Genomic DNA, 72,089 nt, shown 5'->3' on the forward strand with positions numbered 1-72,089 from the left:
CATTTTCCTGTACAATCTCTTTCACTTCCCTGTTCACGTCCTTCTCCTCTGAGATGAATTCTGAGCTGTTTTCAGCAATTGATCTTTCTTCATCATCAAAATCAGCGGCCTGAGGGGCCTTGAACATTTCATCATTTTCTAGTTTGGATAATTTCTCCTTGGACTCTCCCTTCAGCAGCTCTACCACATCAAGCATTGTGGGTCTTCTCTCCGGCTGGGTGTGAGCACAAACAAGAGAGACAAGGACAACCCTCTTCAACTCTTCCTCGTCATACTTCCCATTGAGCTTGGGATCTGCCAGTTCACTGAACTTCCTCTCACAAGCCAATGGCAGAGCCCAATCTGTAATTGTTCTTTTAACTGTGGGACTCATCTTCTCAAGTGGTCTCTTGCCAGTAGCAAGCTCTAGCAAGAGAATACCAAAGCTGTATACATCACAGCTCTCTGATGCTTTCCCAAGCATAGCATATTCAGGGGCAAGGTAGCCAAGTGTACCTTTAACTCTTGTTGTTACATGTGTTGCACCATCAGGGATAAGCTTTGCAAATCCAAAATCAGCAACCTGTGCCTGGAAATCTGAATCTAGCAACACATTGCTAGCTTTGATGTCTCTGTGGATGATATGGGGGGTTGCATGGTGGTGAAGATAACTTGAATAATCAAACAATGAAGTTAGCTATATGTCAGCAGGACAGCATAGGAAGGAGTTGGGTTCGATATACTTACGTGATTCCCGCAGCAGATCCTATCGCAATATTCATCCGTCTCTTCCAGTCAAGAAGACATTCTGCCGAGTGATGCCCGTGAAGGTGAGAGAGCAAGCTCAAATTTGGCATGTAGTCATATACAATCAGGCGCTCTTGCCCTTCAGCACAATAACCGCGTAGGCTCAGCAGATTCTTGTGCCTAACACGTGCTAATATCTCCACCTCAACAGCAAATTCCATATCTCCTTTGTTGCTCCAAACCTTTAACCTTTTAACTGCAATCTGCATTAATCTCTGTTTCAGAATTGGATCTAATTTATGGGAAAGTCTATAACAAGGCATAGAGGCACATAAACAATTAGAATGATGAGAATCAACAAGCACAACAAAAAGATTCATTACATATGCTGATTGGATCAAGGGCTAAGAAAATTAAAATGGTTTTCAATGAACCAATTCAAGATATTTTGAGCAATTCAAGCTTTAAGATTTCAACAAAGGGTGATCCACACAAAGGTTGGACAAGAAGAGGCAGTTTTGGATGTTTTTCCGATGCTTCCAGTTTATAATTCATTATAATCATTGGGTTAGGGTTTTTTTCATCCTATAACTCCAGTGCCTTGATTCAAGTAATTATTGTGCTGATTTTTTTATCGTAATATAATTTTAGTTTTTTGGGTTGTTTTCTATCTTGATTTTACTCTCTGAATTCACATCAATTAGTATCAGAGCAAGGCTCTAAAATCAAATTCTATCTATGTTTAAATTTTCCACATTGTTTGTTCATTGTTTTTCAGTTTTGATTTTTGCAGCAATATTATAAAAAAGAGAGAAAAACTAAAAAAAAAGGTTTCTATTAAAAAAGGCTATTGCCAAATCAGCATAGTAAGAAAAAAAAAGAAGATTAAATCACAAGTTGTTTATTCTACCGCAACTTGAGTTTACAAAAAAAAAAAATGAATTTCAGACTTAAGAAAAACACTTTAATCCATATCAGATAGTGGTTATTGTTAGTTTGATATTGATTCTAGGTTATTCGAGTATGCTTTGGGTTTGGATTATTTACGGAAATTGTGAATTAGTGTCTATGGAATCAGTGTGCATCATCAATAGATTTTGTTTGTGTTGCTACTAATTTCAGGTTAGTTAAAAGTCTATTGTGGTTTCAGGTTATGTAGTCTTTCTTGAATTCAATTTCGTTTTAGTATTCATTTTTGTGTTAGTTGTTGTATTCGTTTTTGTTTTCATTGTCTCTATCTTTTTTTTCATCATTCATCTTTGTTTTCATTTTCTTGATTGTTAGTGTCTTCAAAACTTTAGCTGGATGTTACACGACTAAGATTTTTGGTTGTTTTTTTATTAGTTCCCTAAAGAAATGAAGAGAAGCATAAGAGGTAAAAGGTGAAAGGGTGAGCATATTATGATGAAAAACCAGAATTTGAGTGAAACATGACTGGAGTTACATCTTATTAAGTGTAAGAAGATGAGGGAGTGTGAGAATTTATTTTGTTACTACTAACATGAGATTTTAGATTTCGACAGTGTCTTCCAAAGACGGATCATCACCTACTAAGGAGAAGGAAAACTCGTTCATGTTACGGGCTATGCAGCAGCAATTTGTACGGGCTATGCAGCAGCAATTTGAGAGGATGAACGTAATGTTTGGTGAGGTGTAGGATAGAATGGAGAGACAAGAGACCGTGATTGCTAGTTTGCGAGAGGAATCATTCCGAAGAGTTTCTAGTGTCAGAAGTCCAGAAAGATGCGCTACCCCACATTTGGATGAGATTGTTGACGAGAATGAAGCTGAAGAAGCCAAAGACCTTGACCATGCATCATTTAGCCAAGGTGATAGATTTCGATAGCCTAAAAACCATGGAAATGGGGGATTTCAACAACATGAAAATTTCAGCCATAAAAGAGTAGGAAGAGATTTTGGGATTTGTGATGGCTTGGACAGAAATGATGCAAAACTTAGTAATTTGCAAGAGAGACAATCCTAAAAGGTTCCTAATGCAAGGAGGCAAGAGAAACTGAGGCTCCAAGCCATGAATGTTGATGATTAAAAAACTTGTGTGAGATATGTCAAGGCAAGCAAGAACAAACAACTTACAATGCTTATTAAAAAATAACAAATAAACTACTTGATGAATTAGAAGCTACAGACCAACATCAAAAAGATAAAAAACGATCAAATGGTGATTCAAAGATGTCCAATTTTAAAACTAAAAGTGGGAAGGCTAAAAACTTGTTGGGTTCTTATGACTTGTTGGAAAAGAGAATGTGAAAGAGTTCAGAGAAAACTATTGACACAACAACAATTTCATGTCAAAACCTAAATCATTCACCAGAGGATAAAAGGAAAATCAAACATGAACTTCAGAAGGAGAGTATCAGTGATGTTTATGAAGTTGAAGATTGCAATGCAAAAAAGGAGATAGGTTCTAAGATTTGTGATTATTTTAAAATTCTTTCACTAGAAAATAAATGTGAAATAACCAGTGAACTTGAAGAATAACTCTCGGTCATTATTCCATTATTCCATGAGGCAGTTTTAGGCTTATTTTTTCTAATGCACATTTTTATAATTCTAAGCAAACTCTTTATCCCATCATTGAATCATACTAGAATTCTTTTCAAATAAATTATAAAGGCCTTGTTTCCTATAGAATCAAAATTTCATAGCAATCGGACACTGAGAAGGGTTTGTGGTAAAGATGAGAAGCTATTGTGTGAAAATCGTATTATTTTCCTAGTTGGTTTAGGGTTCTTTTTCTTTTTTTATTTAGAACTCTTTTATTATTTTTCCAACATTGTTCATGACATTTTAAATAGTATAAATAAAGCTATTTAGCTTGAAAAAAAAAAAAATTGAGTGATTGCTTATTATTCAAAAAAAATAGTGTGCATCCAAGTTTGCTCATACTCTTGGTTTTCAGTGAATTCTTTAGGATTTTTCAAAGATTAATGGTATTCCTAGTGATGATTTGGTTTGGGTGCATATAGGGAAGAAAAATTTTCAACCTATAAGAGATCTAAGTTGCAATATAAAGGAGATGTTCCTTCCAAGTTCTTGAACAAATCAACAACAACACATACAAGGTGGATCTTTCAAGTGACTATGATGACTATGGTATTAGTGCTATTTTTAATGTTTCTAATCATCCTCTGTTTGATGTAGGTGATGATTTGAGGTCGAATCCTCTTAAGGAGAGTATTGATGAGAACCAACATGCACCACAAAAAGATTCATGAGAGATGTCGATTAGGTCAAAGGCCAAAATGATTAGAGAGGTTTTCAATGGGCTACTTCAAGATATTTAGGGCAATTCAAGCTTCAAGATTGGACAAGGGGTGATCAAGCCTTGATTAATGTGATCCATGCAAAAGATGGACAAGGAGAGGTGGTTTTGGATGCTCTTCCTATACCTCCAGTTCATGATTCATTATAATCATAAGGTCGAGGTCTTTTTTACCTCCAGTTCATGATTCATTATAATCATAAGGTTGAGGTCTTTTGCATCTAATAACTTCGATGTCTTGGTTCATGTAATCATCGTATCGAGTGTTTTTTTATTGTAATTTGATTTTAGCTTTCTTGGATTGTTTTCTATCTTGATTGTGAGTTCTACAATTCCTACCTTCTAGATTCACATCATTGAAGGTGTCTCTAATGGGACAGTATAGAAATTAAAACTTGGGAATTCCACATTAGAGTCCCAAGTTTAAATCCTAACAAGAGTGGGCAAAGAGATGTAGGGATGAGGAACACCTACTCCCTGCTATATCCCCAAAGCCAATGGATCTCCAATGCAAAAAAACATAAAAAAGAAAAGAAAAGTCATAAGATTTATGTCACTGTACAGAAAATAGAGCATTAGAATAATGCATTTCATTGCACGGGATAACATAAAGATTAAGCAAGAAACACGTGCGCCTCCAACCTAGCTATTGAACATAATTGATTGCTAAAAGTAGAAATTCTTATAATGACAACTAAATTTAAGCAAGACACTTGCATATAAAGCTAATGAAGACTACAAATGACAATCTTCTAGCTTTTTAAGTGATTTGTTGAACACACCTCAATTGCTCTTCAAAAGGCATATGAATTACTAGTTAGTAGAAACTATCATAAGAAGCTCAACAAGATCAAAACTTGATGACCCAAGTCAATCAAGTTGTGAAATGCAATACCGCACATAAGAAACATATCAGAAAAGCAGGTTTTACTGAATGTAAAACATAACATGATCCGCTTCACAAAATTTCCTTCATAAATAGTCCTTTGAAAGAGAATGTATAACCACTTTATTCCAAGGAAGTCTCGACAATCTAAAGAAACATTCTAAAATTCTTAAGTGGTGATTTGGGAGGGAAAATTGAGGGATAGTCCCATCTTTTGATGTCTTGGCATGAAGTGACTACTCTCAATGCTTAAACATGTATCCTAGCAGCTGCAAGTTCTCGACTTAGTACTACCCCAAGTAATGGCCTCTGTTAGCATTCTTGCTATAACTAAAAATTTTCTTCACTGTCCAATTAAAAGAAAGAGAACCTTAACCATAAAGCTCACAGTTCTGTAATACAACATTAATTCTTTGGAAACTCATTGGAATCATAGAAAATTACCTAACGTTCCAAATTCTGAGTTACTTTTTATGTCCTTTGGATATGTTAAAAAAATTACCCAAATACATATGTTGGTTTGCCTTGAGGAGGTAGTTGGCTTTAAATCATGGTTAAGCAACTGTACACACATGCCCTGCCCCAAAATACCAAACCGTCCGCATATTTTTAGTTTCACTTCCACCATAGTTGCACTAAGAAAAATGCACTTAGTAAAATAATAGGGCCACTTATTCTGTAAAATGTGCTAAGTAAAGTAATTGAAGGACAACAAATTGCCATGAAGTGGGGAAAAAAAAACATCAGATAAGTTCAACTACATCCTAATAAAACCTTGGTGCTAATGACAGTTGCAAGAAATTCTTAATTGCCGAACCAAAACTTAAATATCTGTGATTTGTTATTTCAATCAGTTATGATTTCCAAATCTTGTCCTCTAATCTCATGAACCTCGACACTGTCCGTGCTAGATATGAACCTCCACTGACATAGGCACACCAAATGGACCTGCTTATGCAATCTTCATAAAAAGATCTGATTTGGATCCAGTATAAAAACAGGACACAATGAATCAGGCTATAATAGATAATATCAAACTATCAATTGACATAGTGTCCATATAAATAGTGACAAAATCTGAACCTCAACAATCTTGAGCAATTAACTGAGGTTCAAATGCATATAAAAACTGGAAAGATGACAACAGCCTTTAGTTTGCATCTTTTTTTCTTTTGCTCTAAATAGACTTTGAAGTTAAATCAAAAACAAAAGCAGCTCAATGAAGTTGCTATATAGATTTATTGCATGTGATGAACTACTATATACCTTTCAATAATGGACGAGCAAAATGGTTAAACAAAAATGGAGGGGCAGAACAAGGAAGCTGAAAATTAAACTATTACCTGTGATCCATCCCAAAGCTGACCCCAATAAACACTGCCAAATCCCCCTTCTCCCAGCTTGTTATCATAATTGAAGTTGTTGGTGGCTGAGTGTAATTCCTTCAAGGAGAAGATTCGCCATGTCAGCTGCTTCTTTCCTCTCTCTTTCCTATAAAATCAATCACAAACTCATATTAACTGATTGTTTTTTATTAGCAGGCAAACTCAATGCCGTTACTCTTCATCACCTTATTTCAGCAAGTGGACAAAAATCCCTTAAGAAATTCAGAAAGTACCAAGATATCTTGAAAAAACCCCATTTAAAATCCAATGAAATAGTGGTATCCCTCCCATCATTTACAAAGCTACCCAAGAAAACACTAAAAATTGATTTCAACATCTAGACCCTTAAACCCAGTTACCTAAGTTTTAATTTCTACCCTATATTTCAAAACCGTGAAGCAAATAAAAACACTATTTCTAACATCAAGAAGGAAAAATAATCTCGAAATACGGCCAAATCCAAAACTCAAAACCCATGTAAATTCCCAATTTTATTTACCAAAACATGCAGAACTACAGCAATATCCAGAAACCATAAACAACAAAAAAATCAAAGGAACTAAAAATCGAAGAAAGAAAATAGCAATCAAATAATCAAAAATAGATCCTCTATGAACAGCTGAGGAAAAACCTACCGATCCAACTTCTTTACACAACAAAGCATGGAAGTAAAGGCCATATCCACCTTCACCAACCAAAACCCACTTCTTATTTCTCTCTATATATCACTATATCTTCTCTCTGTTTTTTTGTTTTAGCCTTTAAAGTTCCGTAATTTCTCTCTCTCTCTCTAGCTTCTTTCTTCTTTTCTTGAGGTAGTTTGTTTGCTTTAGTCAGCGAGCGTAAGAGAAAAACAGAGAAAAGAACCCAAGATTCTGATGGAGTAAACAAATTGTTGCAACACTCAAAGCAGACATTTTCCTTTTTAATTAATTATTTTCTGATGGGTTTTGGTTAGCAGAGACAGAGCGTGTTAAAGAATTTTTCCTCGCTTTTGTGCTGTTTCAATTTTCAAATCACACTTGTGGGGCCTTTTTCAACTGCTGTCTGAGAATTTTGTTCAAGGAGGATGTTAATGTATGGAAACCCTAATTTAGTACCAATCCTATATACTCATTCTCAATTCAATCCTAAACCTATAAATTTTATCAATTTGATTCCAAATGTTTCCGGAGATTCTTAATTAAATCCTTTTTAAAGTATTTTATCAAGTTGACACTACTTAATTTAAAGTCTTAAAACTTTAACTATAGACTAATAATTGAGAGGGGGTCAAGATAAACTCTATTGGATAGTTAGTTATCTTTTTAATAATAAGTAGTTTTGAAGGCTTTAAGAGTAGAACTAGGTTCTTCTCTCTTGCTGGACTTGTAACCCCATGTTTTAGCATTTTTAAGGATTAAACCACACCTGAAATTATAGAATGTTAATTATGGATGAAACACAAAACAATATTTGAATAAAGAACTACGCTAATTATGATCTTGTTTTGCATTTTTAATTAAAAATCTAAGAAAAAGGATTTGATGGGAATATAAAATGTAAATTAAAGAAAAACGTAATAATTAATGAGATGATTAAAAATAAATTTATATAAATTTAAAATTTAGAATAAATCAATGCTTGTGAATACAATGCGGTATACTTATTGATGCAAGGGGAGGTATAGGACCCAAATAGTGACACGAGATTATTAGTCAAGCTTTTACAACCTATGCTCTATATTTTCTATTATTTTAAATTGTTTGTAATGCTAGTGCTGTGGAGTTAATAATTTATGTATATGATGTCAAGGAAGAAAAAAATAAAAGGAGATCAATATGAAAGATAGGTTGAGATGATTTTAATTAATTATTTAGGTTTGGATTTTGAATAATTAATGTTATTAACGAAGTTATATTAATATTGACATTTCAGAGGATATTAATTAACTATAAAAAATTCTGTAATTTATAGATTCATTCGTGGCAATGTATTTATAAATGTTTATGAGATAGAGTTTTTTTTTTTTTTTTAAAAAAAAAAAAAGAAAACTAAAAACACTTCTTCCACCGACCATGCGGACCGTATCTCTTCTCTTTAATAAATTCCTCCTTATTCATTCCATTTCAAGCAGGTATTGGACTTACCAAGCGTACCCTGAGACCCAAATAAATGTAACAACTTTCCCACCCGCCAAGATTTCCTCGTAATCTCCGCAATCACCATTTCGCTTCTTTCTTTTCTGACTACTTTTACTCCTCCCTCCACAGACACGCACACACCCACGCAGCATCGCTCATCACCATTTCCTTTCCAATACCCTAGTCATGAAAACAACCACCACCGCAACTATCACCGCCACGATTCCCACCCCTTATAAGCGTAAACAGATCAACGTCGACGGCGGCTTCAACATGGAGCAGGAGGAAAAGAAAACTGTTGGCATTATGACCGATGGAGTTAGTAACGGTTTCTATGCTGTTGACCCGTTCTTTTTGAAATGGACGGTGCATGATATGGTCACTGTGGCTAAGCATCATTGGCTTCCTTGCTTTTTTGGATTTGGGTTGTTGTTTTTCATGGCCGTGGAGTACACGCTCCCCATGGTGCCAGCATCATCGCCTCCGTTTGACTTGGGATTTGTTGCCACGCGCCGCCTTCACGGATTGCTGTCCTCGTGGCCGGAGCTCAATACTTTACTCGCTGCTCTTAATACGGTACGCCATCAATGCATGCGAAACTTGTAATCAATGGGGATCAATGTGTTTCTGGTGTTCTTTTCCCTGGGTCAGATTTGTGAAGGATGCGTTCGTGGTATTTAGCATGGTTGATTTTGATTATTTTTTTTTTAAGATTTGATAATTAATTTGTAAGCATATGCAAGGAATAATTCTTGTAAGCAATAGATTTTGCCTTCTATTTTTAGCAAGAAGGGCATCCCAGGTTGAATTTTGCTTTAGAAGTTAACTGTGGATATAATTGCAGCGGATTATTCTAAAGGCCTGTTTGGAAATGCTCGACTACAAACGCGAAAAGCATCATTGATACCATTCCTATTCTTAGATGAATTTTCTTAAAAAAAGATTTTGATTTCTTTTTAGTGTTTTTATATCAATTTTATGTTATAATGTGAAAAATAATTTTTTAAAAAAATAAAAAAAATAATTTTGATATATTTTCAAGTAAAATCACTATGAAGAATAACAGTTAATATATTATATTTTTAAACATCCACGAGATACACTATAAGAAATCAATCCTAGGTCAAGTTTTAAAGCAGCCTTGTAGTCTCATATAATTTGAGGAGAGGATAGACGAGGAGGCTCTGGTATTTACATTCTCTAGTGAATAAACAACTTGTTGTGTGTGCATGATCAGGTATTTGTGGGTATGCAAACAACATATATCCTATGGACGTGGCTAGTTGAAGGCAGACCTAGAGCAACAATCTCTGCGTTATTTATGTTCACTTGCCGTGGGATTCTGGGTTACTCCACTCAGCTTCCATTGCCAGAGGTTCGTCTTAACATGAGTTCCCTCTCTCTCTCTCTCCCCCTTAATCTCTAGCTAGTAGTGTTTGGATTATTGACGAGCGACTTTAACATCTATGTGATCGACCATCTACGAATTTTGTCTCTATTAATATAGGTGTCTTTTCTTATCTGTCTCAAACAAATTAGTCAATTGTTTTTGTTCTGTTGTTTCTTTATGGAGTGCCACTAACGAGTCATGTTTTTTGGTTTCATTTCTTACCAGGAATTTCTGGGGTCAGGAGCGGACTTTCCGGTGGGTAATGTATCGTTTTTTTTGTTTTTCTCAGGTCATGTTGCAGGGTCTGTGATTGCATCATTGGATATGAGAAGAATGCAGAGGTGGGAATTGGCTTGGACATTTGATGTGCTTAATGTTCTGCAAGTTATTAGGCTTCTTGGTACTAGGGGTCACTATACCATAGATTTAGTTGTTGGTGTTGGTGCTGGTATTCTCTTTGATTCACTCGCTGGAAAATATCAAGAGTGCATACGAAGGAAATCAATTGCTGCTAAAGAGGCGTTCTTTAGTTAGAGGATGGCACAAGATTCCGAAAGGTAATACGAGTGACTGGTAGGTGGTATTTTGCAGAAAGGTAAAAGGGTCTGTGAAGTTCCATGATCTGGGAAAAAAAACAAAAAAAGGTGTAGGGAGATACAGAAAATTGTCAGGTCTCACAACAGAGGACCTAGATGAGGGGTTAATGCCACTGGATTTGTTTAATGTATTTCCTTCTCCATGACCTTACACGATTTTAATGAAGTTGGCAGTATTTTGTTCATGTTTTCGTCTTGTCCATGGAAGATATGCTCAGGAGAGCGTAAATTTTGTAAACGAAAAATCATAGTTTGGCAGGATGGCCTGCCCAGTTTTATTTACATCTGCTACCCTTTCTCATGACTAATGAGATCATTGCACAATTCATAAATCTTCCTTGGCAATTGATATTGGGATAATTAGGTTGGCGGTTCATTGAGATGAATCTAACCAACCAAAGGAAAAAAGCAAAAAATGGAACCCAACAAGAAGTGAAGAATGTTGCAAATTGCAAAACAGAAGTTTCTCTGAATATATCTTTTGTGGTTGAATGGTTGTGTGCAAAACCATCTAATACACACACAAAAAAGGTATGTTGATGCCGTGTTGGCCACAAGCAGAGCGTTGGCCATCTAATACTTTTCCACACGCCATACATAAATATTCTCCCTTTCTAACCTTAATCACTTTGCTTGCTAGGTTGCAAAACATAGAAAAACAGTTAGGAAAAGTTGTTTGTAAGCATGTAACAAGGGAAAATAAGATATTTGTGATAACCATTTATTGATTTGAAAATGGGAGCTAGTTTCTTATTTCGTATGTAGTTGTGCCTTGCTTGTATAAGAGAAGCAAGGAAAATTCTTACGCTGGATTTTCTAGCTGGATTTTCTAATTGGATAATATTTTGGATAGACATCTTATTCCACTCTACACAACTTTTAATATGTATCTTTTCAAATAATTCATAGAGTTAATGAGTTTGAATTAATTTGATGTGGATTAGTTTGTAACACAATCACAATACTAAATGATCAATTAGAAATGTTAATTAGATCAATTATACGATGAAGAAAAAAGAAGTTCAAGGTGGATTTAATAAGCTTATTCAAATTATTTGGGTTAAGATAAATTTCAATGAGGTTATAACAAATGATCATCGGATTTTAATTAGTTTAATTCATGTTCAAAAGGAGTTAATACTATAACATGGGCCTAATTATTATATAATAGTGGGTTATCCAAAAAGAGCATGTGGCAGCCTTAATTAATTAAATATTTTCATATGTTTTATCAATCCCATATTAGTTTAGAAGTCTTTATTGTGTGTAGAAATATTTATCGTTGCAAAGAAGTTCATATTGGATAAATTTGACAATTTAACAATTCTTATTTAATAGGAAAATAAAGTGAACAAGAAGTTCATATCTTACAAGAAAATTAAGGGGTAGTGTCAAGCTTATTTGGAAAGGTTTTCTTATCATTCAAAGACACTAGAAATGGTGTAGGTCTTATTTTTTCTAGTGCATAATTGTATGCTAATAAGCATAACTTTTGATTTGATTATTGAATTAGACTGAAACTTTGCTAGAAAATTTTAGAGGCCTTGTTTTATTTATGCTTAACATTTCATAGAGATTGAGTATTGGGAAAGCCTTGCATAAGGTCCAGATGCTACTATGCGAGATTTGTATTGGTTTTTTAGTTGATTTAGGATTCTTTTTCTATTTTATTTATAACTCTTTTATTATTTTTCTAGCTTTGTTTAGGACCTTTTTACCTCTTACAAATAGATTTATTTAACTTATATTTATATTTTTTTATACAGACTTTGATTTTACTTTTTTGTTCTTCATTAAACAATTTTAACTTATCAAAAAATAACTATCTTGGTGATGTTTTTTTTTTATTTCTCGTTCATGATTCTTTATAATCATTAGGTGAGGGTTTTCATTCTAATAGTTTTAGCACCCCGGTTCAGATAATTGTTGTGTCGAACTTTTATCATCCAAATTTGATAATATCTTTCTTGGTTTTGTTTTTTCTTGCATTTGGGTTCTAAAGTTCTTACCATTCAAGTTTACATCAGTTGGTATCATAGCAAAACTCTATAATCATATTGTATTAATTTATTTTTTAAATTTCAATGTCATTGTCATTATTTTCATTGTTTCTTCAAATTTGATTGTGGTAACATAAAAGAGAGTTTTTGAATTTTTTACTATAAGAAAAAAGTTAGCAGCGCTTGCACACACACATATATAAAAAAAGAAGTGAAATAAAAAAATATTGCAGGCTTGAACTAATAAAATATTGAATTCAGAAACTAAGAGATATACACATATAATATGATATGCTTTGAGTTTTTGGTTTCTTAGTGTCAAATCTTAATTTTGATGTTATTTATACATACATAGATTTGGGTAATTCTGAAATTACAAAATGAATCATATCGAGACAATTTGTGTCAACACAATTCTTCTTTATATGTTACTTTCATATTCAGTCATATTAGTATTCTAAAGATAGTTTTGAGTTAATTGAGTAATATTACTTTAGTTCTCTTACTTATGTATTTGTTTTCGCATCGTCGTATCACATTAATATATGAATCATAATCTTTAGCATTTTTGTGTTTGTAATTTATTTTTTTATAGTTTTTCCTTGTTTCATGATTATTGAGTCTAAAATACTAAGCAATTCATTGCTAATTTGTTTTTCTTTGGTTGTTTGAGATTAGTTCCTTAAAGAACTGAAAAGGTTAGTACGAGAGGTAAAAGATAAAATAATGAGTATATTACCATGAGAAGCCATATTTGAGTGCAATAAGAGAAAATTGACATCTATTTGAGTATAAATACATGAGGAAGTGAGTGAGGATATATTTTTATTGCTACTAACATGCTTTTTTTAGATTTTGACAATGTCTATGAAAAGTGATTCATCAGCGCCAAAGAAGAGGGATAATTAGGCTTTTAGGTTTATAGCCATGTAATAATAATTGAAGAGGATGGTTTTGAGGTTTGGAGATCTTTTATATAAATTAGAAAGGCAAGAGACTAAAATAACTAGTTTATAAGAAGAGATAAATCATAAGAGTCCCAAGGCTAAAAGGTTATGAAGGCACACTACTCCACCTATTGATAAGCTTGCTGAAGAGAATATAGATGACAAAATTGTGGATTATGATCATGCATCAATTGGTCATGTGAATAGATATTTATAGCCTAAAAGTCAAAGCGTTGATGGTTTTCATCAAGGTTTTGGGTATCGTGATGATTTGGATAGAAACTTAGGGATTATTATTAAAAGTGGGAGAAAAAGGTTAAATTGATTTTCAATTGCCACAACTATTTAAAAGAAAAAAAAAGATATAAATTTTGTTACTAATTATGTTATAGTTTGATAGGAACAACTTGTTTTGGATAGGAGGAGAAATTGTAAAAACCTATAGATAATTGGGTTGAGATAAAAGCAATTATGAGGAATAGATTTGTTCTAAGACACTATTACTCTGAGTTATATCAGAGGTTGTAAAGTGTGACTTATGGGTTTAAGATAATAGGATTATCATACAAAGATGAAGATTTTCATAATTAGGGCTAATGTATTGGAGGATATGGAAACTATAATGGTGAGATTTTTAAATGAGGGAGGTCACGATATTGCCAATATTATTCAATTACAACATTATGTTAAGTTAGAAGTTATGGTTTATAAGGCAAATAAGGTGGAAAGACAAGTAAAATGTAAGAGTAATATACGATAAATAAGTAATTTAGGTTTTTTTTTTAATCATAGAGGTCGAATTATAGAAGAGAAAAGGCTACCTATCTAAGGCCTAGCATTAACATAAAAGCCAAACCTTCCAAGGTTAAAAAGAAAGTCATTGTTGATTCTAAAGGTAAAAGGAAAACTCAACCTACTCGTAACCATGATATTAAGTGTTTTAGGTGTTTAAAAGTTGGATACTTAGCATTGCAATGTCTAAAAAAGCAAGCTATAATTTTACAAGATCAAAGAGAGATTGAATCCGAAAGTGACATATACAAAGATGATGAGATGCCACAACTTAAGAATTGTAGTGATAGGGATGTAGAGTATTGGGTTAAGGGTGAATCGTAAGCACTTTAGCGTACGCTTAATGTTCAGATCAAGAAAATGACATGAAGTAGTAAAGGGAGAATATTTTCCATACGAGAAATTATATCAATAATAAGGTATATAATGTGATTATAGATAGTGGGATTTATGCTAACATTTCCAGTATTATAATTATTAGGAAATTGAATATGAACAATATATATATTGATCACATGTAAGAAATTTTATAGATCAAAACAAAACTAAGTTGCCAGCAAGTTAGAATATATAAGCATATATAAATAAAAGGAACATGCTTCCTTGAACACCAATATAGTCATCAATACATGACAAGTTGAAACCAATTACAATATAGACCACAATAAAAAATACAATCCAGCATAGTTGGTAACAAAATCATGGGAAACCACTCTACAGATAGAAAACATTAATAGCAAGCCTAAAGAGCAAACAACCAACACTTACATTCAATAACCATAAGTGGAAAAATCCCCTAATTCACCAATCATAATGAGGGAGTAGGGGGATCCGAGTCTTCAGGCCTCTCCATAATCTTGCTAGCAACTTCAGACTTAAAACCAAAACTTGTGCCTATAAATATAGTAGCAGTATTAGCAGTTAGAGACTTCCCAACTCTGCTTTAAGTCATGTATTGTTGATTAGTACTGAAAATGTATTTTTATCAAGGTTTTATATTATTATTTTGCACTTGAAGTATCAATATCTCCTTAACCAAAACATGTTTTTATAATAACATATCTAATAATATAAGATACCTTTAATTTGTGATAAATTTTCATCTTAAATGCAGGCCTATCACATAAATAAAAGGATTGATTGATGAGTTTAAGTACTAAAATTGAAAGGATAAAGAGATGACCAAATTTAGAAAAGAGATGCTAGTATAGTTTAAACTGAAACACTGTTCGGTAATTGAGTCATATCTAGAGTTGTAGATCTCAAATTTAAGTCTACTTTATATGAATGGAAAGGTAAGATAAAGGCCTATAACTTTCATGTGGAGGTTTGGTTTTAAAAAGGTCATTTTCATATCCAAATTATAACAACAATGAAGAACTCCGAATCTGTCCTACAACCCAAATACTATTCAGTGTTTAGCCTATATCTTGAGTACCAGAAGTCCAAATGACCTTAATTTTTTTCCTAGAAAGCTGAGAAAATTTCCTAGAACTTTCATATAGAGGTCTGGTTCAAATTATGATGTTATCAATGATGTTTTATTCAGACAAAAGAAGATAAGGATTGTCACCAAGTTAAGAGTTGACCACCCACTCATCAATTAGTTATCAAATCAATAGTTTTTAATTTTGGCTTATAAAAGGAGGTATTTGCCATGCATTTAGGCATCTTAGTTTCCAAATCAAGATCATGCTCTTGCTTTCTCTTTTTGTATTTTTGTTTATGCCTTTTAATTCCTTGTCTTTACTTAGTTAACTTTTATCTTATTTATGTTCTTATCTTGTTTATTTATGTTTTTCTTTTTCATTATGTTTAGCTAAGTTTATTATGTCAAGGTGAAAAGGTTACACTAATGGTGTAAGAATAAGTATAGTGTAAACTCAACATGGACTTTAATATTTGATACTAACATGTTTTGTATTTGTTATCTTATTCCCTTTTAATACTTTCCTTGTTAAATGATTAATCTAGATTTATGTTGTATAACACTTGGTACAACAAATACTTGACATTTTCATAGCCCAACGGTATGGTATAACCTACATTTGTGCTATGAAAGGAACTTGATTTGTTGTTAATATAAGTTATAATCATGAATGCCTGACAATATTTACAAGTATTAGCATTATTCAAATAAGATAACTAATGTAATCATGTTAACAATTCATAATCCAATTGGAACCTCTTTTGTATGTGGTTTCTAGTTGAATAATAAGAGTTTATACTATACTTGTTTGAAATACCATTAGTGGATTCTCTAACCTTGACATTTATTATTATTATTGTTAATTCTTATATTAATATTTCATCTCAAAGTGCTCATCAACTTTTTCTTTTTCTCTTTCTTTTTCTTCTTCTATTACTACTACTACTAGTATTATTATTATTACTACCATTTTTATTATTGTTGTTGCTGTTGTATTGTTGTTATTTATAATTTATACAATTAACCTCTCTATAGTTTGATCTTAGTCTTGCCGAGTTATTTATCACTTCGATACTCCTATACTTAGGAGAAGACATCAATCTTTTGGTCGTGTCAATTGTCTCCTACCTTTATTAGCATCCTTATTCTTAACTATAGTTATATCATGATGCACTATATTCGGAGAAGCACATACTAGAGATGGTAAAGAGGTTATAACTGGAACACCAGTTGTAATCTTGACCTTTTTTCTTCCGTAGACTTCCACCCAATTATCAACCACTACGGTAACCTCAGCACATATAGGATTTATATTGGGTTCACCTTGAGGCATTTCATTATCCTGCAGATGATAATGATCCACTTTAGTTGTCTCTGTAGAAGGCCCCAAACCAAAAGCAGTTGGACTCACCTGTATAAGAATGGGGTCAGATAGAGAATGCTTCCTTTTTTTGTGTCTCCCTACCCTGTTACAAAAAGATTCAACATGGCCAAGCAAACGACAATGCTTGCAAAACTGAAGAAGTGATTTATAGACAATAGACTACAGTAGGGGCAATCCATTAGGTAGCACAATATTAATGGTGGTTGCCAAAGCTAAGAGCAAATCCACAGTAATGAAGACTCTAGCATAGAAGAGCCTGTACATAAAAGAGGTGAGGAGATCACATTAAATCGGTTGGCCAATAACACTTGCAATCTTTGACAAATAAGTTGGAGACCAACATTGAAATGGGAGATTAGAAAACCTCACCCAAATTGGGATTATAGACATGTCAATAGCTGCAAAATCAAAGAATTCTAGCATAGATTTTAAGATCAATGGCCTTCCAAAAACATAGTATGGACCTCTAGATAGAACAACAATCTTATCATCCTCAGAATGAAATGTATATATCAACCATCCAGAGTTATAAACAATTAACTTAGTAGAAAATTTCCAAACATCGGAAATAAGGTTGTTTAAAGCCATTTAGCTAGTGAATTTACCTGCAACATAGCCAATAATAAATAATTTTCGAATGTCCCTAGTGTGCTATAGATCATCAGCCAACAAAGGGATAAAATGCTGAAAAAGACACATCATGGTCTGGTTATAGAACTCGGTGAGGACCATGTGGAGAAGCACTTACCCTAATAGTGCCCTCGTTACAATCTTAAGGATTCTCAACACTTAGTGAAGCAACACCCAATGAGGTAGAAACCACCGAGGGTCGCGGTGCCAACTGAGCTGGCCAAGAATGCTAAAATGTTCAAAATCATAGCCATCACTAGGCTCGAAGACATGATCATCAAAATGGGATTCAACTAGAATAGGGTCTAGGTTAGAATGACCCACTTATTAGGAGCAGCACATGAAGGAATTCAACTAGTAGAAGCCATATGAGGGAAAAGCCCTTTAGAGCTAGAACTATAAGGGTCAAGGGCTCATGGGAAAGGTATAATTAAGGTAGGAGTCTTATCTTGCAAGGTGAGTGAGCTTCTACAAGTTTGAGCCCTAATTCTATGAGAAGAAGTAAATAGAGAGCAAGGAAACTGACAGTGACAATCTTATTATGCAAATCAAAGTAATGAATACTTATTCTTTGGTTTAGCCATAGGGCATAACAAATGAAATAATAAACAACTAGATAAACTAACCCATCTAAAATACCAAGACAAATGCAGCTGCCTTGAAGGGAACTCTCGCAAGGGAGAGAGAAAATTTAGAGAAAGATACTCGAGAGCTCTTTCTTGAATCTGAACAATATTAAACATTATGGACCTTATAGGCTTTAAAATTTTATATGCATGTAGTGAGGTAAATGTTATAAAATAGGTTTTGATGTTATTTTCAATTAGGAAGTATTCTGACGAGGCTTTGTCTGACGTGGTTCCTATGTATACAAGTCACTCTTTTTTATTGGGGCATTCATGTTAGTTTGATAAGAAGGTAACAAATTATGAGTTTAGGAATAGATACTCTTGTAAAAGATGGGAAATTCATCACACTTGTACCATTATCACTTAAATAAATCTGCAAAGACCAATTAAAGTTAAAAAGAGAAATTGAGGTTGAGAGGAGTAAAACTACAAGTGAGGCGATGAGTATAGATATAAAAAAAATGGAAACCATAAGAGAGATAGGAATTATAGATTTAGCCAAGAAAGGAAAATAATAGTTTTGACTAATAATGGAGATAAAACAAGAGCCAATGTTTTATATCTAGATTTTTATGCAAAGACAAGTGAGATCAAAAGTTTTTTTTTTGTTCTAACACTAATGAACTTGATATTTGTATTCCTATTATGGTTGCTTCTTTATTACATGATTTTAAAAATGTGTTTCATGATAATAAATTATTAAATAATGTTGTTTTTATGGCATTTATAATATGAGCCTAGAGGGTAAAAACCTTGAAATCTACAAATAAGATAGAAACAACCCAAGAAAACTAAAATTAGATTGAAGATTTTTCACTACACAATAATTACAAGAATTAAAATACCAAAGCTATTGGATGAAAGAACCCCAACTCTTTGATTATAAATAATCAAGAACTAAAGGTATAAAGAAAAACACTCCAAATATAGTTAATTTTTGATAAATCCAAAAAAATTCTAAAGAAGAACCTAAAGTATAAGCAATCTTTAATACATAAAATATTAGTTTAAAATCAAATTTTGTAAAAGAACCTAAATACAAGTTAAATAATACTATTTATATTAGGTAAAAAAATGCCCTAAAAATGTCTAGAAAAATAATAAAAGAGTAATAATACAAATAGGAAAAGTAATCCTAAATCAATAATGGAAATAATATAAATCTTACACAGTAACTTCTAAATCTTATTGCAAGGCCTTTTTAATAGTTGATTACTATGAAAAATAACTTTATAGAGAACAGTGCCTTTAAAATCTTCTAGCAAAATTCAATCTAACCAATGATCAAACCAAAAGTGAATGCTTGTTAGAATAATATTTTCCATTAAAAAAAACAAGCCCAAAATTGCCTTTAATATCTTTGAATAATAAAAATTATTGTTGCATAAGAAATCCTTGTAAAATAAAGATTGTTGTCTGATTTATCTTGTTGGAAACTAAGAAATCCTTGTATAAATAAAGATTTCACATGTAATTAAATCTTTGACTAGTAAAAATCCATAAATCATATAGAAACAATCTTTTTTTTAAATTTTCTTGTGTGCCGATGTATTTTAATATTGATTTCAAACATGTTCTATCTCACTTAGATGAACTACGCCTACCAAATATGAATAAAAATCTTGAGATGTTAAGTTCTCATCCCAACTAAAATCACAAAAAAAATCCAAATTATAGCTTCAAATATAGTCTAAATAGTACATAAAGGTCTAATATGGTAAATTTGCAATTTGTTAACCCAAACATCTAGAATCAACCTAGTCAATTTCGTTTAAATTATCTTAGTTTTAAACCTTTTACTAGGCCCAATTTGTAACTCTAATGGAGTATATGGTGATGCTAACTGATTTGCATCAATTTATCTTTATACTTCTAGTTATTGAATCTTTATATTCAATAAATTGGAGTTTTTCATCCAATAACTTTAGTTTCTTAGTTCAAGTAATCATTGAGTTAACTTTCTTGGGTTGTTTTTATCTAGTTTGTGGGTTTAGAGTTTCTTATTTTTTGGGTTCACCATAGTTGATAATAGAATAAGACTCTAAAATTAGATTATATCTATCTATTTATCTTTAAATTTTTTAGTTTTTTATTTGTTGTTTATTTATTCTTGACTTTTATGGCAACCTTATAATATAAAAAGTAAAAGTCTTTATCAAGAATTAGCTACTACTAAAGAGAAGTTTTTAGTTTGCCTTAAATATTGCAAGTACACTGTTTAGTCATTGGGTCATATCTAGAGCTATAGATCTTAGATTTCAGTTTGGTTTATATGGTTGAAAAGATAAGAAATAGGCCTACAATTTTTATGAGTAGGGAAAACCCAAATCTGCTGTTTTCAAATTCAAAGTTAGGCCACAAAAGAAAAGTTAGAATCTGTTCTGCAATTCAGCCCAAACACTACTCAGAGTTTTACCCATAGTGAGACTTCTAGAAGGCTAAATGATGTGAAATTTGGTAGATGAAAGGAAAAGACAATTTCCAACAACTGTCATGAAGAAGACCTACTTAAATTTTGATGGTATAAATGATATTTCATCCAGAGAAGAGCTTTGAGACTATCCATCACATCCACCAACAGCGCTACTCAATCTTTTAGACATATCTCTATTTGTAGTACTCCAAATGCTCTGATATATGGTGAGTGGAAGGAAAAAATAATTTCTAACAACTTTCAAGAAGAAAACTTTGCTAAATTCTGAAAGCTCGTCATTATCTATATTGCTACCTAAAAGAAATAGGCCTAAAGGTTGTAGATTTAAAAAGAGCGCTCTAAATGTCAAGAGAAAGCAATATTTAGTAATTAACTTTGCCACCACAAAGGTACCAACTAAAGTTAAGAGGAGTGATCATGCAACACTGACCGATATTCAAAATGGTGAAAGAAAAAGCCATCCATAAAAGAGTGACAAGAAAAAGTGTATTCATTCCCTAAATTAGATATATATAGGATGCTAGATAACTTACTTGAGGCAAATCTCATCATATTACCACTTGATCAGCCATCTAATAAAGGAGTGTTTTATGTTAAAAGATAAGATAATGAGGCTACATGAGAATAATGATATTGTTTTCGATGATGAAATAATCGCTTCTAATATCACAATCATAATGCATTTAAGTCCACACCAATCTCCCCTTATAATAAGTTGTGGATCTTTTGAACTTATAGCACCCGGTGTCATTTTACCTATAAGCTTTACTATATTCTTAAGTCAAGCTTCATATATATCCCTTATACCTTGAGTTAGTGACTCAAAGCCTAATTCATCGAGGAATGTGACAATAAGTGATGGACTTTAGTCACACATCAAAAAGAAAGGAACAAATGCAAACGTATGATAAAATCAACTACAATAAGAATCTTGATGGTGAAGAAGACAATTGATGAGTCAATGCGTCGAAAGATGCATCGGAAGTTTATATTAGTTAGAAATAAGGTTTTTCCAACTAAAAAATTAAGAAAACCAATTCCATTGAATGAGTTAATGCCAATGGAGCTAAGATGATTGTTAAAGTAAGTTAACAAAAAATATTAAAATAATATATTTATATTTTGTGTGATTGAAAGCTAATAAAATCATAAATGTTATAAAAACATGTTCAAAATATATTTAAAAATCTTAATAATAAAAAACCAATTTCAATCATTTTTTTCATGAATAATTTATTATTAGTATAATCATTTTAAATCAGATACATAATAATTGATTTTTTTTTAAAATTCAATAAAAAAATTATAATAGTATTTAAAAACCAAGTTAAAACCAAAAAGTTAGTGAATTTGATAATTTTTTTTGAAGTATCAAATAAAAACAAGAAAAAAAATTAAAAGGTCAGGCCTAATGCCTGACCCTATTTTATTTTTTTTATTCCCTTATTTATTTTGAAAATATATGACCTATTTTTAAAATAATTAATAATGAAAGTTAATTTTAACACATGGCTCTTTCTCATTGGCTATGCCATTGGGTCCCTTTATGTTTTTCTAAAAGAAAAAAAATTATCAAGTAAATAATTAAATCTATTAAATATTTTATTTATTTTCTTCATTGGTATTTCCTTTCTATTTACGCGCTACATATTGGGTTGGAAGACCTTTTGCTCTCCTGTGTGGTGATTTTTTTTATTTAATTAATAATGTCTTAAAATATTATTAATTAAAATTCTTTTCTAGAGTAGTTAAGAATAATATTTAAGATAATGATCTTCGAGGATATAATTATTTTGTGATAAAACAAGTGCTTATATAATATATAATATATATTGTATGGATTGAACTTCCTTCGATGATGTGCAATGAGATCATTGGAAGGAGACAGAATCTAGCATGACATTCAATGAACCTATTTTTTAAAAATATCCAAACAAAGATCTTAAATTAAAATAATGGGCTCATCTATTTTAAAAAAAAATAGGAATAAGAAAAAAATATTTTTCAGTTTAAATAAAAATATATTCTCAAATCTAATTTTACTTACCCGGAGAATTGATTCTTAAATCTTTGTAAGTAGAATAATTTTAAAAAGTAGGAGAAAATCCTTTTATTTTTATTAAAAAAAAAGGTTAAAATCTTCCTTTTCTGATTCTATTTTTCCTCGTAATAAAATATATTTAAAAAACAAAGCAAGCTGCAGCGGCATATGGCGCGGCTCGCTTTTCTGCAAAATATAGAGGCCTAGACGACGTCGCTTTCGTTTCAAGCTCCAAGTCGCCGAAACTTTCCACTCTCTAGTCTCAGAAAGTCTATAGTTAATGCTGCGCACCCAACCACCACCTTTCCAAGAGAGATTCAAGTCTCTCTCGCAACCCGATAACGACCACAGAGAAGGAAGCGAAGTCTACGACGGCGTAGGAAGGGGCAACCGGAGGGATCTCTCCCACGTCGACATAACACAATAAATTGGATTTCTTGGATTCTATTGTGGTCAGTTACCCTCTGATCCTGTTCTTTTTTTAAGATTTTGAAATTAGGGTTTGCCTGTTACAGCAACATGGAATTGATTTGATTTGACTTGCTAATTGAGTTTTTATTCGGTTGTCTGGAATAGGTTTTAAACTGGTGGATTGAGTTAGTGAGAGTACATCATTTACTCAATTTGTCCTCTTCCTTGAAAAACTTATTCCAAGCATAAATGCGCGAGAGAAAGAGGGAGAGAGAAGGGCGTTAGTGAGATTAATTCTTAACGGGTCAGTTCCGAGGCAAATCTCTAATTTTAATTGGTTGTATAGTTCATTTATGTTGCTTAAAGCTTTCCAAACGCTAGAACTGGGTGAATGGTGTTGAAATGATTTCATTTCTACTCAAATCTTAAGTTTCCATACAGCTTGCTAGGAAATGAAGTCTGAATTTTGCAATTAGAGTTTCAGTTCTTAGAAATATGATGCTTAGATTCTTCATTTCCTTTTCTTTTTATCAGTATTTGTGTAATTGAGAATTTTGTGTTCTTTCAGGCATGTGAAAAGAGGAATTTTTGTTGCAATTGAGGGTGTGGTGGGGTTAAAATTTCTCAATTAAAGAGAAAATTCCCTAAAGATGGAGTCTTGCAATTGTATTGAACCACAATGGCCAGCTGAGGAGCTGTTGATGAAGTATCAATATATATCGGATTTCTTCATTGCACTAGCCTATTTCTCTATCCCTTTAGAGCTCATTTACTTTGTTAAGAAATCTGCTGTCTTTCCTTATAGATGGGTGCTTGTCCAGTTTGGTGCTTTCATAGTTCTTTGTGGTGCAACTCATCTTATTAACTTATGGACTTTTAACATGCATTCACGAACTGTGGCAGTTGTGATGACCACAGCCAAAGTTTTGACTGCTGCTGTGTCTTGTGCCACTGCGCTTATGCTTGTGCATATTATTCCTGATCTTTTGAGTGTTAAGACTAGAGAACTGTTTTTGAAAAATAAAGCTGCAGAGCTAGATAGAGAGATGGGTCTGATCCGTACACAAGAGGAGACTGGTCGGCATGTGAGGATGTTGACTCATGAAATCAGAAGCACTCTTGACAGACATACCATATTAAAGACTACTCTTGTTGAGTTGGGCAGGACACTGGCATTGGAAGAATGTGCCCTGTGGATGCCAACTCGTACTGGGTTGGAGCTTCAACTTTCCTACACTCTTCGTCAGCAGAACCCTGTTGGATATACCGTTCCTATCCAGCTTCCAGTGATTAATCAAGTATTCAGCAGTAACCGTGCTATGAAAATTTCGCCAAATTCTCCAGTGGCTAGACTACGGCCTCTTTCTGGAAAATATATGCCTGGAGAGGTGGTTGCTGTTCGTGTCCCACTCCTCCATCTTTCTAATTTCCAAATTAATGACTGGCCTGAACTTTCTACCAGACGCTATGCTTTGATGGTTTTAATGCTTCCATCAGATAGTGCAAGGCAGTGGCATGTTCATGAGTTGGAGCTTGTTGAAGTAGTTGCTGATCAGGTTTAAATTTTCTTATTTGTCTAACTTTTCATGGTTACATAATCACCTTTCCTTTTCCATTTTTCTAGGAAATTGCTAAATGGAATCTCCACATTGCATTCCACTTGCATCTGCTTCACTTCTTATAGCTTTGCATAGATTGAGTTTCCAAAGGATGCCCTCCAAGAAGGATTTTCAAATCTCATTTTAAACCAAAAAGAAATATAGTTCATCAGATCAATGTTGCTGCTATGTTTTCCATCAAATGCTAGAAAAGCATTCACAGCTTGTCAGTGAGTGTGTAATTTGAACAAAGTAAATGAAAAGAGACATGCTATCTCTGGTGCCTTGCCATTTGTTAACACTAGAAAGTAATTTGCAGCTTGCACCATACCATTTAAAGAACGATAGCCTCAATTTGTTTCTAACTTATAAATTTTGATGTCAAACCAGGTGGCTGTTGCTCTGTCACATGCTGCTATCTTAGAAGAATCAATGAGGGCAAGAGACCTTCTTATGGAGCAGAATGTTGCTCTTGATCATGCCAGGAGAGAAGCAGAAACAGCAATTCGTGCTCGCAATGATTTCTTGGCAGTTATGAACCATGAGATGAGAACTCCAATGCATGCAGTTATTGCACTTTCCTCCTTGCTGCAGGAAACTGAACTGACACCTGAGCAGCGTCTAATGATTGAGACAATTCTTAGAAGTAGTAACCTTCTGGCTACTCTTATAAATGATGTATTAGATCTTTCGAGGCTTGAAGATGGCAGCCTTCAACTTGACTTAGGAAGTTTTAATCTTCATGCAGTATTCAGGGAGGTAAGATATATGTCATCTCACCAAATTTTTCAGATTATACTGTAAATATTAGTTGCATAGAATTCATAAAACTTTTGTTGGATTTGGGTTGGTGAATATGATGCTTATTTCCGCATTGCAGGTTCTTAATTTGATCAAGCCTATCGCATCTGTTAAAAAGTTGCCTGTAACCTTAAATGTAGCTCCAGATTTGCCAGAATATGCCATTGGTGATGAAAAGCGATTAATGCAAACTATTTTAAATGTTGTTGGTAATGCTGTGAAGTTCTCAAAAGAGGGAAGCATCTCAATCACTGCATTTGTTGCAAAATCAGAATCTTTAAGAGACAGTCGAGCTCCTGACTTTTTTCCAGTGCCAAGTGATAATCACTTTTATTTGCGTGTACAGGTTAATTCCTCTGATGCTCAACTAAGATCTTTTTCCTAGCAAGGGTGAATTTTCTGTTCTAGGGGTTGGTTATGAATAGCTTTTATCTTGGTATAGGTAAAAGATGCAGGACAAGGAATTAACCCTCCAGATATTCCCAAGTTATTTACAAAATTTGCACATGCTCAAACTTTGGCAACCAAAAATTCCAGCGGCAGTGGACTTGGCCTTGCAATTTGTAAGAGGTAATTCATTTTGGTTGTTTTTATAGACACAATTTTGTATTAGAGCATGAAGTGACTTTTATTAGACATTTTATACTGTGGTTTGACTTTCTCAATTCTACTGCCATTGAAGTTCACTATTATATCTAAATCTTGTATGTTTGTGATCAGGTTTGTAAATCTTATGGAGGGACATATTTGGATTGAAAGTGAAGGTCTAGGCAAGGGATGCATGGCTATCTTCATTGTAAAGCTTGGGATCCCTGAGAACACAAGTGAATCTAAGAACCCATTCCTACCTAAAGCAAATCATGGACAGACAACTTTTCCAGGACTCAAAGTTCTTGTCTTGGATGATAATGGGTCAGTAAAATTGCAACTTTATCATTCTTAGTATGTCAATTTCAAGTTTATGCCACGCTACCTTCTTAAGAATTTAATTATAATTAGGGTGGGGTGGGATGAATAGTGTCAAGTACAAAACAGAGGTTTGCATTTGTGGGCACTATGATGGTTAAAATAGTAAATACAAAATTCTCATGAAAAAAAGTATACTAGGATGGGTACAAAGATATGAAACAAAATAAGAAAGAAGAGTCAAGAAAATTGTTATATGGTAGGGTGATAAAAGGGAGTTTGCAATAAAGGATGCCATCTTCATCCAAGAGAATAAAAACAACATCAATCCAGCCAAGGATGACAAACTCAATTGGATATTTGAAATCATAGGGGAAGCCCTAGAAGCAGAACAATACGAGGATTTTTTTTTTAGAAAACCCACTCTATCTGAAATCAGCATTTTTTATAGTCAAACACAACTATCAGCAAAATCAGACAATGTCATAAAGTTTCCTACAAACTCTTAAACCCGTTAGAAGGAAATACTCCAAACTTTTTGGACAAATAGTGGCTTGCAAAAGATTCTAAATTTCTAACGGTCCTATTCAACAGGCTTTATCAAGTGCCAAAACAGATTACTTTTAAGTGTGCTTCTATAAAGCACATGACGTTCACATCAAGAGATAATGCCATAGATAATGCTTTATTTGTTCATTCATTGTTAGTTTATAGAGTTCAGAATTCAAAAAGAGAAATTAAAATTTCTTTAGCTTTCCTCTGTTTGTTCATGAACAAGAAAAGAAAAGAAAAAGACTGGGGAAGGAGTCTAAATCAATTGAAATTAATGAATCTTGCAATATAGATGCCGATTGGAGGATGTTAAGTTTTTTTTTTGAACGTGAACCGGTAAGAATCCTAGAATCCACAAAGATGAAAGAAGAAAGCAAAAATCAGATTAAAAAAAACCAAACCCAATAATGACCTAAAACAAGGACCTAAAATAAGGAATCGAAGTTATTAGATAAAAACTCCAATACTAAATAAATTATATAGGCTGCCACATGTTGTCCCAAAAAGAGTTGAGGAAAACAACCACCCTTGTTTAATTAATGCTGTTGTCGACTATGGAGAATTAAGGAATCAAAGAATTAATGTTGTTGCCACATGTCCCAAAAAAGGCTGCCGACTTTTTTAATATTCTTGCAAAATAATAATTCCAATCCCGCCACCTGTGTACTTGTAAATAAGGATACCTTGCTAATTAATTCCCTAATTCTGCCGCTTCTAATGTCCCTGTAGAATAAAGAAGCTGTCTTGCTTTTAGGAAATCCATAAACCAAAAGGAAAGATAATCCTAAACCAATTTGAAAAATTATGCAATTTTTGCACAGTAGCTTCTAGGCTTTTTTGTAGGGCTTCTCAAAGTTTGATTACTGTGAAATCTTAACTCTATATAAAATAAGGTCTTTTGAATCGTCTGGTAAAATCTCACCTCAATCCAATAGTTGGAAAATAGCGTTCCAATAGTTGGAAAATAGCGTTTGGAAATGTGGGCCAACCTGCTTTTCGAAAAAAATTAAAATTTTGTTTTTTGTTAAAAATTATTATTATTTTTTATATGTTTTGGATCGTTTTAATACTTTGATCTCAAAAATAATTTTTAAAAAATAAAAAAAATATTATTTAGATGTATTTTGGAATTAGAAGCACTTTAAAAAATAATCGCAATCACACTCCCAACACTTCCAAACAAACATGTTAGTGTAAAACTGTGCATTAAAAAAAAAAAAAAAAAAGCTCAAAACCACATTTCCATGTTGAACCGTGCATGAATTACATTAATCAAGGCTTGATCACCTCTCGTTTGAAATCTTGAAGCTTACCTTAAATATATTGAATTAGCCCATTGAAAGCTTTTTTAATTTTCTTGGCCCACGACCTTGCAGTTAGCCCAATCAGCACCTCTAATAGATTCTTTCGGGGTGCTTAGTTTTAGTCAAATCAAATACCAGCTTCTCCAGACCCATCAAAATTCTTTAAAGTAAGTGAGACTTGTTGAAACATTAAGGGAAGGTGTATAATACAAAATGGTGTATTGGGAAGGGGCCTTGACTTGAGGGGATTAAAGCAACAGAGTTAGGTGGGACAGTAGCAGTGTCTAAAATGAGACAACTATATTTGATTGAAAAGTCTCTGGAGGATTAATATAATAGGTCCAATTGCCACGTACATGGAACAAAAAGCAGCCTCTTTATTCTTTAATGTTTTGGGGCATGCGTGTTCTTGTTTAACAAGACTCCAATGCTGCTTTGGCCGGTAATCATGTGGTTGAAGAGCTAACTTTTCCCATAGTATGTAAGGTATAGAGAGTTCTAATTTATACGAGTGTTATAAAAGTGGCTATGCCCCTCAGCCCCTCAACAGACATGGTTTAACATGAACCATTGAAATTAAGAATCAAGTTGAATTTAAATAAAGACTGGGTTGAATTTATGTCTTGTATCTTTTTGTTGGACATAGTTTTGAGAGTTTAGCAGAACAAACCATGTTTGAAGCATGTAAGAGAATGCCAAACTTGTTTGTGGCTTTCAGGGTTAGCAGGATGGTGACCAAGGAACTTCTTGTTCACCTGGGGTGTGATGTGACAACTGCAAGTTCAAGAGATGAGTGCCTACTTGTGGTTTCTCAAGACCACAAGGTAGTGTGTATGGATGCAGGCATGCCTGATAGTTTTGAAGCTGCTGTCCGTTTGCATGAGAAATTTACTAAACGGCACGAAAGGCCGCTAATAGTGGCACTTACTGGAAACACAGACAAAGTGACCAAGGAGAACTGCATGAGGGTCGGTATGGATGGCGTTATACTGAAACCTGTTTCTGTTGACAAGATGAGGAGTGTTTTATCAGAGCTCCTTGAGCATCGGGTTCTGTTTGAAGCAATGTAAGTGGTGGTGATAGAAAAAAAGCACTAATTGGAGAGAAGCAAAACACGCAAGTCATCTTCTGCCTTTTTTGCGTGTGCATGCCATAAAAGCATCGCATCAATAGAGTGAAGTGGAGCCCTGGCAAAAACAATACCAACGCTTCATTGCTAAAAGCTAGTTCATGTATCATTCTGTGCATCTACATGTAAAGTCCCGGGCAGAAAAAACAGTCCCGGATTTGGGGAAATCTGAGTGTCCTTGAAAATGATTTTCTTTTTTGTTGTTGTCGATAATTTGTGAAACAAACTGGTATCATATAATCAAATTTCATTTTGAAGGCATAAATATCATTTGACATCTTCTTTGGTGTATCGTGTACTGATTAATGGTCGTTTTTTCTTTTTTGAAAAGATAATCATGGGTGAGACCTGTTATGCTTATGCCCCTGACTTTCCTATTTTTGTTTTTGAATGCACGCTGCAGTGTGGCGTTCTTTTCCTTTCTCACGAGCATGAAATAACTAAGCCTATGCAATATAACAAAATAAAGAGGGAGAAATCGTGGACAGGTTTTTTTCTATCGGAACGACTTAAAAAGTTTATAATATTTCTTTTGGAGTCGCTTTTCTACGAGCTGACACAGCCACTATTCTGAAACAAATAAAATCTAAAAATTCCGTTCACTTTGTCTTGTAAAAATAATTACTTCATACTTGCAGCCTGAGACTCTGTGCTGAAAGAGGCTCGTTTCATTTTAGGTTGCCAAACTGAAAGTCGATCCGCACCTTCCCTTTGAAGCATAGCTTCAAACTGGAATGTTGCCTTCAAATTACTATCGGGATGTGCACTGTGCTTCTTGTCATCATCAAGGGAACTGGAGATGTTTCATATAGACCTCGCTCAAAGCAAGCATCTTTACTTGAGCAAGTAGTAATTTCATTAGTATATTTCCATTATGTATGAGGAAGGCCTTAGGTATACAGTAAATGTATATGGTATTTACATCAACATCAAAGGGGTATTGCCAGGCTACTGCTAATCTTCCATGTCAGAATCAATTGGGCAGGATCCATCATCCACATTGGCAAGGGGGTTATATAAATGCGAGCTAGGATCCATGCATCCTGAGACTAGATCAAGATCGCAACGATCACCCTGCAAGAAAGTTTCATTTGTGAAATTGAAAGTCAATTTGTCATATTTCAAGAAAAATGGAAGCAAGGAAACCGAGACAGATGAAACAATGAATACACTTACCCCCTCAATGGATAAGTTGCCGATCATAGCACATCTTGTAACAATGATATCTGTATCCGGAAAAATTGCTTTTTCGCACGCACCTTCTTTACTCAACTCTTCTGCCAGGCCCTGTCAAAATGGAAACGTCTTTTGTTTGTTCCTTTTATCTCAATTTGTGGCTAAATTGGTCAGAATTGAATCACTTATTTAACATGTTATAAGCAATGTCAAAATGAGCGAAGTCTTCTAGATTTATGCAAATAATCTCCCAGCTTTCTTATATATTCTGGTATAAGGAAACCTGGGAATTTGATGTTTTTGGATACAAAGTACCTAAAGATTTGTTGTATCAACAACACTAAGATTTCATAGCATTCCAAACAACCAGCTATTACAATTTATTTAAGCACCAAAACTTCCCAAAATATATAAATCAACAAGCATCAACCAGCTATTACAATTTATTTAAGCACCAAAACTTCCCAAAATATATAAATCAACAAGCATCAACCAGCTATTACAATTTATTTAAGCACCAAAACTTCCCAAAATATATAAATCAACAAGCATCAACCAGCTATTACAATTTATTTAAGCACCAAAACTTCCCAAAATATATAAATCAACAAGCATTAGGACACGTGACAATTGAGCTAGTTACAAGCTCTAAAACTAAAAAAATTAAAAAAAAATTGATTAAACTATTCAAGATATTTGGGTTAAAAATACAAATTTATCATACTAAACATTTGTATGCTCTATGAGCTATATCTAAAGTTACGAGTGGAATTTTGCAGTGTGATTCTTATTGGGATGAAAAATATACATTGTAACTTCTAAACTATTTGATTTTGGGTTTATTTTTTTTAATGCATAATTTTACACTAATAAAAATAACTTTTAATCTAACCGTTGAATTTATTAAAATTTTTCCTAAAGATTCTAAAAGTTTTGTTTTTTATAGGATTAAAATGTTGTAACGATCAAATATCAAGAAGGACTTGCAATAATATTTAGAATCTATTGTGCAAGATTTGTATTATTTTCTTAGTTGGTTTAGGATTCTTTTTTCTATTTATATTAGTGTTTTTTTATTATGTTTCTAGCATTGTTTGGGATGTTTTACCTTATAAAAAAAGTTATTTAGCTTATATTTAGTTTTTTTTAAAACTACTTATTATTTATGAATAATATTTTGTATATAATGAGGTACCGCGTACTCTTTATTTTTCATACGTTCTTTGTAATATTCTTCCTTTTACATTAAAGGAAAGGAAAGGGTTGGATTTTTCATTCAATAACTTTGATTTTTCAATTCAACATAAAGAGATTTTCAATCTAATATTATCTTTTTTTAGATTATTTCTATGAGTAACGCCTCAATTAGTAAAATGCATGTTCTTTGTGATAAATGAATAAAACAGTCCGTGCATGTATCAGTAAAGTTCATTTATCAATTACCTTTTCTTTTCTTATCATTCAAGGTTGTCACGTTTGGGATTGACACCTAGTTATTCTCAAGGGATATATCAAAACTTTGTTTATGTGTTGGTACCTCGTTAAAGAATTCGATGGGCTTGTTTCGCCAGCCATTGTGAACTTGAAACTGCAGCCTGTAAGGACCATCCCAGTCAACTCCATTTGTGAACGAGAATATCATGTTCACAGCTGCAAAAAAGATACGACAGTTTCTTACAAGGAATTAAATGTCCCATAAAGCAATAAAATTGTGAAAATGGTACCAACCATACCATGCTTAGGAACGCATATATGGATGGTGTAAAATGGTGGATCAGCCTTCCCTCTAACTTTCCTCAGCATTGCCCTTGGCTCACCACCACACATGATGGGCTGATTAAAACCTCCTGCAAAGTAAGGGGTTGGAGATTGATTAAACAATACTTGATATCTTGAGGAAGGTGGAACCACCGAGCACTCCTTGTACGCCGAGCAGAGCACCACCATTGAAACGTAAATTCTTCTGGTATTTGAAATGATGCATGATATCGTTATGTTCAAAATGCTTTAATCTGATGCTCTATGACATTCCAAGTTACTACTTGTGGAAATTTTACAGACCCTTTATTGCAAGGAGTATTTTGTGACCCTTTCTGAGATGAGTTGAATAACAAATTACCATTAAAAGCAATCCCAAATTCTTCGTTTGGAACAAGCTTGTTTGCAGCTGGATTGTAGAAAAGCTTTAGGTTTGCCCCCTGTCAATTGATTTCAAGTTCAATATCGTTGAAACACTAGCACTACCTTCAAAAGAGAGAAAAGAATCCTGTAAGCGCTTACTTACAGAAGATGGAGGAAGGCCGTTCATGGTTTTCCAGAAGACGGGGGCACTTCCAAGTTCAAACATGGCCCATGTAGGACGTGCATACCTGGAAAGAAGTTATTACAGAATTAGAAGACCATTTCGATTCTGCTCTTTTAAAAGGAAATGATAACAAAAAAGCTGCTTTTGTAATAGAAAATTAAGCCTAACGATATGACTAATATGTCCTGTATCCTTTTTTATGCTGGTTTGCTCGTTTCTCGTTTACCCGCTCTACAAGAACGTAAGTATTGGAATGGGAAAAACTTCCTTTATGAACAGAACTGTGAGGTAGAGGCCTCTACACAATTAAGAAAAAATCCCATTAAATGGAAGGAAGAGGAAATTCATACTCCTTAACTTCCTCCATTGAAGGAGTGGCAACAGCAACAGCAGCTGCAGCAATCACTTTCCTACTAATCTTAACTGTTCTATTCTTCTTAGTCGTGCTCCGTCGCAAAGAAGAGCCGATGAAAGAACTAGCTGCAATAAGAAACATAAAAATGTCAAGCTTTTGAAGCTCAAGGTCAAAACTTGTTGCTGTACTTGTACTTGTGATGGAGATAGAACACAGACGGAGCAGCTTAGTAAAAAAAGATCAACGCACGAGGTTTGGCTAACTTGCTACTTAAATTTGAAAGCAAAAACGCCTTAAAACAATATTACAGATGAAAATACAGTGCAGTCACGGATAACCATAGCCATTTAAGATTAAAATCGGGGAAAAAGGAAAACAGCCAAATTTTTTACAAACCAAAATCCGGTCAAGCCATTCAAGTCTGATGGTAAAGTACAAGATTGCCAAAGAAATTCATGGTATTCACCATATGCTCTCATTCATACAGTTAACAAGCAGTCTCCAGTGATGATAAACAACTTAGAGCTCTTGGAACTACCTAGCAACTTGTTTGTCAGAACATCTTTCAATCGTTTTCTTGATGAAATTAAAGTAATTGTCAGTGGTTTCATCCATTCTTACCTTACCATTTCTTCCTAGTAACTACTTTGCCTACATGTCATTAATAAGATATGAGTTCAAGTATATTAGAAAAAACTACAAGATTCTCTAGGATTCTAACATGAATAAAATAAGAAAGTAACAAGGTTTTAAAGATACACTCACCAAGAGTGTTCGAGACGGATGGACTAGCATTATTAATATTAGCAGTAGTAATTGGCCTCGTGAAGACACGAGGTTGCGTCGAAATTTGAAAGATAGATGCACCCGTTGCTGCCATTTTAGTTGATTCTGCTTATACTATCAAGACAGCAAAGAATTTAAAAAAGAGAGGAAATAGCTTGAACCTATTAGTTATGAGACAGAGTATGAGATAAGGAGAGATATAGAAGGAGAGACAACCACAAGCACCAATTTTCCAAGGAAATATCTTTACAAACACACAAAGTAAGTGCATGAAAACAGACAAAAAGCAAGCAATGACCATACATTCTGCTTACACAAATATCTATATCTATGATTTTTGTCAACCCTTCCCAGGTCCCAAATCTGAACACAACCCCTTTAGCTGTGCCCCCTGCCCACAACCTCCTTTCTTCACATACTTTTCAGCGTAAATATTTATTTCCTTTTGCACAATTAAAACCACAAAAAGTGCATTTATCTATAAATAATCAAAACTTCCCAATAAATAAATAAAAATAAAATAAACAGCATCACATTCACCCTTTCTCAAGTCTCAATAGCTTTCATCACATCAGCCACACTTTCTCAAGTCTCAATATCACATCAACCACACTTAAATCTAAATCTAAATAATAGCTAAATAATCTTATTTATATTTGATAAAAACCAAAAAAATAATAATAAGAAATACTAATTCAAATAGACAAAAAATTCTAAATAAACTAGAAAAATAATACAAATCCTGCAAAACATCTTACAAGCTTTATCACAAGGCCTTCCTGAACTTTAATCAATATGAAATTTTAACTTATATAACACAATGCACTTGGGATCTTGTGGAAAAATCTCAATCTGATCTAATATTCAGATTAACAATTATGGTTGTTAGCTGATAAGTACTTAAAAGTGCATTCTTACCATGACTTTATATTATTATATTACAATTTTAGTATAATTAAATTCCCTAACTTAAGCATATTTTATAATAACAAGTTTGATAACATAAGATGACTTTAATTTATAGTAAATGGTTATTTTAAGTGTAGGTATATTGACACGACTAAAAGATTGATGTCTTCTCCCAAGTGCAGGAGTGTCGAAGTAATAAATAACCCGGCAAGACCGGGGTCGAACCACAGGGAGGTTAATTGTACAAATTATAAACAACAATTATAAACAACAATAATAGTAATAACAATAACAATAATAACAACAACAACAACAACAACAACAACAACAATAATAATAATAATAATAATACTAGTAGTAGTAGTAGTAGTAATAACAATAATAATAATAATAATAATAATAATAATACTAGTAGTAATAATAATAATAATAATAATAATAATAATAATAATAAAGAAAGAGAAGAAGAAGATGATGATGATGATGAGAACTTAGAGATGAAATATTAATGTAAGGATTAAACAATAATAATAACAAATGTCAAGGTTAGAGGTTCCACTAATGGTATATCAAACAAGTATAGTATAAACTCTTATTATTGAATTGGAAACCACACACAAAGGAGGTTCCAATCAGATTATATATTGTTAACATGATTACATTAGTCATCTTATTCAATTAATGCTAATACTTGTAAATCTCGTCAAGCATTCATGATTATAACTTATGTTAACAACAAATCAAGTTCCTTTCATAGCTCAGGTGTCGGTTATACCATACATTATGGGCTATGAAAGTGCCAAGCATTTGTTGTACCAAGTATTATACAACATAAATCAAGATTAGTCATTTAACAAGCAAAGTATTAAAGAGTGAACAAGATAACAAATATAAAACATGTTAGTATCAAACATTAAAGTCCATATTAAGTTTACATTATACTTATTCTTACACCATTAGTGTAACCTTTTCACCTTGACATAACTAACTTAGCTAGACATAATGAAAGAAAGCAAAATAGATAAACCAAATAAGAACATAAAAGTTAACTAAGTAAAGGAAAGGAAATGAAAGGCATAAACTTAATATTAATGAAAGCAAAGCATAAACATTACAAAAAATACAAAGAGAAAAAGGAAGAGCATGATCTTGATCTGGAAACCAAGATGCCTAAATGCATGGCAAATGCCTCCTTTTACCATTCATTTAGGCATCTTGATCTGGAAACCAAGATGCCTAAATGCATGGCAAATGCCTCCTTTTATAGGCCAAAATTGAGAACTATTGATTTGATGACTAATTGATAAGTGGGTGGCCAACTTTTGACTTGGTGACAATCCTTATCTTCTCTTGTCTGCCCAAAACGTCATTGATAACGTCAAAATTGGAGCTAGTTGTAAACATGAAAGTTGTAGGCAATTGTCTCAGCTTTCTTGTGTAAAACATTCAGCTCATTTGGACTTCTAGAACTCCAGATATGGCCAAAATACCGAATAGTGCTCGGGCTGGAAGACATATTCGGGCTTCTTTGTTGTTGCTACAATTTGGACTTGATAATGGCCTTTTTAGATCTTGGGCTCTATATGAAAGTTGTAGGCCTATGTCTTACCTTTCCATCCATATAAATTGGACCTAAATCTGAGATCTGTAGCTCCAGATATGACCCAATTACCGAACAGTGTTCCGGTTTGGATTGCACCGACATCTCTTTTCTAAGTTTGACCATCTCTTTGCCCTTGCAATTTAAGTTCTTAAAGTCATCAATCAATCCTTTCATTTATATGATAGGCCTGCATTTAAAATGAACATTTACCATAAATTAAAGGTATCTTATATTATTAGATATATTATTATAAAACATGCTTTAGTTAAGGAGTTATTGATACTTCAAGTGCAAAATGATGATATAAAACCATGACAAAAATGCACTTTTAAGTACTAATCATATATATATTTATTCAAAAGATTGATTGATGTGATTAACTATTGAAAGTAAAAAGACAAAAAAGAGAGGCTAAGAGATGCTAGTTCAAACTAGAACACCATTTAGTAATTATACCATATCTAGAGTTGTAGACCTGGATTGAGGTCTAGTGTTTTTTATATAAAAATCTAAGACATAGGCTTACAATATTTATAAAGAGTCCAAGACTTAATCCAGGTCTACAGCTTAGATATTGTTCAATGTTCAGTTCATATCTTGAGTTTTAGAAGTCCAAATGAACCTATTTTTTTGGTGGAAAGCAGAGATAAATTCCTACAACAATCATGAATACCACTTTGCCAAATTCAGATTATAACAACGTCATTTCATCTAGAAAATAAATCCATACTGAAACCACTAAGTCAATAGTTGGTCACTACATCAATAATCAATACCAAATAAATAGTTCTGAATTTTATTTTATAAAAAGAGACATTTGCCATATACTTAGGCATCTTGGTTTCAGATCAAAATCATATTCTTACTTTCTTTATTTATATTTTTGTAGTATTTAAGTTTTATTTCATGTTATATTAGTCTCTTGTTTATGCTTTTTATTTCCTTTCATATACTTACTAAACTTATATCATAACTTTGTTCTTATCTTATTTATTCATGTTTCTCTCATTCATAATAATTTTAAGTTTATTATATCAAGGTGAAAAGGTTTCATTAATGGTGTTGGAATAAGTATAATATAAACTCAACATAAACTTTAATGTTTATATCCAAGAAAGTTTGCTATTAGCATGTCTTATCATTTTTATCTTATCAATTCTTAATAACTTGCTTGTTAAATAATTAATCTAGATTTGTGTTGTATAACTCTAGATACAATAGATGCTTGATTCCTCATAGTCTTTGGCCATGTTAACCAACAATATTGTTATGAAAGGAACTTGATTTGTTGTTAACATAAGTTAACATCATGAATACTTGACAATATTTACAAGTATTGGTGTTACTTAAATAAGATAATTAATATGATCATGTTAATAATGTATAATAAAAAGAGTTATACTATACTTATTTGAAATACCATTAGTGGATCCTCTAACCTTGACAATTGTTTTATCTTTGTTTAGATCCTTATATTAATATCACTTTCACTCTTTTATATATATATAGTTCTCATCCTTATGGTTCGACCCCGGTTTTGTAGGGTTATTTATTACTTTGACACTCCTGTATTTGGGATAACACATTAATTTTTTGATCGTGTCATTAGCGTAAAACTACGGATTAGAAAAAATAAGTCCAAAACTGCCTCTCCTTATCCAATCTGTAAGCTCGCAACTTGGTATCATTGAAAATTAAAAATTCATTACAAAACAATACTCCTAAGTTGCCGACTTTATTTCCTTGCAAAAATCAGACTTCTAAATTTGCATAGTTGCTGACTCCAATGTTATCAAAGTCGCCAAAATCTTTCCTTATAAAAAAATGATTGTTGCTTGTAAGAATCCACAAATTATATTTTTATAAGAATCCATAAATCATATTGAAAACAATCTTTCTGTTTTATTTTCCTTGATTGTTTATAGATTTCAAGCTTGACTTCAAACACATTATTCTCTTTTGTCTAGATGAATTATTGATCCTACCATATATGGATGAAAATGTTGAAATGTCTAGTCTCCATCTCAACTAGAATTGCAGCAAAACTCCACCTGTAGCTTTAAATATGACTTAAATAGTACACCAAGGTCCAATCTAACAGATTTGTAATTTTTTAACTCAAACATCGTAAATCAACCTAATCAATTCCTCTTGAATCATTTTAGTTATAGAAATGAAAAAGAGAGAATGAGAGGTAAATGGAAAAAATGTGAGCATAGTTTTGTGAAAAGTTAGAATTGAGTGAAACATGAGTAAAGTAACATCATATTAAGTGTAAATACATTAGAGAGCATGTGAATACACATTTTTGTTTTGCTACTAATATAAAATCTCAGATTTCAATAATTTCTTTTGAATATAGATTATCAACTATGAAGGATAATGAGAAACCATTCTTTATGTTATGAGCTATACAACAACAAATTGAGAGGATGAATGTGAGGTTTGGTGAGAATTTTGATAGAATGGAAAGACAAGAGGCCTTGTTTGCTAGTTTATGAGAGGGGTTAGTTTAAAGGGGTCTTAATGTTAGAAGGCTGAAATGACATCCTACCACATAGTGTATCACAAAAAAATTAGCAAATACAAATAGACTTATGGATGGAAAACATCTGTTGGTAGATTACGATGAAGTGTATTGACGGAATAGTCCCTTGTCATATCTATCAATGAACTAATGATTAAGAATTTGAGAGCACTATTAAATTTTGTCAATTTTATTATTGAGTTGAAAATTTTGGTAAATGTTAAGAATTTGAATTTATGTAGACAATTGAGAGTACTATTAAATTAGATGGAATAAATTTGAGTTAAACTAATGTTAGCTAATTTAATTAGTTGACATAATTAATTAATACATGTTCTCATCAATATTCTATATAGGTTTGATATAATTCATGGATGATCATTCATAAATTATCAAAATTCACTCAAAAAGTTATATTGGATAAATTATTGTAACGAACTTGACAATTTTATTAATTACGCATTATCTAATATGATAATATTAGTAGATGTGGTATTATATATCTATAACAATGTTATAAAAATGCATCCTGTACAAAAAAAAGTTGATATAGAAATACCCCAATTGCATAACGTATAGCATAAAAATCTGAACTAAATCTTCCTCGTGGGATCGATCCCTTGCTTGCTCTATACTATCTTGTGTGTTTTAAGCTAGGGTAATTAATTTGTGCGACCGCGACATCGCAACACATTTTGGCGCCGTTGGCGCCGTCGCAACAAATTTTGGCGCCGTTGCAAACTTTCTTGAAATCTGAAAGTTTCTGCGTCCTTGCAGCCTGTCTATTTTCTTATGAGTGTCTTATCTTCTTAATGGTACATATTTTAGCCCTATCTTTTTTTTTTTTCCCTTCTGAATGCACTTTCCAGCCTTCGCCTACTAGATAATACGCTTTCTAGTCCTATCTCTTTTCTTTCCTTTTTTTTTTAGTGCACTTTCAAGTCCTTACTTCACACAATTTTAGAAGGATTGACTATTTATTGATTTGATAAGTCCACAACTTGTCATCTTTTCTTCTTTATAAGCTTATTGTCCAAAGTCTTTTATGATACCTTTTGTCATAAGCATTATAAAGAGAGGGACAATTATTATAACCTAATTTTGATCCGTTATTTTTCTAAATATTTTCAAAACATAAAAAAAAATAAAAAAAATATATTCTAGATATATTTGCGTTTTTTTTTTGCATTTTCAATATCTTATTAAAAGAATTTGAAATTCAAAAATTTATTTTCAACGTGTTTAACTTTTAACATGCCATTTAAAAAATCATTAATTAATTTTTCTTATGAAGTTGATGTTGATGTTGACATTGCCTTTTTTATAAAAAAAATTAGAATACTAAAAATAAGAAAAAAATATAATTAGGGGGTAAGGGGACCAAAAATGAAAATAAAAAAAGGACTAAAGTATATCTAGGTTGTCTGGGGATTAAAAAATTAAGGAGAAAAAAACAAAATTTTTTACCTATAAATAGTGAAAGAATCTCACACAAAATAGGAATGAGGCTAATAAAAAAGGAAAGCAAAAGCCAAAGCAAAAACTCTCTCACATTATTTCCCCACCTATCGAGTCTTCTTCACCATGCATCTTCTACAACCTTAGACACCATTCAAGAACAAGAAAAGAATCAACTCAACCTAATCCTTGATATTTTTGCCCACAAACATAGGACCTAAAAATCTTTCTCTTTCATGGTGTGCTAAAAACCATCCTTATCTACCATATTCTTTGTGTTTTCAATGTCAAAATCAAAGCCAAACCAAAATCAACCTAGCACGACCTATAACAAAGCCTTAAACTTCATGCACCGCCATTTTTACGGCAAACCACCCCTAACTGTTATGCTTACCCTTCTCCTCCTTACTCACTAACAACCCCTCTCACTTCTCAAGGCAACCACACCAGCAGACTCATCAACCAACCTCTCTTTTAGTGGACCAATAACCTTTCCTTTAACCTCATTAATAGTCTATCAACAACCTTTCTTTTCTAGCCTCAACCTCTAACCGAAAGCCACTCATTCTTTCTTTAAAAGAGTTGTTATCCTTATAACTTAAGCTAACACTAAAAAATTGTTGTTGCCTATAATCCTATTAGCAACCATAATCACAACCTCCTTCCATCTTCAACCAAAATGACTTGTTGACCCAACACCATTTTATTCCTCTCTTCAAGTTGTCAATAACTCCTTAACCACCATAACAATAATGTAGCCTCTACCAACAATACCATCAACCACTATGGAGGAAACCCCTTAATCTAATAACCTTCTTACAATTACCAACCACTAGATTGGCCATAATGGATTAACCTTTAACCAACAAACCTAGAGGAAGAGAGAAATAAATATAAAAGAAAAATAAAATCCATCTTATGTGATTTTTTTTATTTTGTTTGTCTTGCAGGTGATAATGAGATTCATCACCAACACAGAAAGGAAAAGGAGGAAGCATTACTCTAGATCAACTAGGTTTCAACCTTCCACGAGCAATGATGCATGAAACCCATGCGCCACCATTGTTCCTACAATCCCTAAATCTTCCAGTATGGTTCCTTAATATCCAACAACTTCTCTGAATTATATCAACCTTTAGAAGATTGATATTCCAAAATTTTAATGTTTAATGTGTGTTTAATTATTGTTAAACTTTGAATTTTGATGGTTTGTAAACATGTAATTATGGGGGTGTGTGAGTATATTGACATGACCAAAAGATTGATGTCTTCTCTCAAGTGCAGGAGTGTCGAAGTAATAAATAACCCAGCAAGACCAGGGTCAAACCACATGGAGGTTAATTATATAAATTATAGATAACAATAATACAATAACAATTATAACAACAACAATAGTAATAATAATAATAATAGTAGTAGTAATAGTAGTAGTAGTAGTAGTAGTACTACTACTACTACTACTAATAATAATAAAGTTGATGAGAACTTTGAGATGGAAGATTAACATAAGGATTAAACAATGATAACAACAAATGTTAAGGTTAGATGATCTACTAATGGTATGTCAAACAAGTATAGTATAAACTCTTATTATTCAATTAGAAAACACACACAAAGGAGGTTCCAATTAGATTATAAATAATGCAATGTTTAATTCCCTTAAGCTTTTCTCCTCAACCCATGTAACAAGCGTTGGGCCAATAGCTCCCAAGTCAGTTGACTTTAGGGTATTAGGTGTTGAAACGCCCCTTTGGGCTTAATTACTTAGTTTAAGGAGGCTATGAAAACAAACTTATCCATATTTTTATTATCATCATTTTTTTTGCTCTTTTTTTTGTCTTTTTTTTTCAAATTATATACTATCCCTTTTCTTTAGTTGTTACCCTTAACAAAAGAACATAAATAATATAATAATCCAATGTGCAACCCACAATCATATGTTAAAGTGTGTGTGAAAATTAAGGTTTAAGAATACATGTTAAATGAGTATATGAGCAGAATTAAGTGATAATAATGCGAGAGTTTGTAAACCTGAATATTTCAAGAAGAATTATAATAGACCTTGTTAAGAATGGTTACTAAAATGCGTCTTGAGAGTCACTTTAACAAAAGAGCTCCTTTACTCTGCCATCCTAGTAACAACAATTTTGCACATGCTTTATGAAATAAAAAACACAGTTAGTTAATTTTTTTTTTAAAAGCTACTACCCTCTCCCCCCAACCAAAATGAGACATTGTCCTCAATGTCCTAAGGTAGAAAGATAGAGTACAGAAGACATCACCTGAAATAACAAACATTGACAAACCTGAAACACACTTAAACAAATATAAGAAAGAATAAAACACAATAATAAAAGCAAAAGACATAAAGATTCATAAATGAAGATTCAAATCTAATCTAAGCTTTTTACAGCTTGATTATTACTTAAAAGTGCATTTTTATCATGGTTTTATATCATCATTTTGCACCTGAAGTATCAATAACTCCTTAACTAAAGCATGTTTTATAATAACATATCTAATAATATAAGATACCTTTCATTTGTGGTAAATGTTCATTTTAAATATAGGCCTATAATATAAATGAAAGGATTGATTGATGACTTTAAGAACTTAAATTGCAAGGGCAAAGAGATGACTAAAATTAGAAAAGAGATGTTGGTGCAATCTAAACTGGAATACTGTTTGGTAATTGGGTCATATCTGGAGCTATAGATCTCAGATTTAGGTCTACTTTATATGGATAGAAAGGTAAGACATAGGTCTAAAACTTTCATATGGAGCCCAAGATCTAAAAAGGCTATTTTCAAGTCCAAATTATTGCAACAACAAAGAAGCCCGAAGTTGTCCTCCAGCCCGAGCATTGTTCAATATTATGGCCATATATGGAGTTCTAGAAGTCCAAATGAGCTGAATGTTTTACACAAGAAAGCTGTGAAAATTGCCTACAACTTTCATGTTTTCGAGTGGCTCCAATTTTGACGTTATCAATGACGTTTTGGGTAGACAAGAGAAGATAAGGATTGTCACCAAGTCAAGAGTTGGCTACCTACTCATCAATTAGTCATCAAATCAATAGTTCCCAATTTTGGCCTATAAAAGGAGGCATTTGCCATGCATTTAGGCATCTTGGTGTCCAGATCAAGATCATGCTCTTGCTTTCTCTCTTCGTATTTTTTGTAATGTTTATGCTTTGCTTTCATTAATATCAAGTTTATGCCTTTCATTTCCTTTCCTTTACTTAGCTAACTCTCATCTTATTTATGTTCTTATTTTGTTTATCTATTTTTCTTTCTTTTATTATGTCTAGCTAAGTTAATTATGTCAAGGTGAAAAGGTTACACTAATGGTGTAAGAATAAGTATAGTGTAAACTCAATAAGGACTTTAATGTTTGATACTAACATGTTTTGTATTTGTTATCTTGTTCACTCTTTAATACTTTGCTTGTTAAATAACTAATCTTGATTTATGTTGTATAACACTTGGTACAACAAATGCTTGACACTTTCATAGTTTATACTGTATGGTATAACTGACACCTGAGCTATGAAAGGAACTTGATTTGTTGTTAACATAAGTTATAATCATGAATGCTTGACGAGATTTACAAGTTTTAGCATTAATCGAATAAGATGACTAATGTAATCATGTTAACAATCTATAATCTGATTGGAACCTCCTTTATATGTGGTTTCCAATTGAATAATAAGAGTTTATATTGTACTTGTTTGACATACCATAGTGGAATCTCTAACCTTGACATTTGTTATTATCATTGTTTAATCGTTACATTAATATTTCTTCTCAAAGTTCTCATCTTCTTCTTCTTCTTCTCCTTCTTTTTCTTTATTATTATTATTATTATTATGATTATTATTATTGTTGTTGTTGTTGTTATTGTAATTGTTATTGTTGTTGTATTATTGTTATTTATAATTTGTACAATTAACCTCCTTATGGTTCGACCCCGGTCTTGCCGGGTTATTTATTACTTCGACACTCCTGCACTTGGGAGAAGACATCAATCTTTTAGTTGTGTCACAGTTTTCCTTAGATGACCAATTTATGCGACTTATGGAGGATCAATTACAGGAATGAAAGATTGTAGTTGGTCAATTAATTGTTCAGCAGTAGCAGCAAAGATTATGATTTGTTGTGCAGAAGATGTTAGAAATTCCTGTTCCACAGCATGATCAAGAAAAGAGAACAACTTATCATAATAACCATTAACATTTAACAGACCTATGGATTTATGGTGAATGTGCAGTTGAGCCTAGGAGGAAATATGAAAGATCTCTTCCAATGTGCCTAGACCATTTGGTAAGGCAATGAAGGCATCAGCTTGGTTAAACATTGCATTCATTCGAGCAGACATTATGGAGACCTGTAGTTCGTCTCCAATTGTTTTTCCAATTATGTCCCTTTGTGCTAAAGTTCCGGGGACGACCCCCAAAACTTGACAACCTTCTAAAAATACAGCTATTGACACATCTCCTATTAACCCAAGACTACCTCCCCTATACACTAAATGAATCTTTCTCTCAACTAGCAGCTGATCAAAATGATTTGCTGATTCTAAAAACTCCTTTTCTTTCCCCAGACTAGATCCACCGAAAACACAAATATTTCTTATGTGGTGACCTGATGAACTTGCCATTTCTACACACTTATATATTTGTTGAATGTATGGGTTGAGTAGAAATGAAAGGAAGGAAGAGAGGATTTTATAGATGAGAAATTAAAAAGGCAATCATACCACCTATGTGTAGGCCAACTGGAGTCTCACACATATACACACACTCTCTATTTATTTATTTATTTTTGAAAAAGCATGTGTATGTACAAGTAATTGTTATTGTGACTCATATCTTCCCTAGGTTTTATGTCCAAGAATGGCTTAAACGCCTTCTATAGGTCGAGGATAGGCTTCCTATCTAGTTTTCTTAAAAACTTGCAAACAAGGTTTTTTTTAGTCAGATTCCCAAGACTAAGTCGATTATGTTTTTTTATGAAAATGAGGTCATAAATCATGAATTGCACGATGCACATCTCTACTAGGATGCATCTCAAGAGTTAATAGAAGATTATCTAAAGACTCCTTACTCAGGCCATCCTTAATGAATTGTATTTTATCTTCATGGTTTATAGATATCATTCCTAAATAACGACATTGTGCATTACAAGTCCATCTAGCACATCGATGACAGACTTTCAGTCGTTTTGCATGACGTTTCTTGGCAAAAGTGCTTTTACTTGTTCCAGGTATGTGTGAAATGAAGAAATTAAAGACTCACCTGATAATCGAACCTTTGCTTCAATCAACCAGTGAATATCTTTAGAAATTCCATGATTCATTAACAACCTCAATCTTGCACATCTAACATGGTAAATTTTTGTAATCGCATTCTGAGGCAGAGTAGGAAAATATGTTTTCAATTTTTCAAGATTAGTGTCCATTATCAAATGAGAATTGGAAGAGAGATTCAAAGAATTGCACAAATATATACACAGATATCAGTTATTATAGGAAACTGAAAGAACCAACTGAAGTCATGGAGTACCATTGTCCACCATTTGACCGGGGTGAGAGAAACTAGCAAAAATCACTAAAAAAAACACAAAAACAGTGTAAGAAAAAAAGATCAATCTTTATATACATGATCACCCAATTCAATAGAGTCATTTTCAACTGAAAAATTATCAAAGTAAACTTTCAAACGATGTCCATTTACCTTGAAAACATTGTCATTCTTTGTATTCTTGATATCATAGGCCCTATATGGATACACATGTTTCATAATAAAAGGATCGCTCCATCTTGATCTTAGTTTTCTAGGAAATGAATGTAGTTGAGAATTATAAAGCAAGACTTTTTGACCAACATTAAATGTTTTTCTTAGAATATTCTTGTCATGAATCTCTTTGACTCTTGCTTTATAAATTTTTGAATTTTTATATACATCATTTCTTATTTCTTCAAGCTTATTTATTTGTAATTTTTGCAGTTGACTAGCATCACCAAGATTTGAATTGAAAGCTTTAATAGCCCAATAAGCTTTATGTTTAAGTTCCATAGGCAAGTGACAAGGTTTTCCATAGACTAGTCTATAAGGTGACATACCTAATGATGTTTTATAAGCAATTCGATAAGCCCAAAGTGTTTCGTTAAGTCTTAAAGACCAATTTTTCCTATAAGAGTTCACTGTTTTCTCCAAAATGTGTTTGATCTCCCTATTAGCAAGCTCTACTTATCCACTTGTTTGAGGGTGATAAGGGTGGCAACTTTGTGTATGATTCCATATTTCTTCATTAAAGACTCAAATGGCTTGTTACAGAAATGTGTTCCACCATCACTTATTATGGCTCGAAGGATTCCAAATCAACTCAAAATATTTTCTTTCAAAAACTTTATCACTGTTTTGTGATCATTGTTTCAACTTGGAATTGCCTCTATTAATTTTGAAACATAATCTACTGCAACTAATATGTACAAGAAACCAAATGATGGAGAAAATAGACTCATGAAATCTATACCCCAATAGTCAAAGATCTCAATGACAAGAATATGATTTAAAGGCATTATGTGACATTTTGAAATAGATCCCAACTTTTGACAATTTTCACAAGACTTGCAGAATGCATGTGAGTCCTTGAACATAGTAGGCCAGTAAAATCCACTTTGTAAGATTTTTGCAGTTGTCTTTCTTAATGAGAAATGACCCCCACATGCATTAGAATGATAAAATTTAATGACATTACTTACCTCATTATCGGGAATGCATCTTCAAAATATTTGATGAGGATAATATTTGAATAAATATAGGTGATCCCAATAATAGTTCTTCATTTTCTTCAAGAACTTTTTTTTATGTTAGGTACTCCAATGAGTTGGCAATTGTCCTGAAACAAGAAAATTGACAATATTAGCAAACCAAGGCATTGTAAAGACAGAAAGTAAAGATTTATCTGGAAAGTAGTCATCGATTGGTGTGATATCAGTTTTCGAATCTGTTATCAATCTTGATAAATGATCTACGACAATATTTTTGGTGCCTTTCTTATCTTTGACTGTGATATCAAATTCTTGAAGTAACAAAATTCACCGTACTAACCTAGCCTTAAAATCTTTCTTAGAAAGAAAATATCTCAATGTTGCATGATCACTAAAAACAACAACAGGTGAGCCAACAAGATAAGACCTGAATTTTTCACATGTAAATACTACTGCAAGTAATTCTTTTTCAGTGGTGGTGTAATTCATTTGAGCACTATTTAAAGTTTTACTTACATAGTAAATCACATAAGGTTTCTTATCTTTTCTTTGTCCCAAAACAACACCTATGATATAATCACTAGCGTCACACATTATTTCAAAAGGTAATGACCAATCAGGAGGTTGAATAACAAGAGCACAAGTAAGCAAGTTTTTAAGTTTAACAAAGGCTTCTGCACAATGTTCAGTCCATTCAAAAATATTATCCTTTGTTAGAAGGTCAGTTAAGGGCTTAGATATTACACTAAAATCTTTGATGAACCTTTTATAAAAACTAGCATGTCCTAATAATGATCTAACATCTTTAATAGATTTTGGTGTTGGCAAGTTAACAATTAACTCGATTTTAGATTTGTCAACCTCAATTCCTTTTAATGAAATAATATGACCAAGTACAATGCCATTTGTTACCATAAAGTGATATTTTTCCCAATTTAGTACACGATTCTTCTCTTTACACTTGCTCAAAGCCTTTTCTAAGTTAGTCAAACAATCATCAAATGAATCACCAAAAATAGAAAAATCATCCATAAAAATATCAAGAAAATGTTCAACCATATCACTAAATATACTAAGCATGCATCTTTGAAATATGGCTGGTACATTACAGAATCCAAAAGGCATCCTTTGATATGCAAAAGTACCAAATGGACATGTGAAAGTAGTTTTCTCTTGATCTTCCAATGCAATTTCAATTTGATTATAACATGAATAGCCATCTAGGAAACAATAAAATTCATGACCTGCAACTTTCTAGGATTTGATCCATGAAAGGTAAAGGAAAATGATATTTTCTAGTCATTGAATTAATTTTCCTATAATCAATGCGCATGCGCCAACCAATAACAATCCTTGTGAGAATTAACTCATTGTTCTCATTTATTATCATGGTGACTCCAAACTTCTTGGGTACAACTTGGGTAGGACTTACCCATTTGCTGTCAGAAATAGGATAAATGATTCCATTATCTAGAAGCTTAATGACTTCATTTTTCATTACTTCTTTTATATTAGGATTGAGTCTTCATTGCATTTTCTTAGAAGGTTTAGCATTTTTCTCCAAATAAATTCTATGTGTACAAATCAAAGGACTAATTCCTTTTATGTCAGCTATGGTCCATCCTAATGTATTTTTGTGCATTTTTAGATTTTGTAATAACTATCTTTTTGTTGTGCATTAAGTTTGGAAGAGATTATTATTGAAAAAGTTTCATTTTCTACCAAAAATGAGTATTTGAGATTAAATGGCAACGACTTCAAATTAGGTTTGGGTGGTTGAACACTTGAAGGTATGGATTTAATTAATCATGGTGGAAATTCCTTAATTTATGGTCTCTAATTACTTGCCTTTGATTCTTCCTGAAAATAAACCATTTGCAAATCATTAGATTCATCAATCTCAATTTCACTGGAAGTGGTTTGAAATTGATCATGAATTAATTTTTTAGTAAAATTCACTTCTTGTAAATCATTATCATTTCCAGGTTGCCTGCAAATATTGAAACTATTCATCTCCAATGTCATATTTCCAAATGATAGCTTCATTAGTCCATTCCTATAATTAATCATTGCATTAGAAGTTGCAAGAAATAGACATCCTAAAATAATAGGAAATAAATTACATACTTCAGCAGGTTGTGTGTCCAAGACAATAAAATCCATAGGATAAATGAATTTATCGACTTGTATTAACACATCTTTAATTATTCCTCTAGGCACTTTTACAGATCTATCGTCAAGTAAAAGAGTTATAGAAGTTGGTTTTAACTCACCTAGATTGAGACTTTGAAAAACTGAATATGGAAGTAAATTTACACTGGCTCCAAGATCAAGTAAGGCTCTTTCAATTTTATGTTCTCCAATAAAGTAAGAAAATGTCGTTCTTTAGGAATGGTATCTGTAAACCGTGAAGTTAAAATACAATTCATTAAAGGTGGCCTGAGTAAGCAGTCTTTAGATAATCTTCTATTGACTCTTGAGACGCACCTTAGTGGAGATGTTCATCGTGTAATCTATGATTTATAGCCACAATTCTATAAAGAACATGCTCGACATTATCTTGAGAATCTGAATAAAAAAGACCCTGTTTGCCAGTTTTTAAGAAAACTGGATGGAAAGCCTATCCCCGACCTATAAAGGGCGTTTAAGTCGTTCTTGGACATAAAACCAAGAGAAGATGTGAGCCACAATTACAAATACATGTTAACTATTTGTACATACACATGTTTTTTTTTTTTAAATATAATAATAAAAGAGAGAGAGAGACTCCAGCTGGCCTATATATAGGTGATATGATTGCATTTTCACTTTCTCATCTATAAATTCTTCTCTTCATTCCCTTCATTTCTACTCAACCCATACATTCCACAGATATCAAAGTGTGTAGAAATGGCAAGTTCCTTAAGTCATCAAATACGAAATATTTGTGTTTTTGATGGATCTAGTCTTGGGAAAGAAAAGGAGTTTTTAGAATCAGCAAATCATCTTGGTCAGGTATTAGTTGCAAGAAAGATTCATTTGGTGTATGGAGGAGGCAACCTTGGGATAATAAGGGGTGTGTCAATAGCTGTATTTTTAGGAGGTAGTCACGCTTTGGGGGTTGTCCCCAAAGCTTTAGCACATGGTGATATTATTGGAACAACAATTGGAGATGAACTACAGCTCTCCACAATGTTTAATCGAATGAATACAATGTTTAAACATGTTGATGCCTTCATTGCCTCGCCAAGTGGTTTGGGCACATTGGAAGAGATCTTTCATATTTTCTTTTGGGCCCAACTTCACATTCACCATAAGCCCATCGGTTTGTTAAATGTTAATGGTTATTATAATAAGTTGTTGTCTTTTCTTGATCATGCTGTGGAACAGGAATTTCTAACGTCTTCAGCACGACAAATCATAATCTCTACTGCTATTGCTGAACAATTGATTGACCAACTACAACCTTTCACTTCTCTAATTGATCCCTCCATGAGTCGCATAAATTGATCAACTAAGGACAACCATAAAAAGCTTAGATTAGATTTGAGCCTTCATTTGTGAAACCTTGTTTTGTTATTTTGTTTTGTTTAAGTGTGTTTCAGGTTTATTAGTGTTCGTTGTTTCAGGTGATATCTTCTATACTTTATCTTTCTACCTTAGAACATTGAGAATGTTTCGTTTTGGTTAGGGGGAAGGGGTAGTAGTTGATATTTTTTTTAAAAAAAACTTTACTAGTTGTGTTTTCTATTTGCAAAACCATTGTTACTATGATGGTAGAGTCAAGGAGTTCTTTTGTTAAAGTGACTCTTGAGACGCATCCTAATAAACATTCTTAACAAGGTCTATTATAATACTTCTTGAAATATTCAGGTTTACAAACTCTCGCATTATTATTTATTACTTTTGCTCATATACTCATTAAAATAAGTATTTTTAAACCTTCATTTTCACACACACACTTTAACATATGATTGTGGGTTGCATATTGGATTATTACATTATTTATGTTCTTCTGTTAAAGGTAACAACTAAGGAAAGGGATAATAAATAATTTGCAAAAAAACAAAAACAAAAACACAAGAAAAAAAAGAAAAATAATGATTATAAATGTAATTAAAAAATAAAATAAATTAAAACATAGATACGTTTGGTTTCGTAGCCTTCCTAACTTGAGGTATTAAGCCCAAAGGAGTGTTTTAATACCTAATACCCTAAAGTCAATTGACTTGGTAGCTATTGGCCCAACGCTTGTTACATGAGTTGAGAAGAAAAGCTTAAGGGAATCAAACATTGCACTATCTATGTATCAGTTTCTGTAATCCGAGTTATTAAGCTCGAAGGGGTGTCTCAACACCTAATGCCCTAAGACTAACTAGTCTAGGAGTCATTAGCCGAAAGCTCATTATATAGGTTACAGATGCATTGTGTTTTAAGTTATATGTATATAAAAAAACATAATAATAATCCCAACCTAAGAACATTTACCTTAAACATTAGAACATAATATTATTTTCTTCTAATAAAAGCCCCATCATCTATGTTTTCATACATTGAGCACATAAAAACAGAAGATTTATTAATATCTTGTTTCAACAATATAAAGTAGATATATATAAATTTAATGAGAGTTTATTTACTTGGATAGAGTAATGGAAGTTAAATGATGAATACCTTGCTTTGAGCTTATTATCGAATGTCCTAAGCCTATCCATGAGCATCCTAGGTCTATCTTTAAGCTGAGATGATATTGGTTGTCCTCACACTTACATGGAAAATATTGACATGACTTTAAGTTGGATGAGTTGGGGTGATGCTCCATACCCATCTATGATTGCTCCAAGCCCTTTCAAGCTGGGGAGATTATTAAATATAGTTACAGGTTATTATATGTTATGAAAATTATGTGATGTTAATCGTTGATCTAATTTTTTTATTTACGATTGAAGATGTTTATGTACTGCTTATGTGAATTATGTTTTGATGCTGGAGAAATAATTATTTAAATTATGCATATTGTTGTTTTTTTAGGTAGAGAGTTAATGGCAAAAGAGATTGTTTTAAGATGAGTTTGTTACAAAAATCGCAGATCCTATCTACGACTCAAATGTTGTTATTGACATCTGTGACACTCAAGTCATAGATATGATCTGTGATAATCAAGTCGCAAATGATATCTATGACTCGAGTGTCACAAATAGGATCTGTGATTGCTTGACCGCTTTTTATGATGGGCTTGTTTTAACTCGCAAGTGCACGAGTGTGCGATGTAGCAATTAACTCGGTAAGATCGAGGTCATATCCACAAAGAGCTAGATCTGTAAATTAAGCTAAGTAACAAAAAAAACTCAAGAGAAATTAAATTAACAATAACTTGGTTGAAAATAATTGATGGATTTGTTTTTAAAGATAAAAAAAAATGTAAATAGATTTTAAATGACAAAAAAAAGTAAGTCTTGGTCCAAATCAATTTTAATGGTGATGTATTGGTGATTTATTCAACATATATAAGATAACTCAACCTAATATCAACGATGGTGATATTAGATCGGAAGATATTACAATGAAGATTAGAAAGATGAAGATTGATTATTGCTTAAGAATGAACAAGTACTTTCATATTAAGTAAGACATTGAATCAAGCAATCTCTATGCCAAAACTAAAGTTTGTGCATAAAAATTCAAGATTATAACATTACCTAAATGATTTCTAAAATTTCTTTACAATAATAAATCATTCATGAAGAAAATAAGAAGATAAACATTAGGATTCATTCATATCCTAAAGAACTCACCTCAATCACCATTATCCTTGATTTGGATCCAAGAAAGAGTTTAGCCAACCATGATTATATATAAGAACACTTCAATAAACATGAAAGAACTTGAATCCAACTGAAATAATAAGTTTTACAAACTAAAGAAACAAAATCTATAAAGAAGAACGCAATACAATTTCAGAAAAAATTCGGACACAAATCTGACTCTAACTTTGGACAGCAATTCGACCCTCTTAGAAGCTGTCTTTAGAGAAGTCTATTAGAGACATATTTATAGTAAATTCTGTCACCTTTCCAGATCATTAAAGAACAACTCATTTGGACACCTGAGTCAAAAGTTATAGGCAAAACACCGAAAGGTGTTCTGAAAAATCAAATCAAGACAGCTTTACAACTACTTTGGTGCACGTTTTTCTTCCTCATTTATGAGGTGTCTCCTTCTTCTTTTTGACCCAAAATAATGTTAAAATATCCCCTCTAGCTTTCCATCCATGTGCTTGCCTTCTTGGATCAATGGATTACCCAAAATAAATCAATTGTTATTTGTTGTGTGGACATGTAAGATCATGGATTGTGTTTGGGTTGATTTGAAGGTTGATTTGGGGTTGATTTAGGGTTGATTTGGGGCTGATTTTGGGCTGAATTTGAGCATCAAATAAGTATACAAATGTACTTATTATTTGGGCTAAGATTGACATTGAAACCTTGAGTGTTTAATGGTTGAAGTTTGCACACAACATAAGGCAAGTTTGGGCTTGAAATAAATCATATGATATTCTTTTCTAGAATTGGAATAGAATTGATTTTTGGGACAAATTTGGAGCACTTATTTGAACCAAGATTTGCTTCAATCTTCAACTAAATGTCCAATTCTTTGTTCTGAATTCCAACGTTGAATTTTCTGAATTAATTCATTTAAGCTCCAAAAACCTATTGAAACATTAAAACAAACTTCATTACTAAAAAATACATCAATTATTATAAAAACAACCAAATAAAAACAATAAATACATATGTAAAACAAGAGACTTAATGACACTTTTGATGCACAATCAGTGATAACCAAGATGCAAATGGTAGAGAGTTAATGGCAAAAGAGATTGTTTTAGGATGAGTTTGTTACAAGAGTTGCAGATCCTATCTACAACTTGAATGTTGCTATTAGCATCAACGACACTCGAGTCATAGATATGGTCTGTGATAATCAAGTCGCAAATGATACCCTTGACTCGAGTGTCGTAGATAGGATCTATGATAACCGAGTTGCAAATGATATATACGACTTGAGTGTCGCATATGCCAATAACAACTTCAATAAGTGTGCTAGATCCCAAAATATTCTTTTGCTTATGTTATTTTACTATTTTTTTTTAACTATACTAAGTTCCCAAAACACTCTTTATAGTTTTTATTATTCAAGATACCTTCCCTTTTATTATTCGGTCTTAAATAGCTTTTATTTAAAAAAAAAAATTAGAATTAAAAAAATATTATGAAATTACTTTGAATATATTACATTAATATGAAAATACATTTTTAAAACATCTTTATACACATTGACTTGAAAATTAACTTAAAAAATATTTTACAAACAGTTTTCATAACTCAATTTATAAATATAAATAATAAGGTGTAGGTCTAATAAACTTTAAAAGATTGTTCTTCATAAAAAAACATTGCCACATATATTTGTACAAGAATTTCACTTATTGTTTTTATTTTTATTTTTTGTTTATATAACATTCACTCTTGTTATTCTCTAATATTGTGTTGATGTGATTTGAAAATTAACAAAGACACCCATATTCTAGTGTTCCTAAAATATCTAAAAAATAAAAATAAAAGGAGTATTGCCAATCTTGCTCCCCTTTTCTTTTCAGGTGATAGGAACCAAGTCAAGTTTGAATTTAGTATTAAAATATTTGCTGACAAGTTTTACAAGATTGGACATATCTCTCAACCATACATCAGATCGAGCTAACATTTTATAGGAAGATACTAGACACATGAACCTATATTATGGTAAATTTCGAGTTAAATGATGTTTGAGAAATTATTTTATAGGGTAAAAGTTACTAGATGAATTTTATCAAATCTACTAGACTGGATCTTCATGTACTGTTTGGGATATAAAAAGTAAAAAAAAAAAGAAAAGAAGGAAAAGAACGTCCAAAAGTCACTCTTATCGAATCTACTATAATACACAAATAAGGTAGAATTTGGATCAAAACAATTTAGAAAATTCTCATATTGTATATGCTGGTTTTAGGATTCCTAATCAAACCCTATATAAAATATGAAATCATTTGGAGAGTTATTGATGTAGTAAACAAAGTCGGGATTAAAACTTATTGTAATAGGTCAAGTTTGTATTAGAAGGGAATTTTGGGTCAAAAAAATTTAGAAAATTATTCAATTTTATATATTGTGTTTGAAGGTTATACTAGCACTTTAAATCAAATTTAAGGTCATTTGGAGTTCGTTTGCTATAGGGGCTAAATTGTGGATTGAAAACTTGTCGTAATGAGTCTAATTCGCGTCAATATTTCAAAGTTGTTTCGCTTCTATTATTTTCAATTATGACAATATAATAACATCATTAAAAAATCTATTTTTCGCACAAATTTGCTTGTTACTCGTGATATTATAATCGTAGTTTTATATTTGCTTGTTTTCATATTTTTCTTACTTCTTTAGTCATATACATATATTTGGATACGCTGTTAAGGGTGTTATATTTGGTGTTAATTTTGGTTCTATAGTAGCTGAAGAAAGGTGAATTGAATGGAAAAAGGTGTGGCAAGCATATTTGAGTGAAAATAAGAGGAGCGTGAACATTTGAGAGAGTGGATGAGGTATGCATATTTCTTATCAAGTAACCAACTTTTATATTCAAAGTTGATAAAGTTAAACAACAACATGACACCATATAAAGATGATAATGAAATTGTAACTCCATTACGCATTATGAATCTGTAAAATGATAAGATGACCAAAGAATTTGGAGATAGGTTGGATATGCAATGTGCTAATGATCATGGTTGGGTTTAAAATAGCCTGAGCGAAGAGAATTTAATTTTAGAAGGATTGTTATGTGAGTTAACACTGATATGGATGAGTTTGTGGCTGATAATGTAGATATAAGCGATGTTGATTTTCAAAATATGTCCTGGGGACACGGGGAATGTTTTGGATAGTAGCGGAATATTCAGTTTGGAGGGGAAAAATATGATGATAATTTTGGCTAGAAGGGTGATTATAGGTAACAAGACTATAATGCTCAGTTTGGTAGAAATTTGGGTACAATTAAGTTAAAATACTAGTCTTTCAGGGGAAGAATAATCCAAAAGTGTATTTAGAATGAAAGAAGAAAGTGGAGTGGATTGTTTAGTGTCTTAATTATCCAATGTGAAAAAGTCAAGCTTATTGTGATTATTTTTACTAACTATGCCATCATATGGCGGGATCAATTGGTGATAAACCACATAAGGATTTATGAGAGGCAAGTTGATACTTAAGATGAGATGAAATACCTTATGAGGAAGAGATTTCTGTCTAGCCATTATTATAGAGAATTGTATTAAGGGTTGTAGAGTTTGAGTCAAGTTACAAAGAGTGTTGATGAGTACTTCAAGGAGATGGAAATTGCTATAATTCAAGCTAATGTTCAAGAGGATAGAGAAGCTACTATGAATATATTTATAAATGGCTTTAATCATGATATAACTTATATTATGGAGTTGAATAATGATATGTAGTTAGAGGAGATGGTGGATATAGTCGTGTAGGTAGAGAAATAGCTTAAACATAAGGGAACCATTTGGCAAATCCAACCATTAGGCCTTTTTACACATTGGGAATCCAATTGGATGGCTAACACCGAGGATCATCATGGCTGAATAAGGAGGCTAAGGTTGAATACCTTAAACAAAAGAAAGACACCTCGGTCATTATTAAAGGTAACAATATTACTCCTACTTCTCATAGCCAAGACATTAAATGGTTTTGTTGTTTTGGTTGCGCTCATATTGCTTCATAATATCCAAACAAAAGATTCATGGTTATGAAAGCTACTAATGAGATTGAGACCATGAATAAACATGATTTCTCTTTTTGTTTGTTTATACTAAAACAACCTTTCTTTGCAGGGACAAAGATCGTACAATGACTTATCAAAGACTAACTAACTTTATATCATCATTCATAGACTTAAAATTCTTAGATATAAGGTTATTTTTTGGTTTAACTCTTTTTCAATACCTTTGGTTCTTAGGTATAGGTACACCTCTGAGTTAGGGTTCTATCAAACCTGATTTTTGGCTTTCCTGGTTGTTAACTATTTCATTGATGGTTACTTGACCATGATGATACGACCCAAGTCAAGTCTAAATTTGCCCATAAAATATATGCTTACTCATTTTACGACGTCAGTAATATTTTTCAAACCATATATTGAATCGAGTTGAAATTTTACTAGGAGATACTAGACACATGGAGCTATATTATGATTTCATTTTAAGTTAAATGAAATTTAAGAACATATTATTTCAAAGGATCAAAGTGACTAGAAATATCTTGTCAAATTTATCAAGCTAGACTCTTATATACTATTTAAGACATATCTAGAGCTATAGGTGGGGTTTTTTTAGATTCAAGTTGGGATGGAAACTATACATCTTAATATTTCCATCCATATAATTTAAGTCTAGTACATCATTCATACGATAGAGAATGACATGTTTGAATTCAAGACCAATACTTGCTAAGAATATGCAAGAATTGGAGATTTGAGCAACATAAAAGAGTTTTAGAATGAAGACATTGATTTTATTATTCTAATTTGTTTATTTCATGTTGAATAATTATTTTTAAATTGGGTTTGTTTTGTCCTATTAGATATTTTTAAGGGTTTATTTTATCATTGGACTCATATTAGTTTATTACTAGTTTAGGCTCATTAACTTGCAACTCAAAATGGATCAATTAGGATTAGTTAGAGAAGACTATATTATGTTTTGTTAAGTTGTAAATTTTGGCAATAAGTTGAAGAATAAATATGAGTTTTCTTTTTATTTGTTGGTGGTAAAACAACCTTTCTTTGTAGGGAAAAATATCATACACTGACTTATTAAAAATTAACTAGCTTCATAATGTAATTCATATATGTAGGTTTCTTAGATATAATGTTATCTTTAGGTCAAAATCCTTTTCCAATACATTTGATTCTTAGATATATAGTTATCTCTAGGTTAGGTTCTATCAAACCTAATTTTTGGTTTTTTGGGTTGTATCTACTATCTAGGGGGGTTGCTTGACCATGATTATAAGAACCATGACATGCCTGAACTTCCCTTTAAAATCTCTACTAACCATTTTTGTGAGATCAGTCATATCTCTTAAACTATACATTAAATTGAGTTAAAATTTTATAGGGAGATATTAAACATATAGAGTTATATTGTGGTAAACTTCTAGGTAAAATGGAGTTTGAGAACATATTATTTTAAATGGTCAAAGTTACTAGATAAATTTTATCAAATCTACCAAACTAGAATTTCTTGTACTTTTTAGGACATATCTGAAGCAATAGGTGGGATTTTTTATGATTCAAGTTGAGATGAAAACTAGATATCTCAATATGGAAACAAGAGAGAATGACATGTTTTAAGTAAGGACTGAAATCTGTTAAAAATAAATGAGAATTAGTTAAAGAAAACTATATTATATTTTTTTTTTAGTTGCAAACTTGGGCAACAAGCTAAAGAATAAATATAAGATTTTTTTTGTTTGTTTGTGAAAAAAAAAGTTTCTTTATAAAGAAAAATAGCATACACTAACTCATCGAAGATTAACTAGTTTCGTAGTGTCATTTAGAGTTCTTTGATACAAGGTTATCTCGAGGCCCAAGTCTTTTTTCAATACCTTTAGTTCTTAGGTATAGAGTTAGCTCCAGGTGAAGGTTATTTTAAAACTGATTTTTTGTTTTTCAGGTTTTTATCTATTTCATTAGGGGTCGCTCGATCACGTGATCAAGAGGTCTATATCAGTTAGTATCAAGTTATATCCTTTATTTTCTTCTTGTTAGTATGATTTGGTTTTTGATTATTTCATGTCTAAAGCTTAATATTTTGGGTCTAGGGTTTCTTTAAAAAAAAAGGTGTTATTTTAGTTTGTTGTGGTTTCATAATACATTAGTAGCATAAAGAGTAAAAAAAAAAAATGTTCAAAAGTTATTTTTGTTGAAACTAAAATAATACACAAATAAGGGAGAATTTGGACCAAACCAATTTATAAAATTCTCAAATTTTGTATATTGTTTCTAGGAGTCCTAATCACAACCCATATAAAGCCCGTGCCCATTTAAGGATTGTTTGCTATAGTAACTAAGGGTAGGATTAACACTTGTTGTAATAAGTTGGATGCATATCATAAGAGAATTTCAAGTCAAATAAATTCATAAAATTCTCCAATTTTATATACTATCTTTTAAGGTTATAATTGCTTAGCATATAAAATTTGAGGTCATTTGGAATTTTTTCACTATAAGAACTAGATTTGGTATTGAAACTTGTTGTAACGGGTCTAATTCAACTAATTCAAACTTGTTTCGCTTATGTTATTTTTTAATTATGTTAGTATAATAACATCATAACTCATATATTTAGGTGTAATTTAAATTTTTCTTATAACCTTTTTAAATTTATTCTTTCACATCTTAAAAAACATCTATTTTTGTATAAATTTGTTTAACACTTGATTAGTACTTGAAAGTGTATTCTTATCAAGATTTTATATAATCATTTTGCACTTGAAATATTAATAACTCCTTAACTAGAGCATGTTTTATAATATCATGTCTAATACTATAAGATATTTTTAATTTATGGTAAATGTTCATCTTAAATGCAGGCCTAGACATAAATGAAAGGATTGATTAATGAATTTAACTTCTGAAATTTAGAAGACAAGAAGAGAGCCAAGCTTAGAAAAGAGCTGTTAGTTCATTCCAAACTTAAACACTATTCAGTTATTGGATTATATCTAGAGCTGTAGAATTTGGATTTAGGTCTGCTTTATACAGATGGAAAGTTAAGACATAAGCCTAAACTTTTCATGGGAGTTCAAGATTTAAAAAAGCTGTTTTCAAGTCCAAATCTTAGCAACAACGGAGAAGTCAAAATCTGTCCTACAGTCCAGACACTTTTCATTGTTCAGCCTATATCTCGAGTTCTAGAAGTCCAAATGACCTTTATTTTTTTTCTAGAAAACTGAGACCATTTCCTAGAACTTTCATGATTCAAATTTATCCAAATTCTGATGTTAGCAATGACGTTTTGTTTAGACATAAAAATAAGAATTGTTACCAAGTCAAGAAGTGGTCACCCACTTAACAATTAGTCAAAAATTAATAGTTTTCAATTTTGGCCCATAAAAAGAGGCATTTTCTATGTATTTAGACATCTTGGTTTTCAGATCAAGATCATGTTCTTACTCTCTCTTTATTGTAATGCTTAAGTTTTGCTTTACTTATATTAATTTGTTGTTTATGCTTCTCATTTCCTTTTCTTTACTTAGTTAATTTTTATTTTATTTATGTTCTTATCTTGTTTATTCATGTTTCTCTCTTTTATTATATTTAGTTAAGTTTATTATGTTAAGGTAAAAAAGTTACATTAATGGTGTAAGAATAAGTATAGTATAAACTCAACATGGACCATAATGTTTGATACTAACATGTTTTGTATTTGTTATCTTGTTCACTTTTATTTTACTTGTTAAATGGTTAATCTAGATTTGTGTTATATAACACTTGGTACAATAAATACTTGGCACTTTTATAGCCTAACCGTATGGTATAACCGACACTTGTGCTATGAAAGGAACTTGATTTGTTGTTAATATAAATTATAATCATGAATACATGACAACATTTATAAGTATTAGCATTATTCGAATAAGATAACTAATGAAATAATGTTAACAATTTATAATCCGATTGGAACTTTCTTTGTATGTCATTTCCAGTTGAGTAATAAAAAGAGTTTATATTATACTTATTTGAAATACCATTAGTGGATCCTTTAACCTTGACAATTATTTTATCCTTGTTTAATCCTTATATTAATTTTACATCTCAAAGTCCTCTTTAACTTATACTTATACTTATTATTATTATTATTATTATTTATAATTTAACTTATTATTATTATTATTATTATTATTTATAATTTATATAGTTAAACTCCCTGTGGTTCGACCCCAGTCCTATCAGGTTATTTATTACTTCAACACTCCTACACTTGGGAGAAGAAATCAATCTTTTAGTCATGTCAAGTTTTTGGTGTCGTTGCTGGGGAGGTAAATTCTTGTATAAATTATAATATTTATTTTATTTTGTTTTTTGTCTTTTCTTGTGTCTAACTTTGTTTTTTTATTTTGTTTTCTTCTTCCTTTTATTCTCTTTCTACGCGTGCATAAGAGTTTGGTCTCGTATATTAAGTACTAGACTTTGTAAGGTATCCTCATCATTTTCAGAAAATATAACCGAAGAAGATAACTAGTCGCTTCATAATGTGAATAACCATGTTAGAACATTTAAAGACCATATGAATCCTATAAGAACAAGTGCATCCTTATGCATAGTCTTCCCTCCTATACATCTCATTTCAATTTTAAGCCAGATATTATTTAACTTTTAACTTCTTTTCATAACTTAGATTTAGAAAATCAATATTTGCATTTAAGAGAATTTGAGGAGGTTTGTAACACTTATAATAACTTAAATTGTAGTATGAACACAATCAAATTAAAACTTTTTCCTTTTTCATTAAAAGATAAAGCTAAAACACGACTACAAAATCTTAAATCAGGATCCATTCATGCTTGGAATGAAATGCAACAATAATTTTTAAAGAACTTTTTCCCATCTCATAAAACAAACATTTTTAAAAGATAATTCATCATTTTCACTTAAAAATCAAGAGAAATATTTTACCAACATTGGAATAGGTATTGAAACTTGCTTGATACTTGTCCTCATCATGGTTTTGAAACATAAAGATTGGTATCACTTTTTTATGAAGGGTTAACACCTTAAGATGGGCAAATGGTTGAATTGATGTGTATTGGAACTTTTGAAGATAAAGACCTTAATGAAGCAAGGAAGTACCTAGACTTGCTAGTTGAAAATGCTCAAAATTGAGACACTGCAGACACTTGTAAGGCACTAAGTAAAACCCAACCTTATTCATCTAGTAGAGGAATGTACAACCTTAGGGATGATTATGACTTCCAAGCCAAGTTTGCATCTTTAGCTAGAAAATTCAAAGCATTAGAATTGAAAAATAATGGTTAATTAAAATTTATCTAAGACATTGTGTGTCAAATCTGTGAAACCAATAAACATTCAACCAATGATTGTTCAACATTGCCTTCTTTTAAGAAATGTCTCCATGAATCCATGAATAAGCTCATACTTTAAACAGTTTTTATAGGCCCAATCATAACCTATACTAATAAACATACAACCCTGGTTGGAGAAATCACCCAAATTTCAGTTGCAAGAGTGATAATAATAATGCATAAACTTCACAACCACCATTTCAAGCATACTATAATTTCTAAAATTCTCTAGGATATGTACCTCCTTATGCTCCCTGACACGACTAAAAGATTGATGTCTTCTCCCAAGTGCAGGAGTGTTGAAGTAATAAATAACCCGGCAAGACCGGGGTCGAACCACAGGGAGGTTAATTGTACAAGTTATAAATAACAATAATAAAACAACAATAACAATAATAGTAATAACAATAATAATAATAATAATAATAATAATAATAATAATAATAATAATAATAATAGTAATAATAATAATAATAATAATAATAATAATAATAATAAAGAAAAAGAAGGAGAAGAAGAAGAAGAAGATTAGAACTTTGAGATGGAATATTGACGTAAAGATTTAACAACGATAACAATAAATGTCAAGGTTAGAGGATCCACTAATGGTATGTCAAACAAGTATAGTATAAACTCTTATTAGTCAATTGGAAACCACACACAAAAGAGGTTCCAATCTGATTATAGATTTTCAACATGATTACATTAGTCATCTTATTCAATTAATGCTAATACTTGTAAATCTCGTCAAGCATTCATGATTATAACTTATGTTAACAACAAATCAAGTTCCTTTCATAACTCAGGTGTTGGTTATACCATACATTATGGGCTATGAGAGTGCCAAGTATTTGTTGCACCAAGTGTTATACAACATAAATCAAGATTAATTATTTAACAAGCAAAGTATTAAAGAGTGAACAAGATAACAAATACAAAACATGTTAGTATCAAACATTAAAGTCCATATTGAGTTTACACTATACTTATTCTTACACCATAAGTGTAACCTTTTCATCTTGACATAATAAACTTAGCTAAACATAATAAACAAAAGAAAAATAAATAAACAAAACAAAACATAAACAAGATAAAAGTTAACTAAGTAAAGGAAAGGAAATGAAAGGCATAAACTTGATATTAATGAAAGCAAAGCATAAGCAATACAAAAAAATACAAAGAGAGAAAGCAAAAGCATGATCTTGATCTGGAGACCAAGATACCTAAATGCATGGAAAATGCCTCCTTTTATAGGCCAAAATTGGGAACTATTGATTTGATGACTAATTGATGAGTGGGTGACCAACTCTTGACTTGGTGACAATCCTTATCTTCTCTTGTTTGCCCGAAACTTCATTGATAACGTCAAAATTGGAGCCACTTAAAAACATGAAAGTTGTAGGAAATTGTCTCAGATTTCTTGTGTAAACAATTCAACTCATTTGGACTTCTATAACTCCAGATATGGGCCAAATACTGAACAGTGCTCGGGTTGGAAGACAGATTCGGGCTTCTTTGTTATTGCTATAATTTGGACTTGAAAATGGCCTTTTTAAATCTTGGTCTCCATATAAACGTTGTAGGCCTATGTCTTACCTTTCCATCCATATAAAGTAGACCTAAATCTGAGATCTACAGCTCTAGATATGACCCAATTACAGAAAAGTGTTCCAGTTTGGATTGCACCGACATCTCTTTTCTAAGTTTGGCCATCTCTTTGTCCTTATTAGGAATGGTTACTAAGATGCGTCTCAAGAGTCATAAAAAGTTCTTCTTACTCTTCCATCATAGTAACAACAATTTTGCACATGCTTTATGAAATAGAAAACATATTTAATTTTTTTTTTTAGCTACTACCCTCTCCTCCCAACTAAAACAAGACATTGTCCTCAATGTTCTAAGGTAGAAAGATAGAGTAGAGAAGATATCACCTGAAATAACGAACACTGACAAACCTAAAACACACTGAAACAAATATAAGAAACAACAAAACATAATAATAAAACCAAAAGACACAAAGATTCACAAATGAAGGCTCAAATCTAATGTAAGCTTTTTACGGCTTTTCTTAGATGACCAATTTATACGACTCATGGAGGGATCAATCACAGGAATGAAATATTGTAGTTGATCAATCAATTGTTCAGCAATAGCAGCAGAGATTATGATTTGTCTTGCAGAAGATGTTAGAAATTCATGTTCCACAGCATGATCAAGAAAAGACAACAACTTATCATAATAACCATTAGCATTTAACAAACCTATGGGTTTATGGTGAATGTGTAGTTGGGCCCAAGAGGAAATATGAAAGATCTCTTCCAATGTGCCTATACCACCTGGTAAAGCAATGAAGACATCAGCATGGTTAAACATTGCATTCATTCGAGCCGACATTGTGGAGACCTTTAGTTCCTCTCTAATTGTTTTTCCAATGATGTCCCCTTGTGCTAAAGCTTCGGGGACGACCCCCAAAACTTGACTACCTCTTAAAAATGCGGCTATTGACACACCTCCCATTAACCCAAGACTGCCTCCCCCATACACTAAATGAATCTTTCTCTCAGCTAGCACCTGACCAAGATGATTTGCTGATTCTAAAAACTCCTTTTCTTTTCTAGGACTAAATCCACTGAAAACACAAATATTTAACTTGCCATTTCTACACACTTCTAAATTTTTTGAACGTATGGGTTGAGTAGAAATGAAAGGAAGGAAGAAAGGATTTTATAGAAGAGAAATTAAAAAGGCAATCATACCACCTATATGTAGGTCAGCTGGAGTCTTACATGCTCTCTCTCTCTCTCTCTCTTTATTTATTTATTTATTTATTTTAAAAAAAACATGTGCATGTACAGGTAGTTGTGATTGTGGCTCACATCTTCCCTTGGTTTTACGTCCAAGAACGGCTTAAACGCCCTTTATGGGTCAAGGATAGGTTTCCCATCCAGTTTTCTTAAAAACTGGCAAACATGGTCTTTTTTAATCAGATTCCCAAGACTATGTCAAGTATGTTCTTTATGAAAATGGATTCATAAGTCATGAATTGCACGATGCTTATCTCGACTAAGATGAGACTTAAGAGTCAATAGAAGATTATCTAAAGACTCTCTGTGTCTTGAAATAAATCCCACTTTTTGACAATTTTCACAGGTTTTGCGGAATGCATGTGACTCCTTGAATATGGTGGGCCAATAAAATCCATTTTGTAATATTTCTATAGTTCTCTTTTTTGATGAGAAATGATCCCCACGTGCCTTAGAGTGACAAAATTTAATGATATTACTTACCTCATTGTCGAGAATGTATCTTTGAAATATTTGATCTGGACAATAATTGAATAAGTAAAGGTCATCCTAATAAAAATTTTACATGTTGCTCAAAAATTTTCTTTTGTCTTCGGTACTCTAGTGATCTGGCAAAAATCCTGAAGCAAGAAAATTGATATTTTTAACAAACCAAGGCATTGAACTAAGAGAAAGTAAGGATTCATCGGGAAAGTAATCATCGATTGATGTGATTTCAGGTGTCGAATCTGTTGCCACTTTTGATAAAAGATCCGCATCAACATTTTTGGTGCCTTTTTCATCCTCAATTTCTTCCTGATTGGTCATGGCATGAGGAAATGGAAGTGCTAGCGGTGAATCAGTCGTTTCTTTGCAATGTTCAAATTCAATCCCTTCCTTACCCTTAGAGATTGACTTATCGTCTTTCTCACAAGGTTCAAGAATTGGTTTTTGAATAACCTTACCACTACGAAGAGTGATGACTGATTTGACTTGATCCATGTGTTGACTTCCAGAACTACTTGCATTTGCAATGTATTTCCCCTTGTGATTTTGCTGTGGTTGAGATGGAAACTTACCTTGCTCTTGAAAACTGAGAGCAGATGTGAATTTTGCAAGAGTGTCTTTAAAATCTATCATGTTTTGAGCAAGTTGAGTGTTGATTGTCTCTTCCTTTTCAATGAATGCATACAAAGTTTCCTCAAAATTACTTTTAAGAGGTAGAGCATAAGAAGGTGCATATCCATAAGAGTTTTGGAAATTATGGTGTGCTTGAAACTGTGGTGGTGAAGTTTATGCATTATCACTCTTCCAACTGAAATTTAGGTGATTTTTCCAACCAGGGTTGTATGTTTGCGAGTATGGGTTGTGGTTGGCCCTTTGAAAACTATTTAAAGCATGGGTTTGTTCATAGAGACATTCCTTAAAAGAAAGCAAGGTTGGACAATTATTGGTTGAGTATTCATTTGTTTCACATATTTGACACACAATGTTTTCAATAGATTTTAATTGACCACTCTTTTTCAATTCTAGTGCCTCGACTTTTCTAGCTAAAGATGCAAACTTGGCTTGAAGGTCATGATCTTCCCTAAGGTTGTACATACCTCCACTAGATGTATGAGGTTGAGTTTTACTTGGTGCCTCATAAGTACCCGCGGTGTTCCAATTTTGAGCATTTTCAGCTAACAAGTCTAAGTACTCCATTGCTTCATCAGGATCTTTATCTTCAAAAGTTCCATTGCACATCAATTCAACCATTTGCCTATCTCTAGGTGTTAACCCTTCATAAAAATATGAAACCAATCTCCATATTTCAAAATCATGATGAGGGCAAGTACTAAGCAAGTCTCGATACCTATCCCAACATTGGTAAAATGTTTCTCCTGGTTTTTGAGTGAAAGTGGTGATTTGTCTTTTGAAAGAGTTTGTTCTATGAGATGGGAAAAACTTTTTTAAAAAGTGTTGTTGCATTTCATCCCAAGCACGAATGGATCCTGGTCTCAAATTTTATAGCCATGTTTTAGCTTTATCTTTTAATGAAAAAGGAAAAAGCTTTAATCTGATGGTATTCATGCTACAATTTAAATTATTATATGTGTTGCAGACCTCCTCAAATTCCCTTAAATGCAAGTATAGATTTTTCAATTCTAAGCCATAAAAAGAAGGTAAAAGTTGAATAATGTTTGGCTTAAAATTAAAATGAGATGCATCGGGAGGAAAAACTATGCATGATGGTGCACTTGTTCTTGTGGGATTCATGTGGTCTCTAAGTGTTCTAGTGCGGTTATTCTCATTATTCTCATTATGAAGTGATTAATTATCTTCTTTGGCTATATTTTCTGAAAATGATGAGGATACCCTACAAAGTCTACCACTTGATGTACGTGACAACACTCTGATGCACATGTAGGAATAGAATAAAAGGAAAAACAAAACAAAAGAAGAAGAAACAAGAGAAAAGAAACAAAGTTATATACAAGAAAAGTGAAAAGAGGAAATAAAATAAATATTATAATTTATACAAAACTTACCTCCCCAACAACGGCGCCAAAAACTTGACACGACTAAAAGATTGATGTCTTCTCCCAAGTGTAGGAGTATCGAAGTAATAAATAACCCGGCAAGACCGGGGTCGAACCACAAGGAGGTTAATTGTACAAATTATAAACAACAACAATAGCAATAACAACAATAACAACAATAACAACAACAACAACAACAACAATAATAATAATAATAATAATAATAATACAAGTAGTAGTAGTAGTAGTAATAAAGAAAGAGAAGAAGAAGAAGAAGATGAGAACTTGGAGATGGAATATTAATGTAAAGATTAAACGATGATAATAACAAATGTCAAGGTTAGAGGTTCCACTAATGGTATGTCAAACAAGTATAGTATAAACTCTTATTATTCAATTGAAAACCACACACAAAGGAGGTTCCAATCTGATTATAGATTTTTAACATGATTACATTAGTCATCTTATTCAATTAATGCTAATACTTGTAAATCTCGTCAAACATTCATGATTATAATTTATGTTAACAACAAATCAAGTTCCTTTCATAGCTCAGGTGTCGGTTATACTATGCAGTATGAACTATGAAAGTGCCAAGCATTTGTTGTACCAAGTGTTATACAACATAAATCAGGATTAGTCATTTAATAAGCAAAGTATTAAAGAGTGAACAAGATAACAAATACAAAACATGTTAGTATCAAACATTAAAGTCCATATTAAGTTTACATTATACTTATTCTTACACCATTAGTGTAACCTTTTCACCTTGACATAATAAACTTAGCTAGACATAATGAAAGAAAGAAAAATAAATAAACAAAATAAGAACATAAATAAGATAAAGGTTAACTAAGAAAATGAAAGGAAATGAAAGGCATAAACTTGATATTAATGAAAGCAAAGCATAAACATTACAAAAAATACAAAGAGAGAAAGCAAGAGCATGATCTTGATCTGGAAACCAAGATGCCTAAATACATGGCAAATGCCTCCTTTTATAGGCCAAAATTGGGAACTATTGATTTGATGACTAATTGATGAGTGGGTGACCAACTCTTGACTTGGTGACAATCCTTATCTTCTCTTGTCTGCCTGAAACTTCATTGATAACGTCAAAATTGGAGCCACTTAAAAACATGAAAGTTGTAGGAAATTGTCTCAGCTTTCTTGTGTAAACAATTCAGCTCATTTGGACTTCTATAACTCCAGATATGGGCCAAATACTGAACAGTGCTCGGGTTGGAAGACAGATTTGGGCTTCTTTGTTATTGCTATAATTTGGACTTGAAAATGGCCTTTTTAGATCTTGGGCTCCATATGAAAGTTGTAGGCCTATGTCTTATCTTTCCATCCATATAAAGTAAACCTAAATATGAGATCTACAACTGTCGATATGATCCAATTACTGAACTGTGTTCTGACTTGGACTACATCGACATCTCTTTTCTAAGTTTGGCCATCTCTTTGTCCTTTCAATTTTAGTTCTTAAATTCATCAATCAATCCTTTCATTTATATGATAGGTCTGCATTTAAAATGAACATTTACCATAAATTAAAGGTATCTTATATTATTAGATATATTATTATTAAACATGCTTTAGTTAAGGAGTTATTGATACTTCAAGTGCAAAATGATGATATAAAACCTTGATAAAAATACACTTTTAAGCATCAATCACAATACAAAAAAATACAAAGAGAGAAAGCAAGAGCATGATCTTGATCTGGAAACCAAGATGCCTAAATGCATGGCAAATGCATCCTTTTATAGGCCAAAATTGGGAACTATTGATTTGATGACTAATTGATGAGTGGGTGACCAACTCTTGACTTGATGACAATCTTTATCTTCTCTTGTCTGCCCGAAACGTCATTGATAACATCAAAATTGGAGCCACTTGAAAACATGAAAGTTGTAGGAAATTGTCTCAGCTTTCTTGTGTAAAACATTCAGCTCATTTGGACTTCTAGAACTCCAGATATGGTCCAAATACTAAACAGTGCACGGGCTGGAAGACAGATTCATGCTTCTTTGTTATTGCTATAATTTGGACTTAAAAATGACTTTTTTAGATCTTGGACTCCATATGAAAGTTGTAGGCCTATGTCATACCTTTCCATCCATATAAAGTAGACCTAAATCTAAGATCTATAGCTCTAGATATGACCGAATTACCGAATAGTGTTCCGGTTTGGATTGCACTGATATCTCTTTTCTAAGTTTGGCCATCTCTTTGTCCTTTTAATTTTAGTTCTTAAATTCATCAATCAATCCTTTCATTTATATGATAGGCCTGCATTTAAAATGAACATTTACCATAAATTAAAGGTATCTTATATTATTAGGTATGTTATTATAAAACATGCTTTAGTTGAGTTATTGATACTTCGAGTGCAAAATGATGATATAAAACCTTGATAAAAATACCCTTTTAAGTACTAATCACTCCCCCTCCTAGAAGAAATCTTGAGGAAACATTGCATACATTCATTGAAAAGCAAGAGACAATCAACACTCAACTTGCTCAAAACATGACAGATTTTAAAGATACTCTTGTAAAATTCACATCGACTCTTAGTTTTCAAGAGAAAGGTAAGTTTCCATCTCAGTCATAGCAAAATCCCAAAGGACAATATAATTCAAATGCAACTAGCTCTGGAAGCAAATACATGGATCAAGTCAAATAAGTCATTACTCTTCACAGTGATAAGGTTATTGAAAAACTCACTCTTAAACATTATGAGAAAGATGATGAGTCAATCTCTAAGGATAAGGAAGGGGTTGAATCTAAACATTGCAAATAAAAGATTGATTCTCCGTCAGCACTTCCATTTCCTTATGCTATGACCAAACAAAGAAAAGTCAATTATAACTCTAAAATCTTTGAAACTTTCAAATAAGTAAAGATTAATATACCTTTGCTGAAAGCTATTAAACATATACCTTCCTATGCTAAATTTTTAAAAGATTTGTGCACAGTGAAGAGAAAACTAAATATGAAAAAGAAAATCATTTTAGCCGAACAAGTAAGGGTCATTTTTCATAACAATAATGTATTAAAATATAAAGATCATAGTTGTCCTGCAATTTCTTACTTTATTAGAGAATATAAAATTCAAAGAGCTTTACTTAATCTTGGAGCTAGTGAATCTATTTCCATATTTAGTCTTTCAGGGTCTTAATTTAACTGAGTTAAAACCAACTTCTCTAAGTCTTTTAGTTGCTGATAGATCTGTAAAAGTGTTTAGAGGAATAATTAAAGATGTGTTAGTACAAGTCGATAAATTCATTTATCCTGTGGATGTTATTGTCTGGACACATAAATTGTTGAAGCATATAATTCATTTCCTGTTATTTTAGGACATCCGTTTCTTGCAACTTCTAATGCATTGATTAATTATAGGAATGGACTAATAAAGCTATCATTTAGAAACATGACATTGAAGATGAATATTTTCAACATTTTCAAGCAACCTCGAGATGATAATGATTTACAAGAGGTAGATTTTATTGAAGAATTAGTTTATGATAAACTTGAATCTACTTCGAGTAAAATTGAGTTGGATGAATTTGAAGATTTGTCAATTATTTATGATTAGTACTTAAAAGTGCATTTTTATTAAGGCTTTATATCGTCATTTTTGCACTTGAAATATCAATAACTCCTTAACTAGAACATGTTTTATAATAACAAGTTTGATAATATAACATACCTTTAATTTATGGTAAATGCTTATTTTAAATGTAGGTATTCTCAAATTCAAAGGATTGATTATTATGATTAACTATTGGAAGTGAAAGGACAAAGAAAAGGCTAAGCTTATGAAGGAGATGCCGATTCACTTCAAATTCAAACACTGTTCAGTCATCGGATCATATCTAGAGCTATAGATCTTGGATTTCATATTATTTTATATGGCTAGAAAGATAAGAAATAGGCCTACAACTTTCATAGTATGGAAAGACCCAAATTTGCCATTTTCAAATTCAAAGTTTGGCCATAAAAGAGAAGTCTGAATCTGTCTTGCAATCCAGCCCAAACACTAAGAGTTTTACCCACAACTAGAGTTCCAGAAGTCACAATGATTTGAAATTTGGTGGGTGGAAGGAAAGGACAATTTCCAACAACTTTCATGAAGAGGACCAGCTCAAATTCAGATGGTAGAAATGAGATTTTATTTAGACAAGAGTGTGAGGGCTATCCACCATGTCCACCAGCAGCACTACTCAGTATTTTAGACATATATCAAGCTATAGTGCTCCAAATGATCTTAAATTTGATGGGTGGGAGGAAAAGACAATTTTCAACAACTTTCATGAAAAACACTTGGCCAAAGTCTGATTGCATC

At 32.2% G+C, this 72,089-nt stretch overlaps 4 protein-coding genes across 6 annotated transcripts in view; 2 read left to right on the forward strand and 2 right to left on the reverse strand.

The window, feature by feature from the left end:
* LOC105114884 (PTI1-like tyrosine-protein kinase At3g15890) overlaps positions 1-7,315 on the reverse strand; it is a 7,630-nt gene extending 315 nt beyond the window's left edge. The window contains exons 1-4 of the mRNA XM_011011590.1: positions 6,916-7,315; positions 6,239-6,386; positions 727-989; positions 1-650 (exon numbers count right to left, since the gene is read on the reverse strand). The exon at positions 1-650 is cut by the window's left edge and continues 315 nt beyond it. Of these exons, the coding sequence (XP_011009892.1) occupies positions 1-650; positions 727-989; positions 6,239-6,386; positions 6,916-6,959 (1,105 nt within the window). The 5' untranslated portion in view covers positions 6,960-7,315. The remainder of the gene's footprint in view (positions 651-726; positions 990-6,238; positions 6,387-6,915) is intronic.
* Positions 7,316-8,370: 1,055 nt separating this feature from the next.
* LOC105114885 (phosphatidylcholine:diacylglycerol cholinephosphotransferase 1-like) lies at positions 8,371-10,574 on the forward strand. Of its 2 annotated transcripts, none has more exons than XM_011011592.1 (3): positions 8,371-8,979; positions 9,641-9,778; positions 10,083-10,574. In XM_011011592.1, the coding sequence occupies exons 1-3, from the start codon at positions 8,590-8,592 to the stop codon at positions 10,101-10,103; spliced, it is 549 nt and encodes a 182-aa protein (XP_011009894.1). In that variant the 5' UTR covers positions 8,371-8,589; the 3' UTR covers positions 10,104-10,574. The 2 variants fall into 2 exon arrangements, with proteins under 2 accessions (XP_011009894.1, XP_011009893.1); XM_011011591.1 differs by having other exon boundaries at positions 8,374-8,979; positions 10,019-10,574.
* Positions 10,575-22,835: 12,261 nt separating this feature from the next.
* LOC105114886 (ethylene receptor) lies at positions 22,836-29,664 on the forward strand. 2 transcript variants are annotated; one of them, XM_011011593.1, is made up of 8 exons: positions 22,836-23,127; positions 23,252-23,390; positions 23,655-24,642; positions 25,075-25,443; positions 25,565-25,831; positions 25,928-26,055; positions 26,206-26,397; positions 28,966-29,664. In XM_011011593.1, exons 3-8 carry the CDS (start codon positions 23,737-23,739, stop codon positions 29,315-29,317), a joined length of 2,214 nt encoding a protein of 737 aa, XP_011009895.1. In that variant the 5' UTR covers positions 22,836-23,127; positions 23,252-23,390; positions 23,655-23,736; the 3' UTR covers positions 29,318-29,664. The 2 variants fall into 2 exon arrangements, with proteins under 2 accessions (XP_011009895.1, XP_011009896.1); XM_011011594.1 differs by lacking the exon at positions 23,252-23,390.
* Positions 29,665-30,157: 493 nt separating this feature from the next.
* On the reverse strand, positions 30,158-34,252 carry PIFI (post-illumination chlorophyll fluorescence increase). The gene is made up of 8 exons (XM_011011595.1): positions 33,978-34,252; positions 33,208-33,337; positions 32,837-32,921; positions 32,672-32,750; positions 32,286-32,399; positions 32,090-32,202; positions 30,553-30,663; positions 30,158-30,450 (listed from the first exon to the last, which is right to left on the reverse strand). Exons 1-8 carry the CDS (start codon positions 34,090-34,092, stop codon positions 30,331-30,333), a joined length of 867 nt encoding a protein of 288 aa, XP_011009897.1. The 5' UTR covers positions 34,093-34,252; the 3' UTR covers positions 30,158-30,330.
* Positions 34,253-72,089: the final 37,837 nt, after the last annotated feature.

This window comes from Populus euphratica, unplaced genomic scaffold (assembly GCF_000495115.2).
Source record: "Populus euphratica unplaced genomic scaffold, PopEup_1.0 scaffold953.1, whole genome shotgun sequence".
NCBI classification, from domain to species: domain Eukaryota; kingdom Viridiplantae; phylum Streptophyta; class Magnoliopsida; order Malpighiales; family Salicaceae; genus Populus; species Populus euphratica.

Coding starts and splice junctions, on each gene's coding strand:
- LOC105114885 (XM_011011591.1), top strand. CDS start 8,590: ATGAAAACAACCACCACCGCAACTATCACCGCCACGATTCCCACCCCT. Junction 8,980..9,640: donor TACTCGCTGCTCTTAATACG/GTACGCCATCAA, acceptor GTGCATGATCAG/GTATTTGTGGGTATGCAAAC. Junction 9,779..10,018: donor CTCAGCTTCCATTGCCAGAG/GTTCGTCTTAAC, acceptor ATTTCTTACCAG/GAATTTCTGGGGTCAGGAGC.
- LOC105114886 (XM_011011593.1), top strand. CDS start 23,737: ATGGAGTCTTGCAATTGTATTGAACCACAATGGCCAGCTGAGGAGCTG. Junction 26,056..26,205: donor GGCCTTGCAATTTGTAAGAG/GTAATTCATTTT, acceptor GTTTGTGATCAG/GTTTGTAAATCTTATGGAGG. Junction 26,398..28,965: donor CTTGTCTTGGATGATAATGG/GTCAGTAAAATT, acceptor TGTGGCTTTCAG/GGTTAGCAGGATGGTGACCA.
- PIFI (XM_011011595.1), bottom strand. CDS start 34,092: ATGGCAGCAACGGGTGCATCTATCTTTCAAATTTCGACGCAACCTCGT. Junction 32,203..32,285: donor TATATGCGTTCCTAAGCATG/GTATGGTTGGTA, acceptor TCTTTTTTGCAG/CTGTGAACATGATATTCTCG. Junction 30,451..30,552: donor GCAACTTATCCATTGAGGGG/GTAAGTGTATTC, acceptor ACTTTCTTGCAG/GGTGATCGTTGCGATCTTGA.